This window comes from Natrix helvetica, assembly GCF_964273705.1.
Source record: "Natrix helvetica genome assembly, chromosome: 5".
Lineage (NCBI taxonomy): Eukaryota > Metazoa > Chordata > Lepidosauria > Squamata > Natricidae > Natrix > Natrix helvetica.
Genome location: NC_138551.1, coordinates 132,109,954 through 132,181,890, shown reverse-complemented (window position 1 = coordinate 132,181,890; position 71,937 = coordinate 132,109,954). Strand labels below are relative to the sequence as shown.

The window sequence follows — 71,937 nt, the reverse complement described above, 5'->3', positions numbered from 1 at the left end:
CGAGGAACGCTCCCCACCTTCCCATGTTCTATTTCTAAGACACTGTCACCGACCTGGGGTGCCGGAATACCACGGTCGCCTTCAGGAACTGCGATGACTTAACCACCCACACAAATCTAGAGCCTCATTAGGATACGCCGGTTCCATTTGGAACGGACGCTATCCCGGTCTCAGGGAGGTGATCAGGCCCCCTCTTCCACTCCTAACCGAGTGGGTCCACAATTCTTTTAATACTTGCCTGCAGGCGTCTTCTTTCTCAGCCGGCGTAAATTTTATTAACTTGTCCTGATCCTGGTCAGATTCTTGGATTGGTGGTGTCCTCCGGATGCCCAAGAGGGGTCATCGGCCCCCTTCCAGAGAAAGATCTCCGTGGCGCCTGAAAAAGGGCGAGATGGCCTCGATAGGGCACCGGTCGGTCCGTTCCAGTCTCAGTGAAATATCGCTCTAAGTCCTGCCGCCACGGTCGCCAGAATTGTTGCAGAAAATGACAGGCTTAGACTTCTCAGGATACAGGAAAAGTTTATTTGGCAGCCAGGTTCAGAAAGCAAGCACATAGCTAGCATTGGAAATTCTGAACAATCTTTATTATCGAAGAACGCATTCTTATACATTCTCAAAGACAGTGTAACACGGAAACACTTAACTTATTTCTTATTGGTTACCTTGGGGAAAAAGCCCTATAAGGAGATGGGGGTCTTACTTCTCCTTTTGTTACAGGTAAGGGCTACGTGCCATTAACGAACTTTATTTGAACCTTGTGGTTTTGGACTTTTGACATAGGGACTTTTACTGGAACATGTTGTGGTTGAGGGCTGATGACATTTCCCTGTCCCTTTAAGCAAGTTTCCAACTGTCCCTTTTATGCCACGTCTTCATTCTTATATTTTTAATCCATATTTTATTCAACTTTAGAAGCAACCCCCCCCAAACCCTGCAACTGTTTGAAGGCTGAAGGAAGCCTCCAACTGAGCCAGGAAGCACTGTGGGGAGGGGAGGCCATTCACACTCACTTCCAGCCCACCGGAGTTTCCTAGGCAATGTGAGCACCCCCCCCCCCACTGCATACTCATGCATCCCCCCCCCATGGCCCTCCACAAAGGTCCGAAAACCAGCTGGCCGGCAGGAGGTGCGCCTGCATGTGGATGCTAGTGGAGCTGGGCTGGGACGGCTGGCGTGCCGGGAGAAGACGCTCTGCATGCCACAGGTTCCCCATCACGGCTTTAATCCTTTCAATTCCTTTTTCAGATCAAATATGGATCAGCTTCAGAGGCTCTGAGTGGTAAAAGCAGATTCCCCCTTTTCCACCACATGTTCCCCAAAGAAGGGATCCAGTACCCAGCAATTGTCCAGCTGATCCTCCACTTCAGATGGACCCTGATTGGCCTCTTTGCTTCACACACAGAAAATGGAGAGAATTTCATGGGGACTTTCCCTCCTGTGCTTGTCAGGAATGGAATTTGTGTGGTTATATCACAACTGTTCTCAAAGACTGGATATACTGCATACCTCAAGGATTCCCTCTCTAAGTGGAGACAAGTCAACGTCTTTGTTCACTTCATAGAATTTGATTCCCTTTGGGACAGAATTCTTCCTTTCCATTTAACACTTATGCGTCTCCCAGGACCCATTGAGGGGAAAGTCTGGATCCTCACAAATTTTGCAGGGTACAAAATAAACAAGCGCAGACTTCTCAAATACATCCATAGTATTTGGAACTTTGGTTATCTGGGAAATGAAAGGCCAAGGGATGATGCTTTTAAACCCCATTTCTTTGTGGAAGTAAAGTTTCAAGATCATTATTTTCATTGTTCTCTTTCAAAGAATGTCTTTTCTGTCAAAGGCCGCAGAAGATGCACCCAGAAAGCCCCACTGGAGACCCAGAGGAAAAGGGACAGAGGAAGAGCCCCAAATTACTACCCCTTTTACAGTCTCACGAAGACTCTGGCCCAGGCCATGAATGCTGCATATTCCTCCAGATCGAGGAGGGGAAGGAAGGAGGGAGAAAAGATCTTGGGGTCTCCAAGGCTGCAGCCATGGCAGGTAAGGGGGTCCCGATATGGATCCATTAATCTTAGATCCTTTGGAGGAGGAATCCAGAGGAGAAGGAGGGAAACCATCTCAGCAGATCTGGCCAATTTAACTACTCAGGGAATTAATGGTTCCAAAGAATAGATACCATGGCATTTTGATATTAAACACTGCTAATTGGAAAATGCTGTATTCTTTTTAAAATAAATTCCTGTATTTGTGGGTTTGTGATTAGCCTGGTGGAATTCCACCTTTCTTCCATCCCCATTGCACGTGGGTCTGTGTGCAGCTGGACAGGCAGCTAAGCCCTCCTATTCTCCTCCAAAGAAAGGGAGCCTGGCGTGGATCTGGATGCTTTATTGGGAGAAGAGGGCAGGTGAAACTGAGGAGATGCAAAGAGTGGAAATCAAATAGAAAGTCAAGATAGGCAGCATTAAGTAACAGCCAGGAAAGAAGCAGCTGGAACCTCCCCAGCGAAGCTCCGTGTGAGGGAGGGAGGCCGTCTCCAGATGACCAGGGGTCTCCGTCACAACGGCTGCTTCCGTCTTCTCCAAAGGCTGACAGAAAATGGAGTCTGGCTTCGGACCTTATAGTGAGGCTTATCTGCCCCCGGCCACTAGGTGGGGCTAGAGCAACAACAGCACAACAGTTACCGTATTTTTCAGAATATAAGACGCACCTTTTTCCCTCAAAAAAGAGGCTGAAAATCTGGGTGTGTCTTATACATCGAATACAGCATTTTTTGCCTCCGGAAGCCCCGCCCCCTACACCAAAATGGCCGTGCATACCCTTATGGAGGCTTTCAGAGAGCTCCTGGGGGCTGGGGAGGGCAGTAAGGAGGAAAAAATGGACCATGTTTGCCCCTCAACCCCCAGCAGCACTCTATAAGCCTCCATAAGGCTATGCATGCAATTTATTTTGACAAAAAACGGGCTTGTTTTTGAGAAAAACGGGCCATTTATTGCTCATCCCCCCCCCAGCACTCTGCAAGCCCCCCTCCAAGACTATTCATGACTTTTTTTAAAATGGGGGGGGGGCGTTTTCACAAAAACGGGCTGTTTTGGGGAGGTTTGCAGATTGTAAAAACTTTTTTTCCCTCTTGGAAAGCTCTTTAACTGGTTGATGAGAATTACATTGATCAAGTGCTTTGCCAGCAGAAACAAAGTCTTAGGTGCTGCAGATTGTCAGCGATTTCCTTCTCCAGCACATGGATAAATACACCTGGAAACATCTACCTACCTACCTACTCTCTCTCTCTCTCTCCCTCCCTACCTACCTACTGAATTTCTCTCTCTTATCTCTTTTTATTTTCTCTCTCTATCCCTCTACCTACCGACTCTCTCTCTATCACTACCTACTTACTGTATTTCTCTCTTTCTCTCTCTATTTCTCTCTCTCTCTCTCTCTCTCTCTCTCTCTCTCTCTCTCTCTCCCTTTATCTATCTCCCTACCTCCCTAATTAACTAGTCTCTCTCTCTCCCTACCTACCTACTGTGTTTCTCCCTCTTTCTCTTCCTCTACCTACCTACCTACTTTTTTTAAAAAAAAAAGCCTCTTCAAAACCTTGGTGCGTCTTATACTCCGGTGCATCTTATACGGTACATGTTGTGGCATGACAACCTTTATAAGTTAGGAGGAGACCCTGAGACCATCTAGCCCAACCCCTCCTCTCTGCAGGATTCCCAGTTCAAGCTTCTCTGACTGATGGCTGCTCAGTCTTCGCTCTCAGACGATCCATGAAGAGGAGACTGAACATCTCTGCTTTACTGGCTCAGCTCTAAAAGAGCTCATCCTTTTATCATATTTTCTCTCTCATTCAGTTAAAATCTCCTCTCTTGTAACTGAATTCACTTTTTCCATGTCTGACACACTGGAATAAGAGTGAGCAGATCTTACACTCGTGTGGAACAGGAGTCAGTTATTGGAAGAGGGTTGTATCCAGTGGTGGGATTCAAATCTTTTTACTACTGGTTCTGTGGGCATGGCTTGGTGGTCTTGTTTTTTTTTTTAAACAAAGTTTTATTGGTTTTTTAGTGTTTTACAAAAGGAAAAGGTATGGGGAAAGTTACAAATTGTGGCAGCCGCAAACTGCGGTAGGTATACGCCCCCTCCAGACTCATGGTGTACATTTGCATAGCATTCAAATATTACATAATAACATATAGTCAGTGTGGTAAATTCAAAAATAATTTCAATCAATTTGTATCATGTGAATTTTCTTACTTATTTGTGTGATCTGAGCTTTCTTGATGTCGCCCCATCTCCCCCCATTGGCAGCGCTCCGGCCCCTCCCGTGTCTTGTGTATCTACTGGGATGTCTTCTGGTTTTTCTAGGAGTAATTTATTTTTTTCCATAAAGGCCTGCGCCTCTATGGGTGTGTTAATTCTGACCCTTGTCTCCTCCCAGAATATTAACATACCTTCAGGCAGCAACCAACGAAACCACACCCCCTTCTGGTATAATTTATTTGCCAATTGTGAATAATATTTTCTTTTCTCCCTCACTTTTTTGGGGATCTGTTTCAGTATGGTTATCTTCTTATCTTTGTATATCAGGGCTTGTCCCCTTTGTGTATTCAGAATTTCATCTCATGTGCTTTTCCTAAGAAATTTAATGTGCACCTCCCTGGGGACATTGTGTGTTCTAGCATATGTGGAGTTCACTCTATAGACCAGGTCTATTTCCCACCCCATCTGTTGTTTTTCTTTCTGGGTATACTCAGCCAAGATAGTTGTCATGATGTCCCTAATGTTTTCATCATCTGTCTCCATCACATTCTGAAATCTAAGATAAAAGGACATTCTCTCAAACTCTATTTTCATTTGTTGGATGTCAAGCACTTTGTTTCCCTTTTGCACGCCCTCCACCCCCCCCTCATCTCAGCCGCCCCCTGCTCCAAGAGATCCAGTCTCTGTGAATTCTTATCAATTTTTTCCTGGTTCCCTCTAATTTCTTCTTTCATCTCCTTCAGCTGTTTCTTAATTTCCTCTTGTCCCTGTAGAATTTGTTGAAACATTTAATGAAATTCCAAGTCCGTAGCTTTAACTTGTTTAAAAGCTGTCAATGTTGCTTGTGTGCTTGGACTTGAAGTTGCAGGTGTCGGGGCAGAGGCAGCAAAGCCGGACTTTCCAGGAGGTGGTCTTTTAGATGTCATTGTTAGTAATAAAGAGTCCAGTCAATATAGAGAAGAATCAGTCAGAGTGGTAGAGCAGCCAAGAGAGTTCGGGGGGGTAGAGAGACCAGGCACAAGGGAACTCTCTAATCACCCTGGCAGGGAACAGACGTTTTTCACTCCAAAAAGTTCAAAAGCAAACAATCCACAAGAGAAGTATCCAAATAACACGGAGACAAAGACCGGAAGCCTGAAGCTAAAACGTGGAGTCAAGTTCAGCTTACATGAAGACAACGGAAGTGTGCCATCTTGCCCTGCCAACTTCGAGTACTGAGGCAACAAATAAAGTTTTCAGAATTCAAAGTTCCCAAAGATCACATTTTCTTGAAAGGTTTAAGTCTGAAGATCCATTTAGTTGGAGTGTGACCTCATTGGTTTGGCTCTCCCCCTCCTCCTTCCCTGGGGCTACGAGCACTTTTGTTTCTAGCCGCTTGTCCAAAGGGGGGGGGGAAATCCCCCTCCCCTCCAGCCGCACTTCTCCAAGTTAAACAAAAGTTCCAATTAACACCACTGAGAAGTTTTAGAATTGGTAATAGGTATGAAGGGAGTCTACGCCTCACCGCACCGCCGCTGCATCCTTCAAGTATCTTTTTTTCTTCCGGACAGCCTCACAGCGAAGACGCTTCAGCGCGCCTCCCCTTCGCACTCCTCGGTGCCTGGAGCGAAGCGAGAGCCCCCCGACGGCCGCCGCCGATGCAGGGGTCCTCCCGCCGCGCCGCTCCTCCGGCAGAACGCCTCTCCGGGGCGTCCTGTGCCCCCCAAGGAGTGGGGAGCCCACCGGGGATGCGCAGGGCAAGCAGTCTCTGCCCGTCGCCGTCAGCCGCCAGAACCGGAAGCCGCTTGGTGGTCTTGTGACTAGGTGGGCATGGCTTGGTGGTCATGTGACTGGGTGGGTGTGGCTTGGTGGTCTTGTGACTGGGTGGGTGTGGCTTGGTGGTCATGTGACTGGGTGGGCATGGCTTGGTGGTCATGTGATTGGGTGGGCATGGCCAACTTGACATCACTCACGTCAAGGGATACCTTGCCTCGCCTCTCCTTGCGTTAACAAGATACAATTTCCCTGTCTATTTATTTACTACTAATGAACATCCAAAAGACACAGTTTAATCCTATGTATATATGCCATATGTGTACATACATATTACAAGGTATAGTGTGTGTATAGGCACACAAAAAGATACATTATCTACTTTGTACACTGTATGTGTATGTACACACACACACACACAGCTCTTCTAAAACTATACACATTCAACCTCTCTTACTGCATTTGGAAAAACACACCCAGCGTCCACTTTCTGGCACACATTTAACTATCACTTCTGCACATTAGAACATTACACATGCCTTCAGATGTTCTTCCCTAGCCTGAACATGACTGTTAGAGCCAGGAGATGTCATGGATTGAGTAAAATGTGGCAAAGCTCACTTAACAACACTCTTGCTTAGCAACCAAAATGTTGGGCTCAATTGTCATAAGTCAAGGACTGTCCCTTCCTTCCTCTGCATGGCAGCCTTGTCCTAGTAAACTCCTTCCCTTTTCTGGCAATTTTCCTCTCTGTTAGAGGCACCAAAATAATCCAGAGGATATAAGGTCTCCAGCTGGAGCAGGGGGTTGGACTAGATAGCTTCCAAGGACCCTTCTGACCCTACTAGAGCAGGGGTTGGACTAGAAAATGACCTCCAAGATCCCTTCCAGCCCTTTCAAACATTGCTGTGCTGTTTGAAAGAGTCTTCGGAAGCCATGGTTTGAGTCCTTCCTTCCTCTCATTTTCTCTCTTTTCCTCCCTCCCTCCCTCCCTCCCTCCCTCCCTCCCTCCCTCCATGTATCTATTGACCCATCCATCCAACTATATCTCATTCGCTTCCTCCTCCCTTCCTCTCTTTCTTTCGCTTCCTTCCATAACTCCCTCTTTCTTTCTCTCTCTCCTTTCTTTTCCTTTTCTTTCTTTGTCCTTTTCTTTCATCTCGCTCTTTCTCTCTCTTTCTACCCCTTCCTTTCCTCCTTCGAAAGCTAGGAGATCCACCTGAAATAAAAACTCCTTTGGATGAAACCGCCCATTTTACACACAAACACACACACACACACACACACTCTTCCAACCAGCTCTGCACTTCGCCTCATTGTTTGATTTTCGTGTTGGGCCGGTGGCCGAAGTCCTTTCCAAGCGCCCAGCAGCATCGCTCGCATCCCAGGAAAGCCCGGCTGATTAACTTACTGGGATGCACTTCAATCAGTGCCTCTTCTGCGCAGGCAAGGTTCTCTCTCTGGAGCAGGCAGAGAAGGGGGACTTGCAGGGATAAGAGTGTGAGTGTGAGTGTGTGTGTGTGTGAGAGAGAGAGGGGGGGGGAGAAAAAAGAAAAAGAGAGTGAGAGTGAGGAATCAGAAGCTTTTCAACCTTGTGAGCCACCTGGGAGGAGGCGGAAACGGGGTGAGGGCCTCTCCCTGTTTCCTCTGGATCTTCCTCCCTCTTCCCCAAGTTTTTCTTTCCTCCCATCCATTCTCTCCCCTTCTCCTGAGAGCAAGGAGGCACTGCTTTGCCTGGGAGTTTTCTGGGCTCTGGAAGGGGGAGTGGGGGGGGTTGGGTTCCCCAGAACTTCTTTTGGAGAAGCGTCATTCTGAACTCCGCGTTGGGGTGTGTGTGTGCGTGGGGTGTCCACTGAGGGGCTTTTAGCCAGAGGCACCTCTGGCCAGGGGGGGAATTGGAGTGGCTTGGGTGAGTCAGGAGGGATGAATGAAATCTGTTGGCTGAGCTGGTCAATCCCCCCCCCTGGTTGGACCTGGCCGAACCTTCCTCCCTCCCTCCGGTCACCATGGAGCTGCTGCAGCCTCTCCCCCAACACGTTGCCCAGTTATGGGCCCAGCCTGCCCTTCCCTGCAATATTCGGGTGGGGGGGGTTCCTCTGTTTGGGGGTAGAATTTGGTTGCAGAAACGCAAAGGGGTGGGCAGCCTTGGAGGGCCTGTTCACCCTTCCCCTTTTCTTCTCAGCTCTGCAAAACCAGAAATCTCCCCCCTCCAAGCAGCAACTGAGACTGTGCAGGGGGGAGGAGGGGGGCAGGAGAAGAAGCTCAGAAAGATCCCAATTCTGCAGCAAGAGGAGTTTCTGCAATGGGGAGGGGGAGGGTAGCCCCAGCTTCCAAAGGCCTTTTAGCCATAATTGCCATCAGAGCAGATGTTGGGGAGGGGGTCAAGGAGGAAAGGGCTCCCCTGACTTTCCCTCAGACCCCAAGGAAGGAAGGGAGGGAGGGAGGGAAGGGAAGAGGAAGGGGAAGGGGAAGGGAGGGATGGGAAAGGAAATGGAAAAGAAGGAAAGGATGAAAAATGGAGGGAATGGGAAGGGAAGGAAAAAGGAAAAGAGAAAGGAAAGGAAAGAGGGAAAAGGTAAAGAATGGCCGCTGCTGGAGTGGTCGGGAGCAGCCTGAGATGGGCATTCGGGAGCAGACCAAGACGAACAGGAGGCCACGGCAAAGACAGGTAAACAGGCTGGGCGGAGTGTCAGGGGAAAAACACCCTGTTAGAGATCGATGGACCGTGGCTGATTCCCTTCTGCATATCTTTTGAGATATTTAGAAAAGAAATACTCTTTAAGAAAATATTCTAATTAATAAACAAACTTTAATAATGAAATAATAAAAGTAAATGAAAAACAGAAGTAACTAATTGGTTACATTTTGATAATGAAAGCTACGTTTGCCAAAGTTGGCTGCCGAACAAAGAAGAGAGGAATTTGGAATGTGTAACGCGTGCGCAATAAATCACTTTCAGATAAGAACCTTTTTTTGTTTTATGACCTGCGCAATAAAGCTTTCTTAGTTTAACTCTTGAGTGTCAATTCAGGCAGTTCAGGCCTAGCAAACCTTTTAACATCGTGACACCCCTTCTTTTGCTAGTCTGGGCTGACGTCATCAAATCATCAATTAAGGCACATCTTCTTTCGCAGATACTCGTGTTGATTTGCGGCGAGTGGTTTGTTAAGCATGTCTGCGATCTGATCATGTGTAGAAACATATTGCAATTTAACAAAACCTTGCTTAACTAATTGCTTTGTGTTTTGATAACGAATGTCAATGTGTCTGGACCTAGAACCTGTAAAATGTGACTCAGAAATATAAACAACAGATACATTATCAGTTTCGGACTTAATAAAGCCCATTGAATTTAGTTTGTCAGTAAGACATAAATACCACATTAAACCTGACTGTTTCAGACCATAAAGACTTTTGTTCAGGAACCAGGTATCCCCTTCTTGCTTTCGGAATCCTGGAGGGCTTCTCACGTAGATCTCTTCATCTAGGTCTGCATGTAGATAAGCTGTGTCCACATCAAATTGGAAAACTTCTAAACCAAGAATAGTTGCAGTGGTTAAAGCAATTTTTACACTTTCAGTTCTGACTGTTGGTGAGTAAGTGTTTGTGTAGTCCTCAGGATAACGTTGAGCGAAACCCTGAGCTACCAGTCTGGCTTTGTATAAAGACTCACCATTCGGTTTCTTCTTGATTCTGTAGACCCATCGGGTGCCAATGACTTTCTTATTTGCTGGAGGTTTTGCAGGTGTGAATACATTAAGTTTCTTTAAACTGTCCATTTCATCCTGCATTGCATCATACCACTTGTCTTGTTCTGAATCAGGAAGCTGTTTGATTTGTGTGAATGTCTCTGGAGGAAGAGTAACGTTGCAAATCAAAGGTAATGGTGACTTTGTCAGTTGCCATGAATAACGTTGTGGAGGGATTCCTTTTGTGGCCCTCTTGGAGCGTCTAGGAACAACAGACCAGTCTTCTTCTTCTTCTTCTTCATCATCATCCTCGTCCTCACGTTCGTCGCTAGCATCAGCATCCGCGGCTTGAGAAGACGGAACATCAGGTTGTGAAGAACTGGTAGAAGGAATATCTGCCTGCGAATTATCATCAGGCTGCATGGCATCTGGAACACCATCTCTAGGAAAATAAACTTCAGGATCATTGGAATGAATCCTGGACCAGTCAATATCTTCCTCAAAATTAGCAGATTGTGAAATGACAATCACATGTTTAGTATCAATGAATTTGTACCATTTTGAATTATCATCAATACCCATAAATCTCAGTCTCTTTGCTACTGCACCTCCCTTTCTTCTTTGACTTAAGGGAGTGTTCACCATAGCATATGAACCAAAAATATGGAGGTTCTTGAGATCAGGCTTGTAGCCATACAGCATGTAGAAAGGAGTTTGATTGATTACACTGCTCCAAGTACGGTTGACAATGTAATTTGCATATTTGATTGCTTCACCCCAGTATGCGTTACTGAGATTGGCATCTTCTAGAAGACAACGCATCATGGTTTGTAGAACCCCTTGTCTTCTTTCTACGACTCCGTTATGAGCCGGTGTATATGGAGCAGATGTCTGATGAAGAATTCCATTCTTACGCATCCAGTCCTGGAAACGCTGAGACATGAATTCTGCACCACGGTCACTCTGGATTCTGGCGATGCGAACTTGGTATTGTGTAGAAACAAACGCTGCAAAGTCTTTAAAGATCTGAAAGGTCTCAGATTTCTCTCTCATAGGATATACAAATCCATATCTAGAATGATTATCTACAATTGTTAAAAAATACTTTCTGCCACCAAGGGTTGGTGGGAAAGGACCCACTATGTCAGTGTGTACCAAATCAAAAATGCGTGTTGACCGGCGTGTAGCGTGTTTGGGAATTGCAGCCGCCTTGGATTTAGCCTTTTTGCAAACCGCACAATCCAAAAACACCTTACACCCCTTTAGATCCAAACCTTTTGCGAACTCCGGCATCTTTCTAAGAACACGGAAACTGGCATGCCCCAATCTTCTGTGCCACTTGTGAATACACCTGGAATGCAAAGGTTTACCAGTTAGTGAATTCTCAACATTAACAGTTTCATGAGGACCCTCAGGCTTGCTTTGAGCAATCTGTTTGTGTTTTCTTTGTTTGTTGGCTTTAGGAGCCTTTGGCACAGTAACGCTTTCTCTCTCTGGGACAACTCTCTCTGGGTTTGCGTTGTGCCTTTTTGGAGTTTGCATACTTGCCTGTGCTTGCCCTTTAGGCTTTGGCTTTAAGTAATAAACACCACCAATCAGCATGGTTTCAGCAACAATATCACCATCTTTAACTAAGTAACTTGCTTTTTCGAGGTGGTGAACCTGGAACTTTAACTCTCTAGACAAGTGACTTTGACTAAGCAAATTACTGGTTGCTGAAGGTATGTAATAAACATCAGGGATGTGTGTATCGAGCTCTTCAATGTAAACAGTTCCTTTTCCCATAACCTTGCAAGTGTGGTTGGTGAAGGAATACAGTTCTCGATACTCGGGCTCTGGTTTGCCCATCTCTGTGAAAAGTTCCCTTCTGTGGGTAACGTGCACAGCTGCTCCACTATCTAAAGTCCACAAAAGACGTCTGTCGAACTTTGGATCAGGTTGTGGAACGTTGGTTATGGCCAGTGTTGCAAGCGGAGCTTGTGGATCACGCCTTGGACCACGACGACCTTGTCTTCCGCCTCTACCTCTGCCTCTGGAATCTGTTCCTCTGGGCTGGTACGTGGCGGGAGCTGGAACTCGTTGGGGACAATCCCGGGTGTCATGTCCCACACGGTTGCAGGTGTAGCATTTTGGCATCCTTGGAGCGTAGCCTCTTCCTCGGAAGGGACGTCTGGCTGGAGCCTTTGGTGCTGGAGGCCGTTGCAGATGTGGGGTAGCTAACCTGATAGCTTCGTCTTCCACTAAAAGTCTGCAAACGTGGTTAACTGTGCGTTGAGCAATAGGCACGTAGTTAATCTTTGCAACAGCATCTTTCCATTCATAATTCAATGAGTTAATGATGATGCTAATCATTTGGATATCATCGATTACATGGCCATTTTGTCTCAATTCACTTCTCATTCTTTTCAGTTTGGTCAAATGTCCACCAATTCGTTCACCAGGTTTCAACTTCGAACCATGGAACTCAGACATGAGCAAACATGAGGATTCAATTGAAACGGGCCTGTAGCAATCTTCCAAAATAGCCCATATTTCTTGGGCAGTTGCATCAGGTGGAAAGATACCTTGGATCTCAATTTCCATTGACATGAGTAAAGTCGTGATTGCTCTGTTTTCGAGGTTTCTTATTGCAGGTGTCCAGGGTTGACGGGGAGGATTAAAAACCATGGAATATGTGCCTTCTCTTCGAAGCAAGAGCGCAATTTCACTGACCCAGGCTTTATAATTCTCTCCTGACTCCTTTAATTTGGACTCACCAGTCAAGGGGGTGACTGTGAATACCTGCTGAGGAACAATTTGTTGCTCTGGTTGCAAAGCTGGTTGTTGAACCAGGGGATGCTGGGGTTGCATCATTGGCCTTTGCGTGGCAACATCAAATTGGCTTCCTCGAATTCGCCTTTGGCTTTGCCTTTTTCCATCTAGGGAGAATTCCACACCGCCAGGGGGTGTTGAAGACTTAACCTTTGGAGACAAAGTTTTGGCTTCTAAAGGACTCATAGCTAATTCTTTAAAACTCATCACCTTTTGTTGTAATAATTTTTCTCCGCCAGCAGATGGCAGTGCAGCTTCACTTTTTGGCTGCCTCTCCTTTCTATACGTATGCTGAAGTTCAATGGGCTCAAAGGGACCACGTGACCTCGGTGACGTGTACATGTCTCTTTGTTCTAATTGACCAATGAACTCTGTGGGGTGTGTCTTAGGCTGTTGTTTTGAAGAAGACAAGATGGCGTCCTCAGACATTTTGGGAGTGGGGGAGCTTCTTCTACTTCGCCTTATCTCCTCAAAACACACTCTCGCCTCCCTAGCATATTTTTCAAACAGTTCTATTTGATCTAGATAACTTTGCATTTCTTGCTCATCTGGGGAGATGTCATAAAATCTGCTTTCTGCGTGGGAGGATTTTTTCTGTGCCGGCAGTTGCCATTCATCAATCGTTTGATAATCTGCGAGGGTCTGGGAATGGAGTGGCTCTGGCAGAGTGGGAAGTTTTGGCTTGGCCCCCAAAAATTCATAATCTCCTGGAGATATTTTAGAAGGAGGAACCACTGACCTCGTTTCGTGGATGTCGCGTCCTGTAGCTCCTTCTCCCATATTTGGCTCGGCACCTGAAGGAATTTGTTGTTCCTGAAGCACGTTTTGATCTTGCTTCTCTGTGTCCGAGGGAGCCTCCTTGTCAGAGGAAGCTGATCCATCTGTGCTCGCCCCATCTTTCTTTTTCTTTTTTTTCTTTTTCTCCGACATTGCTAATTAGGCTTAGTCGGTTATCTTAAGATAGCGCGAAGAGAAAATACAGCCATAAATTGTAGCCATCTCAGCTAGTATCATCAAAACCAAACTCTGCATACCAAGTTGTCAGGGGAAAAAACACCCTGTTGGAGATCGATGGACCGTGGCTGATTCCCTTCCATCGTGACACGGAGGGGCACGTGGTCGAGGCAAGGGAGCCAAACAGCAGCTGCAGCAATGACTCTAAGGCCCCAGCCAAGGCCTGTGAGGCAAGTAGTGGTGGGGAGAGACGTGGCCAGGCAGAATTTTTACTATTGGTTCACTCAAACCGGGCCGGACCATCTGAATCCCACCACTGGCTGTATCCTCCCTTCCCCAACCGAGAGATTGTTTCAATTGTAAATGGGCCTCCCAGACTCCTCTTCATCTTCAGCTCTTCTTCTTGTTGTCTTTCTTCAAGGCTAAGAGCAGCTCCTTTCAACTCTTCCTTGGCTTAGTTTAGTTTAGTTTAGTTTAGTTAATTTATAGACCGCCCCCTCTCCCCGTAGGGACTCGGGGCGGTGTACAGACCATTCGTAATCAAAACAATAAAATAACATAAGACATAAGACATGCAACATAAACAACTCACACACACGGTCTGTTATAAAATCCCAAAACCAATTAAATATTAAGAACAATTTTAAAACCCATTAAAACCCCAATATAAAATTTAAAAATTTAAAAAGCCATCCAGGAAGGTTTGAATAGATGTTCAATGCAGTTACAATTATGGTTGTAATTAAGCCAGACTTGCTACTCGAAACAGGTGGGTCTTGAGTTTCTTGCGGAAGGAGCGGAGATCAGAGGTGGTTCTAATATCGGGGGGGAGGTCGTTCCAGAGGGTTGGGCCCATCACAGAGAAGGCCCTACTCCTAGGCACCGCCCGCCCGCACTGTTTAGCGGATGGTACCCGGAGGAGGCCCTCTCTGTGAGAGCGGATTGGTCACAGGGATGTATGGGGTAGAATGCGATCCCGCAAATAACTAGGTCCCGAGCCATGGAGCGCTTTGAAGATGACAATCAACACCTTGAAACGCACCCGAAAGGCCACAGGTAGCCAGTGCAGCTCGCGCAGGAGAGGTGTTACATGGGAGTACTTAGTACTCCCCATAATAACCCGCGCGGCTGCATTCTGGACCAGCTGGAGCCTTTGGGTGCATCTCAAGGGGAGCCCCATGTAGAGAGCGTTACAGTAATCAAGGCGAGAAGTCACTAGGGCATGAGTGACTGTGCAAAGGGCGTCCCGCTCCAGTAAGGGACGCAATTGGCGCATCAGGCGAACCTGATGGAACGCCCCCCTAGCCACGGCCGTCACATGATCATCTAGCGACAGCCGGGAATCTAGGAGGACGCCCAAATTGCGTACCCTATCCACCGGGGGCAGTTGTACCCCCCCAATGGCCAGAGATGGAACACATTGGCTAAAGCGGGGCGCCGGTAGCCACAGCCACTCCGTCTTGGAAGGGTTGAGTCTGAGTCTGTTGTCGCCCATCCAGACCCGCACGGCTTCCAGACACCGGGACATCACCTCGACGGCTTCGTTGGGGTGGTTCGGGGTAGAAATGTATAACTGAGTGTCATCTGCATACAGATGGCACTCAACCCCGAATCCTCGAATGATCTCACCCAGCGGTTTCATGTATGTGTTGAACAGGAGAGGGGAGAGGACCAACCCCTGTGGCACTCCACACGTGAGCGGCCTCAGGGTCAATCTCTGCTCTCCCGCCAACACACATTGCGTCCGACCGGAGAGGAAGGAGGAGAACCACCGCAAAACGGTGCCCCTCACCCCCATCCCCTCCAGCCTACGCAACAGGATACCATGGTCGATGGTATCGAAAGCCGCTGAGAGGTCTAACAGGACTAAGATGGAGGAACAACCCCCATCTTTCGCCCTCCAGAGATCATCCACCAACGCGACCAAAGCCGTCTCTGTGCTGTGGCCCGGCCGGAAACCGGACTGGCGCAGATCTAGATAAGTAATTTCCTCCAGGTGTCGAGGGAACTGCTGCACCACCACACTCTCAACAACCTTCGCTAAAAAGGGAAGGTTGAAGACGGGACGATAATTGGCTAACTCAACTGGGTCTAGGGAAGGCCTCTTAAGTAGGGGCCTCACCACCGCCTCCTTCAAGGAGGCTGGCAGGAACCCCTCCTCCAGCGAGGCGTTCACCAGACCCAGGAGCCAGTCACGTGTAACCTCCCAGGTTGCCAGTACAAGCCAGGAGGGACACGGGTCCAATAAACATGTGGTGGCCCGCAGTCGCCCGCGTAGCCTGTCCATATCTTCGGCGGCAACAGAGTCAAACTCCTCCCAGATAGGTACCTCAAGACTCGCCTCCGGTGTCTCCTCACGATCACTGAAGGGGACCCATTCGCTCCGGATCTGAGCGATTTTGTCCTGCAGATATTCCCCAAATTCCTCTGCCCTCCCCTGTAAAGGGGCTTCCCGCGACCTCTGTGATAGGAGTGAGCGGGTCACCCGAAACAGGGCGGCAGGGCGGTTTTCTGCAGACGCAATAAGGGTGGCATAATATCAACGTTTAGCCACCCTTAGTGCCACAAGGTAGGTCCGTAAATGGGCTCTTACCTGTGTTCGGTCAGATTCGGCCCGAGAGGATCTCCATCTGCTCTCTAGGCGTCTCTTGTGGCGCTTCATCACCCTCAGCTCCTCGGAAAAACAAGGGGCCAGGGTGGTTCGCTGCCACCGGAGAGGCTGCAAGGGCGCTACCCGGTCCAAGGCCCCGGCCGCCGCACTGTTCCATGCAGCCGCCAGGTCCTCCGTCCGGGAGCGGGTCAGGGCAACAGGAGTTGGCCCAAGCTCCGTCTGGAACCTGTCTGGTTCCATCAGTCGCCTGGGGCGGAACCATCTAAGATCCTCTGGTTCCGCCTCCCCGCGATGGGGGGTGGCGTCAGGGAAGTCCAGCCGGAGAAGCGAGTGATCTGACCATGACAGGGGAGTGATCACCTGATCCCCTATTCCCAGATCGCTCTTCCATCGACCAGAGATAAAAACAAGGTCCAGCATGTGTCCTCCTTCGTGTGTGGGGCCCTGAATTATTTGTGTCAGGTCCAAGGCTGTCATGGAAGCCATGAACTCCTGAGCGACCTCGGATGATTCACCCGTCGATTGCAAGTTGAAGTCCCCCATGACTAATAGTCTAGGGGTCTCAACTGCCACCTTTGTCCTTCCCTGAAGTTCACGTAGATTTTGTGCAAATTCTCCTCCACGTGTGATGCCTGCAAGGGGACCTGGTCCTTGAGTTGGGCTCTCCCCAAACCAGCACGTTCACTTCCTGAGATTCTTATGGCTGCATTTGCCTTCTTTCCATGAACATCTCCCTGCTGACTCAGATTCTGTTTCCAGTTAACTACGATTTTGAGATCATTTTCACAAACATACATATCCTTCATGTTTCTTCCAGTCCATCATTCATGTTCTTATATGAGGCTCTATTGTTAGTCAAGTCCTAGTAGATAAAAATCAGATACTTTTCTACTGCTTTTTACTTATGAACCCTTCTCTGTGTGCTAATCATAAATATTGTTTCTCAAAACTTGATATTCCTCCTATAAAATTTTATTTTATTCAAAAAGGTAAATTACAAGTTTTGGAATATAAAACTATTACAAAGACAAAACAAAACTAGATAAAACATTAAAAACAGAGAAAGACATGCATATTGTCTCCCCAATTGAATACAATACAGCAATAATAGTTTCTCCCACTTGCAAAATAGGCCCACAATTATAAACTATATATCTACTGGACTTGTCATCTATCTGCTGTATATAAAAAACATAGTTAACAGGCAATCCAACAATAAAGTTAAATTTCAAAACTTCAAAATTGTCTGTTATCTGCTATTGTATTTAACTCACAGAAAATTTCTACCACAAACCAACACAATCATTACCTCTGATCCATCCATAATCTGTCCAGGGTTAAACATCTTTGTTTGATTCTTATAATAAAAATACATTTCTTTAAAATTTTAATTAGAATCTTTCCCAACAACTGCTTTCCATTCCCCAAACTTATAGGATGTCCTGTAAATGCAAACACGACCCTTAAGACTTGTTTTCCAGTTAAATATGACAAGTCCATTCCCCAATCTCCCTCAATCTTCTTGAAAGAATCCATTTCATCAGTCATCCGTTTGGTCCACTTTGAGTCTTCAGGGTCCATGGCCTCTCCAGCCATCTCCAAGCAGCCTGCCTTCAAACCAGACTCCTCCTTAAGGGTGCCACCAGCAAGTTAAGTTCCAGTCCATCCATCCAATCCATCCGATTCAACAATTGTGGCTTGCTTCTGATTATTGCCTTTAAGTTGATTTAAAACCATTGTTATTTTATCAAACTTTTAAAATGAAATTTAAAATAAAGTTTCAAATAAAGATTCTAAGTTGAAAGACTTTATATTCTTTAAATCACATCAAATTAGCTTACTCTAAGATCGTATTAATTATCGTATTAATGACAACATAGAATAATTGATGACCAAAGGCAAATTTGTATCCATCACTTTTAGGTTTCATAAGAAAGATTAAAAAGGGTTAAAAATTATTTGAGTATCATTTTGAAGACAGTTTTTATCCACTTAGTTATCGTACCATCCACCCCTCAGGTTTCTAATCCTCTCCCAAAATTATTTCTGAGTCCTTTACTGAAATCCAGTTCTATCACCAGAGTTCCCATAATCTATTTAGGAAGTGTAATGATGTGTGAGAATGATTTTTGGGATGAGGGGAAGAGAGGCTGCCTAGGGAAGGATCAGATAAGTGGGGAGAATCCTGCAGCTGCATAATGGGAGAGAAAGAAACTCAGGATCCTCACTAACTTTTCAGACTGAGAAAAGAGCTGGTGGGAGATTTGTTCTTTCAGATCTGCAAAAAAAAAAAATGTTTAATGTCGTATTACAATCAAGTAGAATTAGCACATTTAGAGATGTTTTCCATCAGGATGACCAGGGAGAAGATTAGCCTGTCAACTTTCTTCTTGATCAACCCATGCTTTCTGGGAATCTACCTGTTGTTTTCAAAGAGTTTAAGGATCATCTTTTATTTCTCTGTTCATTTTATTTGCCATTTGCTCTAGAATGTTCCCTATAATTGACCAATTGTGTCGATTATATTTTCTTTATATTTTGTCACTAAATGATTGACAAATTTTTCTTAAACTTTTTCATTCACTTATGAAGATAATGGCAGTATTTGTATCCTATTTAACCATATTTGGAGATTAGACAATTGTAGAAGAAAGATTCAATGTGGGATAAGAAACAGAGTTTTCTGCTTTTCAAATTCCTGGATGTTCCCATTCTAGTTTCACCCCTTTCTGGAGAAGAATGAATTTTGGAATATTTCTGACATTGAACTGTACTTGGGCCAAAATGGAGAGATAAAAGCAGATCTGGACATTTCGGGCTTCTTGGTTCTCCCTAAGAAGGATGTTTTGGAAGAGATTCTGGCGTATTTTATAAGACAGAAACTTATTATTAGACAAGATGCTCTTTCACAGCTAAAGTTGCTCAATAAGGTGAGATAGATTTTGGTGTCTTTTCTCTTTTTTCCAAAGCCTGAGGTCCCATTTCAAGTGGGCAAAGCCTAGAGTCTCCAGGGTGGTTGGCATCCCATGCCAGTTGGTGTCATCTAATGGAAGTTCTTCAACAGACGGGACCTACAGTAAGTGGAGGGGCTTTGCCATGTTTTATGGAAATCTTCAAGATCCTACTGGTCAGAGGTTTCTTTCTTCATCACAGTTTTATTCTTTATTGAAAAATCTACTGGAATGGAAATTTCCTAAATCTTTTACAATAAATTTTATTCTCAGTTTTAATATGAATATATCATCATATGTAAATATTTTTTTCAATTCCATCTCTGCTGACTTTATTAAGTAAAAAAGTACTTTATTGTAATGTTAAATGCCAAAAGCAAAAGGGAGGAACTAAATGAAGAATCTGCCAGTTGTTAGTTATACCTCCTGCATCTTCTTAGTAGTAGTCAGGTATTTCATATTTACTTACATGAAGACCAGAGGCTATTTGGCTAATGTCACTGTCTATCTCTATTTTCCATGAATGTTGACTACTAACACATTTTCTTTGGCATTCCTCATTTTTCTGCTCAGTCCCTGCCTCAGTCCAACTGTGCGGAAAATTGTCATCCTGGATTTGTCAAGAGGGCTCGAGAAGGAGAGCCAGTTTGCTGCTATGACTGCGTTCCTTGTCCGGAGGGGACCTTCTCCACTCAGGAAGGTGGGTCACACTGAGGAAAATGGGAGGCTTTGTGGAACTGGATCCATCCAGGACATTTTCATGAAAGTGCAAGTTAAAAGACACAAGCTCACCTTTTTAATTTTTAACATGCACAATTTTTTATCTAAAAGGAAGTAAATCAAAAAGTCTTTGAAGGAGGGGCTGGGATGAGATGGGAGGAGGGGGTGGCAGACTGGGCAAGCTTTACTAACAGCAGAGGAAACATCTCTCCTGCTTTCTAGTCTGGATATGTGCTGCTAAGTTCACCTTTCTAGGAAGATCTGAGTTCTTTGATTCTTGAGGAATTGTTTTAGGTCCACCTTCTGAAAGACCTTGCAATTCACTGTATATTGGATCCTCCCCCTGAGGATCACTGAAAAGGTGTCACTGGTCCATAATGTGGTGCTGTGGATAGTTAAGTGGGCAACTCATTGCACAAATATTCTGCCAGTCATGTAGATCAATCAACCACACACCAAGCTGGATCACTACTATCACTAATAAAGAGCTGTTAAGTCACTACTTGTCCGGAGTCTGTTCTCTCGTTGCCCGAATCTAACAGGGGGCAAGAGCCTGGGAGCGGTCAGAGTTTCGGGACTGTCGGGCACAGCGAAGGGAAAGGAGGGGCTGGGATTTTGAGAAGGGGGGGCAAATGCAGAAAGCCCCGCTTTTCTCTGGGCGAAAGAGGGAGGGGAACACCTGTGGCTGGCTTCCAGGTGAGACCCTGCGCATCCCTGCTGAGCCCCGGAGACACTGCAGCCGCTCCGGGAGAATCTCCGTGGTTCTTTGGCCCCTTGAACTCTGCAGTCGCTGCTTCCTATTGCCGCCTCCTCCCCTCCCCCCCACCTAGCCTTCATGTCCCCGACACAAAAGGCTCCTTCGGCAGCTCAATCTCCCAGCTCCCCCGCTTACACAAATATACGTATACTCCCCTTGCCTGTCCCGCACACAGGGGTAGCTGGAACAAGGCACGCCAGCCACACACACCCCGACCGTGAAGCCAGTGCCCGACAGTGCCCAAAGCCCTTGCCCCTCTTTGGAGAGGATCCGGAGGACGCAACCTTCCCCTGCGGTCGCCCCTTCAACCTCTCACTCGCGGAGATGAGCCGCCTTCCGCCACCAATCAGTTCCCACTCACCCCTGCCGATTTTCTCATCTTCCAATAATCCCTGCTTTTTTTAAAAAAGTGATTGATTAAACAACATCTTCGTAAACAGGGCGCAGATCAACAAATAAGAAGCGAGGGGACAAGTAAGAGAAGTATTCGAATCCCCCTTTCTTTTCTTTTCTTTTTTCTCTTTTCTTTTTTCTCTTTTCTTTTTTTCTCTTCTCTTCTTTTTTCTTCTCTTCTCTTCTCTTCTCTTCTCTTCTCTTCTCTGGATCCTCCTCGTATTCCAGGCAAGGAATAACGGATGGAAATTGATCGATTCAAACTGATTAAAACATAGGAAGAACCAACTCAGGAACTGGGCATGGCTAGTCTAGCGAAGAGAAGGACCAAGGGAGACATGAGAGCAGTCTCCCAATATTTGAGGGGCTGCCACAGAGAGGAGGGGGTCAAGCTATTTTCCAAAGCACCTGAAGCCCAAATAAGGAATAATGGATGGAAACTGAAGGAGTAGAGATTCAACCTGGAAATGCGGAGAAAGTTTCTGACTGAGAACAATCAAACAATGGAACAGAAGTTGTGGGAGCTTTATCCCTGGAAGCCTTCAAGAAGAGACTGGACTGCCATTTGTCAGAAACGTGTAGGGTATCTTGCTTGGGGGGTTGGACTAGATGACCTCCAAGATCCCTTCCAACTCTGTTATTATTCATCTTCCCAAATCCTGCTTGAAGGTTTCCTTCTGGGCCCTTGGAGGCCCCTTCCTCTCCACCCTTGTGCGCATACACACCCCTTTGCAGAAGGGGCCACCGAGGCAGGGCTGCCCATTGCCAAATGGAAGTGGCCGACAGAGTCGTCTGGGCTTCAGACCGACTGTGGACAGCAACGTCTGGGGAAGGTAAAGGTTCTATTCTCCAGATTCTCCAGATTCAGGCGGGCCGACGACACGCGTCTTTTGTTGGGGTTGGGTGGGTTCCTCCCCATCCGGACCTTTGCAGCCTCCAAGCACCTTGTAAGCCCCAGAGGGAGCAGCGTTGCACGTTTTCCTAGACGCCAAATATTGAGGTTGAGAAAATTTGGGGGGGGGAGGAGTTGATTGACTGCAGAGCGTGGCGGGTCCTCCATGGGTGGGAGGTCGAAGGGGCCACGGAAACGGGGGCTGCGATTCCTCTCCCAAGAGCAGCGGGGGTTGGGCAGCGCAGGGCAAGGATGAGAAGGTGAGTTGTGTGTGTGTGTGTGTGCGCGCGCGCGTGCGCGTGTTGCTGGTCCGTGGCTGGTGGGGCTCATCACCTACATTTTGGCAAAGGAAGCCCCCGCCTGGGTGGCGCCTTCCGTCCTCCTCCTTCCTCTCCCAGAGGGAAACTTCAGTCCGGGTTTGGGGAGATCCAGATCCAGAGAAGCAAAGACAGCGGGATCCACTCATTGCTCTTCTGAATCCATCTCAGTGTGGAGGGTTGTGTCTTCATCACAGCTGTACAAAGGCTGACAGTTAACTTTTGGGACCAGCGATTGGACCAGAGGCCCCCAGCTAACTTTCACGCAGAAGGTGGGATTCAAACCAGGAATATCTCTGTTTTTAGGCTACTCAACCATGGTGGTGCAGTGGTTAGAGTGAAGTATTGCAGGCGCCTTCTGCTGACTGCCTGCAATTTGGCAGTTCAAATCGCACCAGGCTGAAGGTTGACTCAGCCTTCCATCCTTCCGAAGTGGGTAAAATGAGGACCCAGATTGCTGTGGGCAAGAGGCTGACTCTGTAAACCGCTTAGAGAGGGTGTGAAGTCATATATAAGTGTAAGTGCTATTGCTATTCTTTGACCACTAGGCCCCCGCAGGCAGACTCAGCCCAGGAAGAGTAAGCAGCCCCACCCCACAGAAGCGCCAGGCAGGGGTTCGAGGCTTCCTGGAAGGTCTGGCTCTGCCCGGTTAGGGACCCACCCACCCCCACCCCCCGTCGCCTCTGATTGTGACCTGAGCGGCCTTCACACCCAGCGCAGAAACATCGGAGTGAAATGGATTCCGTGCATCAGTTCCTCTGTGGAGCCCCCGGCAGAGACGGCCCGGATTCCACGCCTGTGGAAATGGGGGCCCCGAAGACCCAAAGAGAAAGAAAGAGACCGAATCTCCCTCTGGAGGGAGCCGCCAAGAAGCAGGCTGGGCAATGGAGCTCAGCCCAGGGAGGGGAGTTTTTGCAGCCCCCACAAGAAGAACCCGATCCCCTCAGGGGAAGACCAGGCGCAGCTGCTCGGTTGACGTGTGACGTCACCGCCTTTCTGGGCCATTTAGGCTTTTGTTGCGCTCCAGAGGGAACCCCACACCTGGCAAAAGACCCAACTACCCCCCCCCCTTGCTCAGTGGACCTTTGGAAGCCACTTAAGAAAGGAAGGGGGTTCCTCCCCTCCCCCTCTTCTTTTTTTCTACTTAGTATTTTTATTTTATCACTTTCACTTTCTGGGCCCTGTCCTCTCGGCCTGAGCCCCCCTCCCCCTCCCCCTGCTTTGGCCCGCAGAATCCCCCTCCCCTCGGGGCTGACCGAGAGCCTCTCCGGGAAGCCAGCAAGGGGGGGGGGGCGCAGCGGGCGAGGAAGCAGCGAGCGCCTGCATCACCTTCCTCCCAGCCCAGCTGCAGGGACGGAGGGCTCAGCGGGCAGCTCTGTGCCTCTTCCCTCCTGCCCCGTTGGAGCTCAGATGCTGCGGGAGCCCCGCCGAAGAGGATGCCCAGCAATGTTCCCTCTAATTTTTTTTCAGTGTGAGTGGAAAAGTATAGTGTTTGAGCGGAACATTTTCATGCCTGAGCACCTAAGAGAGCAACAGTTTGAACTGTTGTCACATCTGCTGGATATTTGCGCAACATTCCAAGTGTCAACTGCCAATTGCGAGTGAGGTTTCAGCCTGATGAATGCCAGGCATGAAAATGTGCCGCTCAAACACTATACTTTTCTGGTCACACTGAAAAAGAGAGAGACATGGCACCAACAGCCTGGGCCCTGGCATTTTGCAGGCAACCTGTCCTCTCACATTCCTTTGGAATGCAATCCATCACATCTGAATTAGATTTTGCCAATTATCCTATCAAAAGATAATCCTATTATTCTAAAATATGACTGTCAATATTAAAAACTGTAAATATTTAATGCTGATGAATAATAGCAGTAATTGTTATTTCGTATGACTAAAATCAGTATTGATATATCAATATAATATCAATCAAAATTGACAATAAACACTAAAATAACAATACAAATATATAATGTGGAGTATAAATGTAATAAATATAATATATAAATGCAATATAAATGTAATAAAATGATTTATCATGAAACTCTCCCCCTTGCCAAAACTATTTTGAATAAAGATATAAAATTAATCAAGTATTGCATTTATTTTTCAAAATTAATGTACTAATTTTTTATTATTTCAGTTTTGTACCCCATCTTTTCATCTCCAAGGCATTCAAAGCAACTAACAGATTTTTTTTTAATTGAAATCTACTTAAGAACTAGTGTTAACATCATCATAAACTAATTCAAAAAGCCTGGCTAAAAAGGGAATTATCCTTTTCTAGAACCAAAAAAGAAAGAAGAACTGCTGTAGGATTGTATTCCATAGTATTTAATCAATGCAGAGCTTTCAAATGTAATCCAAATTATATATCTAAACAATATTATAAATCATTTAAATATCAGAAGATTAGAGCATTGTTTTTTCTGATCTCTTGGCAGAAAGGATGTGTACTGGCATTTAATGGAATTTAAAATGATGAAGTCCATGACACAAATTGCACAATAGGAAATCCAGGCCAGAATTTAGCCAGCCCAGGGGGGAGAAAGTAGGTAAGGCCACTTTATAGCTACATTTGATACCATTAAAAATTAAATAGGATTAAAATCTGTGGTTTATAATTTACCAGTTGTGCCATGCTGTCCGCCCCACTCCTTTGGCCGGCGTTAGCCTGCTGCACCAAGGAGGCACGTAAGAGGAAAAAAACCAGGAGATACGCACGCAGGACGTCTGGACGGGGAGAACCGGCTCCACCTCATCCCAAACAAAACGGAAGTTCCCCCCCTCCCGCACCTGGACTGCTGCCCTCTTTTAAATCTCCCCCAAGGCAGAGGAAACTTGGCCTCCTCCGAGTGTTGCTCTCTGTAGTTTGGGGAGCGAACTTCCCAGCACACAGAAGGTCCAGATATTGGGGAGGGGGGCCCGGGAGTTAAGGGGCTTCAGCGCAGCCGTCGACAAAGGCAGTGCCCCTCGCCTGCTCCTCCACGGGCTTCTCAGCAAGCAGCTGCCAGGCAGAAGCACGACCTCCATAGGGCTGCCGGGTGGGACAAAGGCCGGGAAAGCGACTAAGGCGGCGGGGGCGGGAGGGGAGCCGGGACATCCTTTAACGTTGGGAGATACGCACGCAGCTAAGCACCCAGCAACCTCGGCGTCTAAGTGGGCGTGTCCACAGCATGCGCATGCCCGCCCGCACGTCCGAGACAGGACATAAAAAGGGAAGGAAAGGCAGGGAAGAGACGACCGGACCCAGCCCCGTTTAGGGCGCCGGCTTGCACGCAAGCGAAAAGCTTTGTTGACAGGTCCGAAGCGCGGAGACTCAGGAGGTGCCACCCACATGCAACCGCATAATAAACTGCACCAATTCCACCCAAACGTTTTAAAAAATGTTGTCAAGACTCCTGTTTAGCTGGAAGGGGTTGCGTTCGCGATTCCGCGGCTGTTCTGCAGAGTGCACAGACTGCAGTCCGTGTCCGGCAAATGACACTGCGCGGCAGTGAGAAACTGCTGCGCGGTATTTACTTGCCATGTGCGCGGCCGCGCAGCCGCGCACCTTAGAGGGAACATAGATGCCCAGGGGAGTAGGGCGAGGAATGGGGCGGCCCAGATCCGAGAGCGGGAGAGCCTCCCCGGGAGGGCTCCGTGGGGCTTGAGCCGAAGCGGGGCTTCTAAGCGGCAGCTTCAACCGATGCCCCCCACCCCACCCCACCAGAGGCGGCCAGCCGGGCAGGCGAGGAGGATGGCGGCAGAGAAGGGGTTCTCCGGGGCGGCAGATCCACCAGCGCTGGGCTCTTCGCCCTTCGCTGAGGTTGCAGCCTTGAGGGCTGGGGAGAAGGGGATTGGGGGGAAAGAATAGACTGCTTGAGGGGTCCTTAACTCCCAATAAGGGGACGGAGGGAGGATGAAGGATCTGGTAGAAGACCTTCTTTCCCAAGGGAGGGGCAGCTGCGGGAAAGGGCTGCTGACGGGGTCTCTAAGCAAGGGAGCCTTCAGGGCCGCCCCTACCCCTTGGTGTGGTGGGTTCTGATGAAGATTATCCTATAACTCTTGGAGCATGGATCCTGCAGCTTCCATCTTACCTCTTTTCCTACTCTCTCTCTCTCTCTCACACACACACACACACATCTATACTTTCAGCCACTGTCAGTAAGAATAAATGGGTCCGATTATTTTCCATAAACTGCCTGGATCTTGGGAGTTGCTGAATATTAAATGCCTCTGAATGACTTTCACAGAGTTCTCTTTAGCTGGATTTATTGGGATGAATAGGGAGATACACTGTCAAGTCGAAAACAAATACAAATATTATTCTTTTTGACTGGAATAGATCAGCCAATGGGGAATCTTTGGATAGCTGAAACTTAGCATTTGTTTGTGTGGGGGCATAAGAGACAGCTTGGAGTCTGGGCGTGGCTGAGACTTCCTGAACTATATATGAGTTGGTTTGGCCTCTAATGAGAGTCTCTGTACAATATATTAGCCTCTCTATCTGTCTCTGCTGCAATGACTTCCTTCTATGAATATTGCTTCTGTGTCCCTGACACTGTATGCTGAATTCTGCTGTATGGTATTGTATATAGTCTTATATATAAAGAGAAGTTAATGAATCCCGCTGAATCAGTTTCCTGTGTGTCCTTTCTGGGTTTGATTGCTGCAACAAACTCTGACACATATTATTTAAGTGCTTTCTTCATATAAAAGGAACTTTTAAAATTCTTTAAATATTCTAATGGATTATGTCTCGTGTTTTAATATTTTTCCTGGCTGTAAGCTGCTCCTTTGTGTTCAGGTCTGGCCTCAGAAGGATAATGTAGCACTTGGGGATGAAGATGCAGACCAGCAGACCAGCACTGGAGGCCAGGATGGAGAAGACCTGAACAGCCACCATGTATTTCCCTTTGGTGCTCAGGTAGGTGGGCACAAAAGTCACCCAGACACTGCAGAAGACCAGCATGCTGAAGGTGATCAGCTTGGCTTCGTTGAAGGCCCCAGGCAGATTCCTGGCCAGGAAAGCCACCGTGAAGCAGATGGCAGCCAGGAAGCCCATGTAGCTGAGGGTGACGTAGAACATGACAACAGCCCCTTCGTTGCATTGCAAGATGATCTCTTTTTTAATTGAAAAAGTTTTATACAAACAAATTTTCCCCCTTTTAAACCCCCCACCATACAATGTAAATCACATACAGATACTATGCCCCTCCCCTCCCCCCAACCCCCCCAAAAATTTCTCATTCAAATATTATACCAAATATTTTACCCCCTCCCCTCCCCCCTTCTTAAAGTAGATTACTCATTCACATATTGTACCCCCTCACCTCACCTCCCAACAATCATAATATAAGTTTCTCTTAAAGTAACAATAGCCCATTAATCCCATCTTCTAAGTTAGTTAAACATATATAAATTATAATATAAATTTCTCTTAAAATAACAATATTTCATTAATCCCATCTTCTAGTTTAATTATGCTTATATATTACCCCACCCTCCACCCTAACCCACCCCCACCTCCCACTCAACCCCCCCCCTGACTATACACCACTCTAACAATTCCAAGCATCCCATGTATTATTTACTCTGATCATCTATCAGTCTAAACATTCTTACCTAAAGGCTACATAATACCTCCTAGTCTGGTATTTATTCTGTATATAAACTTTAGCTGTGAAAGAGTTTCTTGGTTGATAGAAAGTCTCTGTCTCTCAAAATGCACCAGAAACTCTTTCTTGTCCTCCTTGGGGAGAACCAAGAAGTCCCAAATGAACAGATCTGCTTTCATCTCTCCATTGTGGTCCAAGTACAGTTCAATATGGGAAATATTGAGAAACTCGTTCTTCTCCAGAAAGGAATGAAACTAAAATGGGAACATCCAGGAATTTGAAAAACAAAAAACTTTGTTTCTTATCCCACATTGAATCTTTCTTCTACAATTGTCTAAACTCCAAATATGGTTAAATAGGATACAAATATTGCCATTATCTTCATAAGTGAATGAAAAAGTTTGAGAAAAATTTGTCAATCACATACTGACAAAATATAGAGAAAATATAATTGACACAATTGGTCAATTATAGGGAACATTCTAGATCAAATGGCAAATAAAATGACAGAGAGAAAAAAGATGATCTATAAATTCTTTGAAAACAACAGGTAGATTCCCAGAAAGCATGCGTTGATCAAGAAGAAAGTTGTTAGGCTAAATGTTAACCCCTTTTAATCTTTCCTATGAAACCTAAAGGTGATGGATACAAATTTGCCTTTGGTCATCAATTTTTCTATGTTGTTATTAATAAAGTCATTAATACGATCTTAGAATAAGCTAATTTGATATGATTAAAAGAATATAAAGTCTTTCAGCTTAGAAGCCTTATTTGTAACTTCATCTAAAAAGTTTTCCAAAACTTGTATTTTACCTTTATGAATAAAATAAAATTTGATAAAATTTTATTGATTAGCACACAGAGAAGGGTGCATAAGTAAAAAGCAGCAGAAAAATATCTGATTTTTAGCTACTAGTTAGTTTGACTAACAATAGAGTCTCATATACAAATATGAATGGTGGAAGAAACATGAGGGATACCAAACTTGATATGTATGTGTGAAAATGATCTCAAAATTCTGGTTAGCTGGAAACAGAGTATGAGTCAGCAGGTTGATGTCCATGGAAAGAAGCCATAAGAATCCCAGGAAGTGAACGTTCTGGTTTGGGAAGACCCCAACTCAAGGACCAGGACCCCTTGCAGGCACCAAGCTTGGAGGAGAATTTGTACAAAATCTACGTGAACTTCAGGAAGGACAAGGAAGCCAAGGAAGAGATCAAAGGAGCTGTTCTTAGCCTAGAGGAAACACAACAAGGAGAAGAGCTGAAGATCAGGAGGAGTCTGGGAGCCCCTTTTCCAACTGTCACAATCTCTCCGTTGGAGAAGGGAAGATACAGCCAGTGGTGGGATTCAGCAGGTCAGGCCCAGTTTGAGGCCATGCCCCACCCCACCACTACTTGCCTCGGCTGCCTTGGCTGGTGCCTTAAGAATCATAGTTGATAGCTGCAGCTGCTCTTTGGCTCCCTTGCCTCAACCACGTGGCCACACAACCCAGCCTGTTTGCCTGACTTTGCCATTGTCTCCTGCTTGCCTTGGCCTGCTCCCGAATGCCCACCTCAGGCTGCTCCCGACAGCTCCAGCAGCAGAACAGTAATGTGTTGCATCTACTCTTCACCATTTTCCTCTTTCTTTTCCTTTCCCTTTCCCTTTCCTTTCCATTCCCTTCCCCTCCCCTCCCTTCCCTTCCTTCCTTCCTTCCTGGGGATCTGAGGGAGAGGCAAGGGGACCCCTTCCTCCTTGCCCCATGTCCCCAACATCTGCTCTGATGGCAATTATGGCTTCCCATCAGGCTCCCAGTCCCTTCCCTTCACTGCGGAGGGAGGGAGGAAAGTTTGGCCAGGTCCAACTAGGGGGGAGTTTGACCCACTGTGCGAACAGATTTCAATCATCCCTCCTGGCTCGGCCGAGCCACTCCAATTTCCCCCATGGCCAGAGGCGCCTCTGGCTAAACGCCCCTCAGCGGACAACCCACGCACACGCCTCCCAACATGGTCTGCCAGGGCGACGGGACCATCGGGAAAGCAGTGCTGGGTTCAGAGCTACGCTTCTCCCAAAAGGTTCTGGGGAGCCCAAGCCCCCCTCTGACCTTTCCAGAGCCCAGAAAACTCCCAGGCAAAGCAGCACTGCCTCACTCTCATGGGGGGGGGGGAGAGAATGGATGGGAGGAAAGGAAACAATTGGGGAAGAGGAAGGGAGATCCAGAGGAAATGGGGAGAGGCTCCCTCCTTGTTTCTACCTCCTCCCAGGCGGCCCACAATGTTGAAAAACTTCTGATTCCTCTCTCAATGAGAGAGAGAGAGAGAGAGAGAGAGAGAGAGAGAGAGAGAGAGAGAGAGAGAGAGAGAGAGAGAGAGAGAGAGAGCGTGCAATGGCTGGTTTCATCCAAAGGGTTTTTTGTTTCAGGTGGGTCTCCCAGCTTTGTAAGGAGGAAAGGAAGGAAGAGGAAGAGAGAAATAAGAGAGAGTCAAGAAAGAAAAGAAAAAAGAAAGGGGAAAGAGAGGAGAAAGAAAGAAAGAGGGAGGGATGGGGGGAAAGAAAGAAAGAGAGGGAGGGAGGAGAAAGTGATTGAGATATAGGTGGAGGGAGAGAGGGAGGGAGGGGGAGAAAAAAATGAGGAAGGAAGGCTTCAGAAGACTCTTTGAAACAGCACAGCAATCTAGGATTGGAAGGGATCTCGGAGGTCATCTAGTCCAACCCCTTGCTCCAGTAGGAGACCTGATATCCTCTGGATTATTTTGGTGCCTGTAACAGAGGGGGAAATTGCCAGAAAAGGGAAGGAGTTTAGTCGGACAAGGCTGCCATGCAGAGGAAGGCAGAGATAGTCCTTGACTTATGACAATTGAGACCAACATTTTGGTTGCGAAGCAAGAGGGTTGATAAGTGAGTTTGGAAACATTTTAATCCATGACATCTCCTGGCTCCAACAGTCATGTGCAGGCTAGGGAAGAACATCTGAAGGCCTGTGTAATGCTCTAATGTGCAGAAGTTAGAGTTAAATGTGTTGCAGAAAGTGGACTTTGGGTGTGTTTTTCCAAAAGCAGTAAGTGAGGTTGAATGTGTATAGTTTTAGAAGAGGTATTTGTGTGTGTGTGTGTGTGTACACATACACATACAGTATATATAGTAGATAATGTATCTTTTTGTGTGCCTATAAACCACTGGTTCTAAAATTTTTTAGAACCTCTTCTGTAGGTGTGGCCTGCTTTGTGGGAGTAGCTTGTTGGCCATGTGACTGGGTGGGAGTGGCTTGGCAGTCATGTGACTGGGTGGGCGTGGCCAACTTGTAAAATGTGGTGAAACTCACTTAACAACGTTCTTGCTTAGGTTGGCTCAGAAACTCTGGCATTTGAAGCACACAAGTCTTAAAGCTGTCAAGTTACAAGACCCTTGCATCCCTAACCCTTTAGAAAAAACACCCCAGGGGTGTTCAAACTTGACAGCTTTAAGACTTGTGGACTTCAACTCCCAGAATTCCTCCCTCACTCTTCATCTTGATGATGTGCGGAGGGGCGGGGGGAGGGAGCTGGAACTGGTTCTAAACGGCATTGTAGATTTGTGGAACCTCTTCTATAGAAGAGGTTAGAATTGGCAGGAACCCACCTCTGCTAACTATATTTCCTTTTTGAACTTTTTGAACTTTCTTTTTTATTCTTTTATTTTGAGAATAAGGAAAGTAAGGGAAAATGAAAGAGAACACTGCCACCTAGAGGTCTGGAAGCATTGTTTTCTTCTTCATGTATGAGTGTTTAGAGGAAAGTTAAGACCTGGCACTACACTTCAAGGACTTTGAGTCTGTTTATGAAATGATAGTGGAATGAGCATGGAGATTTGTTTATTCAGGTGCTCTTTTGGGATACTATCAGCACGTGGGGCTTGGGTTTGAAAGAAAGTTTGGAAACTGAAGAAAGAAGTCTGTTGTGATCTTGAAAAAAGAACTGTTAATTTTATCTGGAATCAACATAAAGAGTCTTGGATTTTACATAGTGGCAGTGTTTCCCCCCCCCCTTTTTTTTTTTTTCCTTTTCCACTCTTTTACTTTCCCTCTCATTTAGCTATTGCCAGCTGGTTGAGGCTTGCTGCAAAAGAAGTTTGGCTCTTTTCCCCCCTCTCTTTTTAAAGAGGAAGTGTCTCCTATTTGCCTTTTCCTTCCTATTTTTTGGGATGCATATAGAGACACTTATTTTTTTTTCTTATTTTTTTCTGTTGGATTTTGTTATTCCACTCCGCTAAATTGAATTAAAGGCAAATAAGAAGACTTTTTCCTTTTTTCCCTCTTTTTCTTTCTTTTTTCTTTTTTCTCCCTCCTTTTTTCTTGTTCTAGGGTTACTTGGGATTACAACTGCCTTCCATATAAGTGGATCAAGGTACAGAAGAATTGGAAGACTTCGTATTTCTCAACTAGATCAACCCTTTGAAAATGAGTAAAAAGATATCGACCGTCAGTTCTGCAATACCAACTTCCTCTTCTTCACCATCTGGAGGACAAAGTTCAATACAAATAATGTTGCAACAGCAAAAGGACAAGGACAAGGAAGTGACACTCCAGACGATTATGCAAGGAATACAAAAAATACAGGTGAGAACAGAAAATATTGAGAAAAGAATAGAAAACATAGAAAAAAGAGCAGAGAGCATTGAACAAAAAACAGGGAAAACAGATGAAAAAATTGAGAATATTCACCAAATGATGAAATATGAGGAAGGACTTCAAAAAATTGAAGAAAAATATGAGCAAAGAGATAAGAAAATTGGAGAAGAACTATAGATCTATTTCTCTACCTAATTCAGACTATAAGATATTTGCCTCAATACTGGCAGAACGACTCAAAAATATTTAAACAATTTTATTCAGCCTGATCAATATGGGTTTTTACCAAAGAGACAAATTAAAGATAATATGAGAATAATTCTGGACACTCTGGAATACTATGAGGCACATCCTGAAAAACAAATGGCTTTTTATGTTTTTAGATGCACAGAAAGCCTTTGACAATGTGAACTGGTGATTTATGTTGTTACAGCTGGAACAGATGGGCTTTGGTAAGAAATTTACCCAAGCCATACAAACTATATGCCATAAAGAAACAGCAAAGATAATGATAAATGGAGAATTGTCAGATTCTATTGAAATAAAGAAAGGGACGAGACAAGGTTGTCCACTATCACCTCTGTTGTTCATCTTAACATTAGAAGCCCTAAATAGAAGCATCAGAGAAGAAAAAGACATAAAAGGAATGAAAATTAAAAAGGAAGAATATAAATTGCAGGCATTTTCAGATGACCTGGTCTTCATCTTAGAGGACCCACTAGAAACTGCACCTAAATTGATAGAAAAAATAGAGAAATATGGAAAAGTAGCAGGTTTGAAAATAAATAAAGATAAAACAAAGATTTTGACAAAGAACATGTTATTAAGACAAAAGGAAGAATTGGCGGAAGCTTTGAAGATGCAAGTCATGAATGAGGTCAAGTATTTGGGGATATATTTGACAGCAAGACAGCAAGACTTAAAGAGAACAATTACCATAAACTTAAACAACAGATTGCGACAGATTTGGCAAAATGGGGAAATTTACAACAATCAATAACAGGGAGAATATCAACAATCAAGATGAACGTACTACCCAGGATTTTATATTTGCTCCAGGCAATTCCAATTAGACTAGGAAAAGATTATTTTGATGATTTAAACAAAATAGCATTTAAGTATATTTGGCAGGGAAAGAAAGCGAGAATAAAAATTGTTACAAGATGCTAGAATAAGAGGAGGATTTGGACTACCTAACGGAATTATATTATCAGGCAATAAGTTTGATGTGGGTTAAGGAATGGATAACATTAAGAAATTCTAGATTATTGACCTCTAGAAGGACATGATTTGTTGTTGGGATGGCACGCTTTCCTATGGTACAAGGGAACTAAAACGCAGGGGTATTTTAGAAGACATTATATATGTGAGGCTTTGCTATTAAATTGGGAGAAGATTAAAAGGCAACATTATTTAAAAATTCCAGTCTGGTTATCAACTATTGAAGCTTTTTCATATCCAATAACATACAAAAAGGAACAAACAGATATGGTGAAATATTGAATGCAAAGAGTGAACTTAAATCTATGCAAGAACTGGAACAGCAGGGTATAAAGATGAATTGATTTTCATATGTGCAAATACATTCTAGATATGATAAAGATCTTAAAATGAAAGGTTTCCATGATAAAATGACTGAGATAAAATTTTGATGGGTACTGATGAAAAGGTAATTAAAAAACTATATGGATATTTATTAGAAGTTAAGCTAGAAGAACAACAATTTAAAGAATCTATGATTGCTTGGGGAAAATTTTTTGGACATGGGATTGACTTAGAGAATTGGCAGAAATTGTGGTCTCAAAATCATAAAATGACAATGTCAACAGCATATAAAGAAAATTTGTATAAGATGTTTTACAGGTGGCACCTATTCCCGATGAGAATAGCAAGGATGTTCAAGAATAAATGGGAAAAGTGTTGGAAATGTCATCAGATACTGGGTTCATATTACCATATGTGGTGGACGTGCATAGAAGCTAAAAGATATCAGACTAAAATCCACACCTTGTTGGAAAAAATGATACAAAAACATATAGACTTTAAACCAGAAATCTTTTTATTGGGAATTATACCGGAAACATACAATAGAGAATTGAAATACTTGATTGTAAATGTATTAACGGCAGCTAGAATTGTATTTGCTAAAAATTGCAAAAATGAGAAAATACCAACGCAGGAGGAAGTTATTTACAAAATAATGGAATGTGCTGAAATAAGTAAATTGATATTTGAAATTAGAGAACAAGAAGATAAACAATTTTATAAGACATGAGATTTATTTTATCAATGGTTAGATTAAAAAAACATGGAAATGAAAGATATTAGAAAATGTTATCAATACAAGAATAATATAATGATACTGAATATAATATAAAGATATATTATTATTGGATAGATTGAAGATGATGTAATGAATTGTTATAATATAAATGATCCCAATATTAAGTACAGCTCATTGAAAATGAAGGAATAAATAGTGATAGTCAAACAAATAACGTACAATGATAATAATGTATATAAACATCCAGGAGTAGAAGGCGAGACCCAGGCGCAGCAGGAGAGGTCCGGAAGCAGCAAGTGGGTACGGTCCAGGAGTAGCAGGTGAGGCCCAGGTGCATTAGGTGAGTCTGAAAGCAACAGGTGAGGCCCAGGAGCAGCAGGTGAGGTCTGGGAGCATAGAGTCCAACCTTGTGTATCCATCCTTGCTAAACGGCGGCAGGAGCAGGAAGTTAAAGCTCCTCTACTGTAAGGTCACCTGCATGGGGAAAATAGGTGAGTCAAAGGAAGGAAGAAAGGTGGCAAATGGAAGGGAAGCCCATGCCTGTCAACAAAAACGAGAACCCCTGAAGGACGCAGTGACTTTGCAGTTGAATCTTTGGCTATGTTTTTGGAAACCACAAAAGGGACATCCTCAAATTCCGATAATAATTGAATCCAGATTTTTGTTGAATTTTAAGATCATTTTTATAATAGTTGCTAAGTGAATCCCCTGCTCCTAAAACAAATAAGTTGGTTATAAGTCCAATTCCAGATTATCCAAAGAAACGTTTTGTGATCTCTTTTTTTTTTTTGCCAAGAGAGCAACAAAGAACATTGCAAAACATGATCCCACAACCACAAGATGCTACAACTGGTCGTACGTGGCCAAGTGCCCAATATGCACTCAAAGGACTGCAGTTGTAGCTTTGATGACAGGTCATAAGTACCTTTTTTTCCCCAGTGTGTCTTAAGTTTGAACAGTCGTTAAGTGACAGGTTGAAAATTGAGGAGTACCTGAAGACCCCTTGGGATACAATGTGGGGCTTCTTGTCTTTCATGTGATGACATGCACACACACACACACACACATACAGAGAGGGGGGGTGGAAAGGAGAGAGAGGGGGGGGAGACACCTTAATGTTTCAAAAGAAACATTACCTTCATTGATGAATCGGTCCTCATCTTCAGGCAGCTGAATTCCCACCGGAAAGTGCGGGAACGCCTGCTGGTCCTATGACTGCAGAATGCTGCAAAATACCATAAATGCAGGCCAGTTGTTGAGTGTTTCAAATGTGATTGGAACACTCAACAAGGTGACCACAGTGTGTGTGTGTGTGTGTGTGAGTGAGACAGACAGAGAGAGGGAGTGAGAGAGGGAATCAGAGAGAGACTGACAGTCTGACAGAATCAGAGAGGTACTTTTAACTACCTGGCAGCGGCGTTTTGCCTTGGGGGGCTCCTCAGAACATCCCAAGACTTCGGAGGGAAGCTTACACCCCGGAGCAGGAGCAAAGCCCCTTTCCCAACTGGCCCTTCCTCCCTCGGAACGCTTCGGAGGGAAGCTTCTGCAAAAGCCCGGGCGAGTGACAACAAGTTCCCGCCCTTACGAAGTCTCCGAGGCTGTAATTTTCTGAGCTGTGCGCACGCGCCTGTTTTCCACGGCGTAGAGCAGCGGCGAGATTCTGCGCGGCGAGCGATGATTCCGGGGGCCATCCGGGAAGATGAGGAACGCGAGGGGGGACCCTGCCCCCCCACTGATGGCCTCCGGAATCATCGCTCGCTGCTGCTCCACGCCGTGGAAAACATAGGCGCAATTACAGAGGCTAGCTGCAGAGTCCTGACTTTTGGGGCGGCCGCCCGAGAGGAGGGAGGGACCAAGGAGAGTCTGGGGGGGGGGGGGGGCAGACTCTGCAAAGTGGGCAGGCACTGCGGAGGGGGCGGCGGGGAAGCCGGTCTTGGGAGGAGCACATCAGGCACCGCCGGACTCTGGGACACGTTCTCTCCGTCCAAGGGTGCAGCTGTCGGGCGGGGGAGAAACGCCTGGCTCCGCGGAGGGAAGAGGAGAGGCCAAGAGCAGCAGCGGCGGGGGTGGGGGTGGGTGGGGGCAACGTTGGAGGCTCTTGGAAGGGGGAGGAGGGAGGGAAGAGAATCTCCTCTTTGGGGGGGGATGTTTGAAGGTGTCAACATCCCCCCTTTTCTTGGCTGCATCCAAATAAGGCTGGAAGAGCCGCCGCATCCCCTGGAGCTTCTCCTCAGCCGCAGATTTTCCCTTTCTCAATTCTGCCCCCCCCCCCCCCCCATGATCTGAAAGGACGACCCGACTTTCTCCCCCTCCACTTCCACACACCCCCACCATCACTTCCCCGGTCTGTGTCCGACCGGGCACTCCGAGGGCGGCGGTCCTTCTGCCTGCCGCGAAGCCCCTGGAGGGGCAGCCGAGGGGCGCTGCCCCCCAAGGAGAGAAAACCCCCCTTTCTGCCTCTGCTTCTCCCAGCGGCTGTTGCGTTGAGACCCCTCAGCTCATTCCCCCCCCCGCCCCATCTTCTGTATCCTTGGAAGGGGCAGGTGGGGGCAGTGATGACACAGCCGTCCCTTCTTCACTCCCCCAACTACCCCTGGAGAAGGAGAGGTGTCCTCTCACTTTGGGGAAGCGCATAAAGATGACAGGACATCACATGGCGGGGGCAAAACTATGCTTTTCTTGGGGTTGAGGTGGAGCCGGTCCCTCCCCCTCCAGATCTTCGCAGCCCCCAAAGACCGTGCAGGGTCCTGAGTGGCCCTGACTGACCAGGTCCTTTGGGGCTTCTTTTCAATCCCAGCAGGATTAAATCCCCCTCTTTCTTCCCCCAGAGAATAAGAGAGGCCCCTCCTTTTCTCCCCCCCCCCCAGGCTGCCAGAATCCCAGCTCCTCCTTTCCCTCCGCTCTGCCCGGCAGCTCCAGAACTCGCCCCCCAGGACAGCTCCCACTCCCCCCCCCCCCCATTTATCCAGAGCGCTGCCTTCCCAGAGGGACTGGTAGGTCTCAAGGGAACAGAGTCCTTTGTAGGGAGCATCGCAAGTCTCCCAGTCTCTTCCCAGCCTTCAAAGAGACGCTGAGCTGGTTCCTCTCCGTCTGGAGTCTCCCAGCCTCCGATCGTCTGAATGGGAGCCCTGGGCTAATAGTGATGCAAGAAATGGTCCTGGGGGGGCCTCTCTCAGCTCCTTTTTTTATTTCTCTCATACATATTTTATAAGTGCCTGAAATGATGATGAATGCCCATCTCTCTCTGTTAAATAAAGTCTCTTTTCTGTGTGGTCTCCTGTCCAACGAGATACTCGAGGTTATCCTAATGATTGAGGAATTTGCCTTAACTCTGTGTCAGCTGAATGGGAAAGGGGGAAGGGAAAAGGAAAAGGGAAACGGAGTAAAAAGGAAACAAGCAGGAAGGGGAAAGGAAAGGGAAAAGGAAGCAGAAGGGAAATTGGAAGAAGAGGAAGGGAAACAGAAAGGGGAAGAAGAACTGAAATAAACCCCTTCACCTTTCCTTCCCTTCGGATTGTTTTGCAACTACAAATAACTGAAGAAGAATCAGCCTGACCCGCTCACAACTTCAGAGATCAAACCAATCAGATGGCCTCTTCAGAAAAGACCCCCATGCAGCTCTCTTTGCTTCGTTTGTTGGTCTCCTTCCCTCCCCCTGCCCCCCCTTTCCCGTCTCTTCCTTCCTCCCCTTTTCCTCCCTCATCAGCTGCCACGGAGTGCCTGGAGGAGCCTATTTGTGTCGTCCTCTTATTACGTAACTCTTACACAGCTGAGCAAAACCCACCCAGCCAGTCCAACTCAACCACCAACCCAAAATCCCCGGGAGCCTCGATCAGCCCCGGGAAGACGGAATTGAAGAGAATGGGATCCAGCGGGAGGAAGGAAGAGCTTCCTAGGGAAGCAGAGCTGTCTGAATGGCCGTCAGGAAGGGCCACCTGCACATTCCCCGAGGGGCCCTTCTGGCCCTCCAGCTCCGCCCGCCTGCCAGGCTGAAGTCCGAAGGGCGCTGGAACCGGAGCGTCTCGGGGGCTGCGGAGTCCTTGGAGGGAGGCAGCAGAGGCAGCGGCCGCTGGAGCGCTCACGAGTCCCTCGGTGGGGCTGAAACCTTCGGCTAATGGGGAGGAAGGGCGCCCCCTGTGGGAAGGGGGGAGTTTTGGAACTCTCGGGCTGAGCGAAGGGAAAGGAGGAGCTGCGATTCTGGCAGGTAAGTAAAGGAGGGGGGGCTCTCTTCTTCTTCTTCTTCTTTGGGGGAGGAAAGAGGGAGGGAAATACTCACCTGTTGGCTGGCTGGCTCTTCTGCAGCCATCTCCCATCCAGGTGAGACCCTCCGCATCCCTCCTTTGTCTCATTAAAAGCTTCATATGTGGGGAGCTGGTTTCAAAGGACTACAAAGCCCCAGATCCTTTGAAGTTCGATGACAAATGTTTGATTTCTTCAGAGTAGATTAAATTGGGGGGGGGGGAGACACAAAGATTACCCCTCTTGGGTTAAAATGACTGATCAATATTGAACGAGTATATATATGTATGAATAAATTAGAAGATGGGATTAACGAAACATTGTTATTCTAGGAGAAATTTATATTAAGAGTTATAGATGTTAAATTAGCTTAGAAAATGGGATCAATGTGTTATTATTAATCTAAGAGAAATTTATATTGTGTTTGTTGGGAGGAGAGGGGTTACGAGTAATTTACTTTAAGACGGGGGAGGGGAGGGGGCAAAGTATTTGGTATAATATTTGAATGTGAATTTTTGTGGGGGGGGGTTGGGGGGGTATAGCATTTGTATGAGATTTACATTGTATGGCGGGGGGGGTGAAAAGGGTGAAAATCTGTTTGTACAAAACTTTTTTAATAAAAAAAAAGAAAAAAAAATTGAACGAGTGTGATTCGTTGAGGGAATATTTATCTCTGAAAAGAACACTGCCCTTCTACTGGGGTAATAATCCTTCCACATTATAGAGTGTGAAGTAACATAAATATAGTAAATAAATACATCTGTTAAATAGGAAAATGAAAGCAGTTGATGGGCTTAAAGTTTTTGTACAGATTTCAAACAGAGAGGAGTGTGTATTTATGACTCTGAGTGTTTGCCAATACAGATCATCCTTGCTTTACGCCAATTGAGAGGGGAAACTCTGTTCCTATGCAACACAATTAAGCAAGCCACCCCATAACTCCACCTTATAATTTCACGTCAGGTTCTTCATTGACTGCTTGGTGGAAGTTAGCGGGGAAGCATGGAAATGGAAATCACATGACTGTGGGATGGGGGAGAGGGGCACTCTCATAAGTTCAAAGACTGTCCGTAATGTTACTTTTTCAGTGCTGTCATAACTGCTAAACAATGGCTAAACAGGGCAGTTGTTAAGTGAGGACTACCTCTATGCTTGGGTCCAAGTCAAATTAGTTAAAATGTCAGAGGCAACTTTCAAGAATGACCAGCTGGGTACATCAGCAGAAGGAATCCCTTGTTCTCATTCCACCCGAGAGAAATGGATTGTGTTGTTCTACACCCCAGGAAAGCAATCCAGCACAACCTGTGTGCCCAGGAAGGCTGTGAAAGCAACTGGAGATGATGAATCTCCTTGCATGGTATCTTACATGCACACTTCTGTTGAAGCTATGCAATGACTGTATTAAATACACACATTTAAAAAGCCTAATGTGTGTCATCGTTACATGAATGAAAGGAAAGGTCTTCCCTGAATGTTTACAGATGAAGAGGGAGTGTAAGTTGCTACTGATTTTTCACTCTTGTAAATGTCTTCCTTCCTTCCTTCCTTCCTTCCTTCCTTCCTTCCTTCCTTCCTTCCATCCATCCATCCATCCATCCATCCATCCATCCATCCATCCATCCATGGGGTGAGAGGCAGACTTGATTTCATCATCTCTTTTCACTTATTTTTTTTCCTCACTTCTCTCTGTGTTTCTGTCTCTGTGGGGTTTTTTTTTTTAACTCTGCAAAGTTCTGGTAACTAGTTTTTCATTAAAGTTGATTCTGTTCAACAGACTGGCTGCACTATTGCATCAGCCCTTTTCCGGTGATGCCCTTGAGCATTAGCTTTCAAAATAAAATATTTTTTCTTCCAACTCCGCTGGCAGCTATTTTTCAGATCTGTGACATACTCAGGCATTAATGAGACTCAAAAAGGTTTAATGGTGGACAGGACCACCTGGAGCTGAAGGGGAGAGATCTTTGTTATGTAGAATAGACTGGCCCAGGCCTTAATGGCTCATTGCCAAAAGTGGGGGGGGGGATGAGTTTCTTCCTCCCTTTTAGGGGGAAATATTCTGCCCTTTAATATTTCCCAAAATATTTCATTTTCTAGGAGAGAGGTGGGTGCTAACTTCCTACAGGAGAAACTGCTGGTTGTTATAACAGAAAAACAGCAAAATTGGATTTCTATACACATACACACACACACACACACACACACACAAATACATGAAGTTATATTTAATATTTGCAATTTAAGAAAGTGTTCCAAGTTTTTTTAAAAAATAGAGTCTAATTGCTTTCTGTTCTCCATAACTGATAGGAACACAACAGAAAAATCTCCAACTAATTGCAGAGAAGGAAGAGCTCTGCAAAGATTTGGAAGAGAGACGGAGAACTTTTAGATAGCAACCCCAGCTTTTCTTCCAGAATTTCATATTAAATTCTCAGCTTCCTTCCATAAACAAATATTCTCTAATGTTCTGAGTTGAACTGTGTTGCCTGGAACAAAGTTGGGGGAAATAAGAGGCGACTCTTTTCAACTTGTTCAAAACATAGGAAAACTACATTAATGAAAACGTAAGGTTATGTATAAAAAACAAACTATTGTTTAATTAGGTTTCATTTTAATAATAATAATAATAATAATAATAAATTTGGATTTATTAGCCGCTCCCTTTCCAAGTAGGACTCGGGGCGGCGTACAATGGAGTATATAACATAAAATATATAACAACACTAAACGTACATACATATACAACACACATACATATACACGGAGGACAACAAGCCTGATCATTCAAGTAAAAACCTAAGGGGGGTAATTTTATTCTGGTCTGGATATTTTAGAGAAGAAATATATCAAATGAAGCTTTGCAGATAGAAAATCTTAGAAGGGAGAACAATTGTCTCCTTTGCTTGGGTCTAAAGCAAGATGGGAGAAGGCAGAACTCCCAAAAGAAAACAAGGATCTGAAAGATGAACTTAACAGGTGAGAAATATTTAGACAGCAATCCTGACTTTCAAATTTCTTTATTAGAGCCCTGAGTCTAAATATAAACAAGCAATTGAATTCAAGATGTATTACGGTGTTTTATATATATATGTACTGCATACGTGTATAAAGAAAACACAATAAGCATAATGTAAATTTAATAATCTTTGGGATCTCTGTGATGGTTGGCCTCTGTATTTTCCTGCGCCAGGGAAGGGAAGTTGCTCCTGATCAAGGTTTAGTTACAGAGATAATTACATAGATAGTTACACAGATACATAGATAATTGTATAGATAGCTATATAGATAGATACAGAGACACACAGGGAGAAAATCCATTCTGTAGATAAGCAGGACTTGGTTTTTAGTCTCGGGTATTTTTCTTTCTTCCTTGGGAGTTTGGCTTTGGGATGGAGAGTCTTGGAGGGAACCACCAACCATCAAAACCAGAAATTAACTCTTCTTCCTCCATACTATGGAATTAACTGGTATCTGGGATTTTTCTCTTTAACCACAATGCCAACAAATGTCACATTTCTCTTTTTTCTTCAGCCACAAGTGCCGTGTATTCCCTCTGGGGCCAGTTTCAAGCCTGGAGACCCCAAACCTCTCAATTCTAGATGATGGATTTAATTCCATCTCTGCCCCTGTTATTATGAATCACATGGGGATTATTTCCCTTTCATTTCCCTCCAGAGAATTTCTCAACAATCTTTGAGTCCGAGAACTGATTGAATTATCCAGGGATCCCTCCTGAGAGGGAGAATTATGATAAAAGTGTCAGCTTTGGGCAGAGAAATATGGTGTTTTGGGACAGGCAGGGTCTGTGCTCTTGAATGAACGTCTCTCTCCATTCCAGTGAAGCTGAGTGTTTCTCTGTGTTTCAATCAGGAAAGTAACTGGATCATATTCCACCTTGTGAGAGTCCTTTGAATTCTTCTAATTCTTCTTTGGAAACAGGAGAGGGATTGATTAATTCACATCATGAATGATGGACCTCCTGCTTCTGCTTCTGATGCTGCTGGTGTCCCATCCACTCTCTGGGAAGCTGAGAATGAAATGCCCCCAGAGTTTGGAGCACCAGGATGGAAAACGACCACAGAGCTTTTATAGGCCAGGAGACCATCTCATCAGTATAGTCCTCAGTGGAGGTGAAACATTGCATACAAACTTGCTTTTCAATGTGGCTCCTTCTCTTCGGTTGGTTTTCCGTGATTGGTAAGTCATTCAGGGTGATGGAGTTGCACTCCTTCCATTCTAACACTCTCCTTCTTTTCTGTTTTTTATTCTTCTTTATTCCTATATTGGGGAATATGTCTAATTTCCTGAATGATTTTGATTTCCATAGCTTCTCTTTTGTCTGATTTTGTGAAAGAGACTCAAAAAGGGGTCTGAAAAAAAGCTGAAAGGGCTGCAGATTATTTTCCTCTCTCAGTTCAATCCTTCATTTATCACCTAGATAATGAATTTTATTAAAAGTAGTGGTTGAACCAGTTGTAGTTGCCATACCTCAGCCAATTTGCATATTTGTATAATTGATCATTGGTTTTGGATCAATGTTGGTTTAAGGCTCAGTAGGCTTCTGGAGGATTATATATTTTTTAAAAAGTATTTGTTGTTGCTGTTCATTATAATAACATTTTTTTTTTACAATAGGGACTTTTATAATTTTCAAAATGGTTTACGGTTTATTTTCAACATTCAAATGGTCAACAAGAATTCCCAGCTCCTGCACAATCTCACACTTGGCTACAATATCCACACCAACTATTTCAGCACTTTCTGCACTTCAGATGCCTTGCTGGACATTCTCTCCACTGGAGAAGCCAATGTCCCCAACTACGGCTGTGGAAGGAAGGAGAACCTTCTGGCTTTTCTTGATGGAGCTGCCAGGGACATCTCCATCCAGGCGTCAACATTAGGAGGCACCTACAAAGTCCCACAGGTTTGTGTGTGTTTTTCTCCATCTGGAAAAGTGAGTAGTGGGTGGTGTTGGGTGGTCCTCAATGGAACTACGTCTACATTGAGGGAAACAGGCAGTGGGGGACCCCAAGGTTCCATTTTAGGCCCAGTACTCTTCAACATCTTCATCAATGGTTTGGATGAGGAATAGATGGGGAACTCATCACATTTACAGATGACACTAAACTGGCAGGAATAGCCAATACCCCAGAAGACAGGGTCAAGATCCGGATGGATCTAGATAGACTTGAACCCTGGGCCTATCTAACAAAAGGAAATTCAATGAGGAGAAAAGTAAAGTCGTACACTGAGGCTAGAAAAACCAAATGTACAGGTACAGATTAGGTGAAACCTGGCTCAATAGCAGGAACTGTGAAAGGGATCTTGGAATCTTAGAGGACAATCTCTCAAATGTGAGCCAACAATGTGTGGCAGCAGCCAAAAAAAGGATGCATATTTGAACCCTTGTTAATCAGTCTAGATACTGACAACACTTCAACTAATGCAGAATCAAAAAAACAGATCACACATAAATGTTATTTCCTTCTTTGACAAAAATATACAGATACAGATTAGGTGAAACTGGCTCAATTGCAGGAACTGTGAGAGGATCTTGGAATCTTAGTGGACAATCTCTCAAATGTGAGCCAACAATGTGTGGCAGCAGCCAAAAAAAGCCACTGCAATTCGAGGCTGCATCAACAGAAGGAGAGAATCCAAATCACGTGAAGTATTGGTACCGCTTTATAATGCCTTGATAAAACCACCCTTGAAATAGGGCATTGATGGAGAACCTTAACAGCACCAAGTGCTTTTGTCAGAGACACAATCTGGAAGAGGAGTTGCCCAGTGTGTATGCCACTGCGCCAGGGGTGGGTTTCTACCGGTTCTAACCTCTTCGGTAGAGGAGGTTCCAGAAATCTAATGAACTGGTTAGAAGAGGTTCATCACGGAATACCTGCCCCGCCCCCCTCACTCACTTCTCCCGCCCGTTCTGTTGCCACTCGCGGGCGGTACCTTGTGTGGTGCGGACAGCTTCCTAGGACCTCCCCAAACTTGCCTAGGAGGTGTGGCCACCAGCAAAGCACGGGGGCATTCCAGGCCGTGTCCCCCCCACCCTTGTTCCCTGCACAGACCTCTTTGCGGTGCTGGGAGGAATCCCTCCTCCCCAGAACCAGGTTGCCCAAAGAGGTCAGTGCAGGGCTCGGGTGGCTGTAAAGTGTGGCACGAAGGGCAGAAGTCCCCGAACCCAGCAGGGCAACGCAGCTGCAGCAGTAGCAGTAGTTTCCCCTTTCCTCCATCCAACTCTCTGCCTCCTCCTTTGCTTAGGCTCCCCGTTGGGTTCGGGGACTTCTGCCCGTCATGATGTGCTTTGCAGCCGCCACGCATGGATCTCTTCAGGGTGCTGGCTGGGCAACTTGGTTCTGGGGATTACCCCCTCCCCAAAGACCGCCCCCCCCCCATCTCTCACAATCTTGCGTCTTTTTCAGTTTTTTATTTTTAAAAACGCCTCTCTGGATGATCTTGAAAACCTGCGAGGTTGCTTTGGGAGGGGGCAGATGGGCAGCATTTCCCCCTGCCCCCCTCCCTGGGCTCCTGCAGCCTCGGAGCCTGCAGCTTTAAAGCAAGCCTTTGCACAGTAAAGAAAATCTTTTCACGAGCGTGAGAAGTTCTTAATTGCCTTTACTCTGCAAGTTACTGCAGGCTCTGAGGCTGCAGGTGCCTAGGGATGGTGGGAGGGGATCCTGCCCGTCTGTCCCCTCCCAAAGCAACCTTGCAGGTTTTCAGGATCATCTGCAGAGGCGTTTTTTAAAAAGAAAACGGTCTTTTTTGGGGGGAAAGGGGCTGCGCATGGAGGAGCCGGCGGCCAGGGCGCCCTGAAGCAACACCAGCCAGCATGTCCCTTAAGAAGAGCCCCAAGGGCAAGGGCAGCAGCGCTGCACCCACCTCCATCCTGCCCACTGCTCAGCAATGCCCCCTGCCTCCTCCTCCTCCTCCTCAGCAGGCGAGGCGGGCCGGGCAGGGGCACGGGCACAGCCCAGGAGGGAACAGCCAATGGGGAGGGAGGCACTGGCCAGCTGCCCCTCCCTCAGCGGTGAGTTCCATGATGTCACCTTCAAGGTAAGCGGCAGCTGCGGGCGCCACTTGGCCAGGACAGCAGGGCTAGCCCGGCACCCACCCAGCCACCTCTTGGTGGGTTGGCGGGTGGAGGGTTGCCCTGGCCCCACCAGCAGCTGGCGTGAACTCTCCTCCTATTCCTTCTTCTGCGGGGGGCGCTGCCTTGCTTTGACAGCCACCTCATTTCCAATTGGGGGTGGGGAGAAATCCTCTGCATGGATCCCCCCAATTGGAAGGACGAGGCTCCGCTGGTCCAGAGCCCATCCGGGGGGGGAGATCCCCCTCATTTTCCTCATCTTCCTGGATGGGCTCCGGACCAGCAAAGCCTCCTCCTCCTTTTTAACCAGGCAATCTTTCCTAAAACATAAAAAGAACCTTAATTGCAGGCTCAACAAAAGAAGCTGGAAACAGATACTGAAGCCAGGAAGCTGAAACCTGGGACTGGAGAACAACCTTTTCTGTCCCACTTCCAGCCCATCCGGGAAGACGAGGAACGCAAGGGGGATTCCTCCCCCCGTGGATGGGCTCCGGACCAGAGGAGCCTTGTCCTTCTTTTTAGCCAGGCGATCTTTAACCAGGCGATCTTCGGCTGCTGCACAAGCCCACGGGCATGCGCTGCCTTCTTCTGATAGCCGCCTGGTTAAAAAGAAGCACTCTGCCAGCCAAAAGCTTTGGTCTTACTTTGGAGTTTCAGTCCATGGGGCTTGCGAAGGTAAGGCCTGCACTCAACCGGTGGGTGGAGGCCAGCGGATGGGCAGAGTGATTTGGATGGGGCAGCCTTGTGATCCCACGTGGGCTGGATTAATGGCTTTGGTGGGCCAGGTTTGAGGACCCCTGGTATAAGGTCTCCTGTTAGAGCAGGGGGTTGGACTAGAAGACCTCAAAGGTCCTTTCCAACCCTTTTATTTTGTTATAAGTTCTGTTATAGTTACATATGCTTAGCATGCTAAATACCTATTGGAACATGTTGATTTACACTGTAAAATCAGAAAATGTGGATATTGGCATTTAATATATGGAAACTGACAGATTTTGTGGTGGCTGTTAGACAAAACTTCAATTAAGGACCAACCTTGGATTGCACTAGTGACAAATTGTATTAGGAACTGAGGTCTCCCTGTTTCTTGTACAACTAGAGAAGAAGTTAAAAAGATTCCTCCACAAAGAATCTGGGCTATTGAAGGATTAAAATATGCAGCAGGGCTGGGTTTCACCCGGTACTGACCAATACGGTCATACCAGTTGGTGATATTTAGCATGCCTTCTCGTATCCGTTCTTCCAGAGGCCCCGTACTGGAGTCCTCGCCTCTTGTTCCTTCTTCAGCTGTTGGACAAGCCCACGTGGCATGCACTGTCCTCTGCTCTTTGATACCCGCCTCTTTTCCAATGAAGGTAGTGGGGAATCCATGCAGAGGCAGGAAATTGCATGGATTCCCTTCTCCCTTCATTGGAAACGAGGCGGCTGTCAGAGGAGAGAGCAGCGAAGGCCGTGGGCTTGTGCAATGATTCCTCGCCTCCTGTTCCTTCTTCGGCTGTTGGACAAGCCCACGTGGCATGCGCTGTCCTCTTCTCTTTGACAGACGCCTGTTTAAAAAGCCATTCCCACTGAAAAGTACCTGGCAGCGGCATTTTTCCTTGGGGGACTCCGCAGAACATCCCAAGATGGATGCCACCACATCTGTCCTCTTCGGGAACAGGCCCTCTTTGGCAGGTCTTCTTCAGAAGGATGAGCCCCCCCCCTAGTCCCCCTCCCATTCCTCATCTTCCTGCCCCCGCAGATGGGCTACGAAGTCATCGCCGGCAGCGCAGAGCCTCAACAGCTCCCTGCCATTGGTCCTGCAGTTCAGGCCAGGGGCTTTGTTCACACTCTCTCCCCTCCTGGTTCCTCTTTTTATGCGCTTCCTGAAAGGTAGCCGCTAGTGGCACAAAAGATAGCCGCGGCCTCATGCCATGGAAAACATAGGCACGTGCACACACCCACACAATTACAGCCCCAGAGAGTCTTGGAGGGAAGCCTCTGCACAAGCCCAGGAAAGTGAGAACAGGTTTTCGTCATTACGAAGGCTCCGGGATGACGCTCCAGGGGCAGTGGGGCAGCCAGGTCCCTCACCCTCAGAGGGAGGAAGGACCAGTTGGGGGAGGGGCTTTGGTCCTGCTGCCTCTGGCGGATAGGGCTTTACTGTCCCACAGCGAAGATTCCGTCCTTCCTCCCGGAGCCTTCGTAACAGTGGGAACTTGTTCTCACTCACCCAGGCTTGTGCAGAGGCTTCCCTCCAAGAGACTCTGGGGGTGTAATTGTGCGGGGTGTGCAGTTGCCTATGTTTTCCATGGCGTCTTTTGGGCCACTAGCAGCTACCTTTCAGGAAGCGCATAAAAAGAGGAACCAGGCGGGAAGAGAGTGGGAACAATGGCAGGGAACTGGCAAGAGACTGTGCTGCCTGCGATGACTCCGGAGCCAATACATGGGGGCAGGAAGATGAAGAACAGGAGGGGGACCAGGGGAGCCTCGTCCTTCTGAAGAGGACCTGCCGAAGAGAGCTTCTCCCCGAAGAGGGCAGATGTGGTGGCATCGGTCTTGGGATGTTCTGTGGAGCCTCCCAGGGAAAAATGGTGCTGCCAGGTACTTTTAACCATATATTTTGATGCCATGACTGCAAAATGCTGCAAAAAACTATAAATGCAGGCCAGTTGTTGTGTGTTTCAAATGTGATAGGAACACTCAAAAAGGTGACCACAGTATGTGTGTGTGTCTGTGTGTGTGTGTGTGAATGAATGAGAGAGAGACAGACAGAGAGAGATACACAGAAAGAGATACACAGAGAGAGAGAGTGATTAAGTGAGTGAATGAGTGAGAGACAGACAGACAGACACAAACACATACATACACAGAGTGACAGAGAGAGAAGAAGGGAGAGGAGAGAGACAGAGAGATACAGAGAGAGAGAGAGAGAGAGACAGACAGACAGACAGACACAGCGAGAGAATGACATAGAGAGACAGAGAGGGAGGGAGGGAGAGAAAGACAAAGAGCTACACAGAGAAAGAGACAGAGAGAGACAGAAAGAGAAAGAGAGAGAAAGAGAAAGAAGGAAACAGGAGGGAGGGAGGGAGGGAGGGAGGGAGGGAAGGAAGGAAGGAAGGAAGGAAGGAAGGAAGGAAGGAAGGAAGGAAGGAAGGAAGGAAGGAGAACTTATGACCACAATTGAGCACAAAATTTTGGTTGCTAAGGAAGAGCGTTGTTAAGTGAGTTTCACCACATTTTCCGAGTTGGCCACACCCACCCAGTCGCATGACCACTGAGCCACTCCCACAAAACATGCCACAACTACAGAATAGGTTCTAAAAAAATTTGAAACTTACCACTGATATGCAGCAATCCTCAAAAATTATTGTGGGCCCTTTATTGGAATAGAATACTTCAGTTGGCATTTGCACATGTTAATCTAATTGCAATAAATTGTAGGGGTGAGATACAGTAATATGACTTACATTGTTTATAGTTTTTTAATTTATTTATTATTTTCCACTTTTATGATACAATCTTGCTAATATTCTGTCTTTAACATTTTAAACAATGTCTAATTAACAAATTATTCTAATGCTTTCATGAAAACAAGATTCGATTTATTAAAATCTAATATTTTGGACTTGATCTAACCCCAAATATAACACAGCATTCTTCATTGTGCAAGGTTTTTGAATGCAGCTCAGAATCTGATAAGTCCAGTGAAACTCTGAAGACGAAGCTATGGATTATCAGCTTTTATTTCTGCAGAAAGCAAAAGACTGGATGACCTTTTTGTCTCCCACCTTAACAGAACAGGCAGAGAGAGAAAAACAGGCATGCGCCCAAAACTTTTCCAAAAATCTTACAGCACACACAGCTTGCACAGAATGTCATTGCTATGGAAACATGAATTGATATCACACGGATTTCATGATTTTTCTCAGTGCTCTTAAAACAATAGACTTTAGAAGGGAAAAGAAATCCATTTTCTGGCATATAACTCAGATCTTTGTTAGGGAATGTTGAACACACATTTTAGGTTACAAGCAAGGCTACTTGGCAGAAACCACATTTTACTTTTCATATGAAGTTACTTTGCTAGGCTAAGCTTGGGAATTTGCCTTGAAGTTTTATCTATGTAGTTGGCACCTTAGGTTACAATGGAGCTTCTCTCAACAGCAATTTAACAAAAGCTGAATTAGGTTACACTCTGTGTATGCTCTAATCCAGTGATGGCAAAAATTTTAGCGACTGGGTGTCCAAACCGCAACCCAAAACCCACTTAAATTGCACGGCAATTTAACCTGAATAATGAGGTTTTAGTTTAGAAAAACAACTCATACATGATTAACGTCTTTTCTCTGAAAAAAAAACCCCATAATAACAGCGCATTCAATGATACATACATCTTTTTATTGAAAGGTAAACGTTTGCATTTGGCATGCTTTTGATTAATGTGATTTTTGCTGTTGAATGCATGCTGATAATTTTTCTAACATTGACTCATACGTTGTAAGTTTGAGAGCAACACATGCAGCACTCAGGTCATCTGTTAGTGCAGGGGTGTCAAACACAATTTCAATGAGGGCCCCATTGTGGTTGACTTTGGAGGCCATGGTGGGCACGGCCAGCTCCCACTGCTGATGTGCTCACTCTCCTTGGTTGCCCATGGTGTGTGCAGGAGGTCAAAGTAGGTGGATCAGAGGGAGGCCCATTCCCTCTCCTTATGAGACCTAGCTTTGTAACCAAAGCATCCTCAATGATAGGATGGGAGACCAGGGGAGAGGTCAGGAGGATGGGACAAGGAGATGGTAAAAGGCAGCAGGGCTGTTGGTGATCAAGTGCTAAGGCAGGATTTACTTCACACCCTCACTCTCTCTCATCATAATCTCCTTCCTTCCCTTTTTTTCCTTTCCTCTTCATTCTTCCTTCCCCTCTTTCATTCTTTTTGCTGCCTTGTTCTGTTCCCCTCTTTCCTTCTTTTTCGTGGTCTTTCCTGTCCCTTCTTGGATGCCCCAATGCAAAAAGGGAAACATTCCTTGCCACTTTTGCTAGTAGTTTGTGGCCACTGAAAAGTCTGAGAACAAACCAGGATCAGTTTATTCCATGCTTGCATTTCATGGAGACAGACTACAGTACAGCAAAACTGTCAAAATGATGGCTCTGGTAGTTGATCAGAGCTCCTCTGTTTTTTATGTGCAACAGCTTTAGCATTTAAGAACAGAGGTAAGTTAGTTGCTTTACTATGCATACATAATGATCCTTAAAAGAGCTCTTCCGTAGGGAGCCTGCCATGGTCTAATTCAGACTGGAAATATAGCAAAGGAAACTATTTTCCCCACTTGCTTTGTCCTTTTTACTCTACTGGAAATAGCTGTTTGCAACCAGGGGTGGGTTGTTCCAAGTTCTAATCGGTATGGTAGAATAGGTTCCTGAAATCTACCGTACGTTTTAGAACCCCTTCGTCCTGTGGGACAGTACCAGAATGTCTGCCCCGGCCCCCTTGCTCGCTCTCCCTGCCCATTTCGTCACCACTCACGGAGGGTAGCTTGCACAGCGTGGCCGGTCTCCTAGGACCTCCCCGAGCTTGCTTAGGAATAGGAGGCCTTGCCGCCAGCAAAGCACGGGGCAGCAGGAGATAGGTTACGCAGAGCGGTGAGCCTCCTAGGCAAGTTCCAGGATGTCCTCCCCCGACTAGTTCCGTGCCTCCCTTCCCAGTGAAGTTTTCCAAGGTGTGGTTTCAAAAGCAGCCTCCCAACCCTTGTGCCCGGCTCCCACTGAGCTGGGAAGGAGGAGAAGAGTCTTTGGGGAGTGAGGAGGAGGAGGAAGGAGGAGGAGGCAAGCGCATGGGGCCGTGCCAGCTTGGCAACCGGTGCTAAGAAAGCACCTCACAGCTTTTGAAGGGAGGAGGGGAGAAGGAAAGGGAGAATGTGGAGTCGCCTTTCAGGGATGCCGAAGATGTGGGAAACCAGCACCGCCACCAGCGTCTAAAGTTTTCAGCGACTCCAGACAGGTGAATCGGGATCAGAGACCCAGGCAGTTCCTTCGCTCCCCTTGCAAGGGAGTAGTAGGAGTCGTTTTTGCATTCCTGCCTCTGCCGGACTTCGACCTGGAGTTTACCAGCTGTCTTAAAGAGAAATGGACGGTCAGACCTGCGTGGCCCCAAGCGATGTGGCTCTCTCCAGGTAAGCACCCGCTCTCCTTCCTGCTTTTTTTTTGTCGCCGAGGGGCAAAAGGCAGAGTGAGGCACACCGTTTAGCAAAGTTCAACAGGGGGGGGAGGTAAGTGGCTCTGCTGTTCCTCCCCCTCATAGTGCCCCCTTCCTTTAAAACAAACAAACTTACCTGGCTAAGAGGTCAGTGCTTCACTTAGGGGAGCTCTGGGGATGATGGGTCTTATGGAGGCGGTGACCAGCTGCCCTCATGAGTGCGAGGAGAACAGTCTCTTTGCCTTTCCGGTGCTTTGACTGGGAATGGCAAGCCTGGCTGAACTTTTAGGGGAGAAGAGTCTCTGAATAGTTATGCTGGATAAACATGCATAGAGTTGTGTGGTTGCACCTTACTTGAAAAGTACAAGACAATCTGCACTTGATTGAAAGCAAAGATAAGTTCGCAACCCTTGGCGGAGAGGAATGTAGTATGGTATGCTGTGTTGATGGAATAATAATTCACCTTATAAAGCATTCCTGTTTGCTTAGGTAAAACAATACACCTTAGCTCTGGAAAGGGCAAGTCAGCTCAACTTGATGTAAGAATAAAAGCTTATTGTTGAACTTCTAAGTGTTGAAAGATAGTGCCTGCTCCTTCCTTGCGCATACTGAAAACAAACCTGAGTAGTTATGTGGATTTAATGTGATATTTTGCAAAGACTGGGAAATCTCTCATGCAGTCTCTAAACAAGAAAAATGTATTTGCATGTTAATAGGTGAAACAGGTGGGCTAATTATAATCTTAAACTATGTTTGGCTTACTATACAGATAATTTAGTGCAAAGCCCTGCACAACAGTATTAGATTTCTATGGTTTTATCTTCCTTGGTTGGTTTGGGGGAGAGCTATGGAAAGCTAAAACAAATGCTGTGTAACAAGGAAGAGTGAAACATTCCTTTGGATTCATTGGAGAATTAAAACCAAACATTTCAAAGGAGAAAAGTTTCATATCATGCAACTTTCATCAAAATTATTTCACATGCCCTTAATTTTTTTTTTTTTGGGGGGGGAAGAAAGAATAGTGAACATCTAGGAAGTAGGGTAGTAGTGGCAAATGGAATAATATTGTGATGCAACTATTATAAATTGTTCAGCAATAATTTAACTAAAGGAATTGTGCATACTATATATAAATTGTTACTTCTTAGCAGGAAGTCCAATATTTTTTCTTTGCATTTTCCCATTTGGCTGAGTTTTTCAGTACTCCAACATACTATTCTTTTTTATTGGGGATATATTTATTGGTTTCAGTCTCCCATCAGTTAAGAAGACAAGAACTGCAAAGCAGGTGGTTGTGCAAATATCGTAACTATTTTTGGAATGTATGTGTGATGCTACCATTGTGAATTTCTTGTTAAGAACACTTATCAAGCTTTAAAATTATGACTGTCTAACTTATTTAGAGGGCGAGTGCTTGCTTGTTGCATTAAAGTACAAATGCCATAAGCAAAATACCTGTTTACTCAGAGGTATATTCCTGCTTAAATTGCTTGATAGCAGTGTGCAGAAACTTTAAATTGTATAGCTCACAGCACTAAAGAAACTTTAAATATCAGTGACTACTCTCGAAGGTCCACATTGGCTGTTTCTGCTTCCAAGTGATGCTTTTAAAATCTACTGGAACATATTGGGGATTTCTGCACTGAGAAGCAGAAGGATGGACTCTCACCTTTATGGTGGGCTTTTGAGACACTGGAAAGCAGTGGGAACTTTTGCTACTTCTGAGGACTTCCAAGTCCAATAAGAAATTGATTATCTTTCCTTGAGCCTCTTTATGCAGGGACAGGTGCTGATAAATCCTTCAGAAATGGAAACAGTGAGTTTGTGTGTGTGTGTGAGTGTGTGTGTTTGTGGGGGGGGGTTGTTTCTGTTGTGTAAGATTGGAATATAACTTATTGGCCCTGGATTTTGAGGGTGGAGGGAAATTGCAGAAGCTGAAATGCGGTTGGGACAGACTGGGGAGTCCTATGTTTTCTCTCTTTTACGTTTTTCAGAGATTATATACAGTATAAAGAGTTTACAGTTGCACCGATTGTACTTTATGTTTGTGTACAGAAAACAAAGAACAGGTAGTTCAGCACATGACAGCCTGGTAATCTGAAAATACTCTGAAACAAATAGGTATTGTTTCTGGTGCACATAATTCCAAGCCCAAGATCTTAAGAGGGTGGCCAATCCAAGTAGTTTCCCCTCTACATACACAGTATATTGTATATTATACTCTACAAAGTGGTTTAAACAACAAAGGCAAGTGTGAGAGAGCACACTGTTCTGCAAATAATCTTACCAGCCTTTTGTATGGTGCTTATGTGTAGTGGTGTTAGTAGTAGCACAAAAGAAAGTATACTTACAGACTGCATTTTCCTGTAGATTGTGGTATGAGCTTATTTTTTTAAGCAACAGATCAGAATCTGTTCATATTAATAAGTAGGAAATCTCTTTGACATCAAGCTTATTTTAAAAGGCTAATTATGTAGAACTCTTTTTAGTAGTCTGGATTATGGAAGAATTTCAGGAAAATATTAGATAAGACAGAAACAAGCTAAAATAGGGGTGGTGGTGGTGAATCAACTTCGTGTTTATTGCCCATGTTTTGTTACAAACTACTCTAAATGATGCCTGATATTATAATAATAATGTTTGTTAGGGCTATGCACTGTTTTTGAATATATAGGAATGTAAAGCCCACAGCATCTACTTGGTACTTTTTAAAGGAGATATTTCATGAATCCAGGAAAAAGGTGCTGCTGCTTTAAAAAGTACCAAGTAGATGCTGTGGGCTTTACATTCCTATATATTCAAAAACAGTGCATAGCCCTAACAAACATTATTATTTAATGAATTTAAGTTGTTTCCACTGCTTTGAAGTTAAATTCAGATGTATGGATGCATCTTTCTTTTCTGTGTAATTTATACCTCTATCTTGACTGGGAATGCTGACATCGTCTTGGCCACTCCCTCCCGGTCACATGACTGCCAAGCCACTCCCACCCATACATGAACTGCCAAGCCCCTTCCACCTGGTCACATGGCTGGCAAGCCACGCCTACAAAGCAAGCCACACCTACAGAAGAGGTTCTAAAAAATTTTGAAACCCACCACTGTTAGCAACCCACAAGGAGGGGATACTTTCCTAACAGCTCACAATTCGGGAATAACAGGGGGGAAAACCCTGCGCTTTCCACGCCCCATTTTGGCCGTGGAAAGCTTCCTGCACCAACCTGGAAGCAACCCCCCCCCCCCAAAACCCTGCAACTGTTTGAAGGGTGAAGGAAGCCTCCAACTGAGCCAGGAAGCACTGGGGGAGGGGGGGGGGAGAGGCAGGCCATTCACACTCACTTCCAGCCCGCCAGAGTTTCCTGCACAATGTGAGCGCCCCCCCCTGCATACTCACGCGTCCCCTGCCCTGGCCATCCACAAAGGCCCGAAAACCAGCTGGGCTGGCAGGAGGTGAGCCTGCATGTGGATGCTAGTGGAGCTGGGCTGGGGCGGCTGGAGTGCCAGGAGAGGACGATCTGCATGCCACAGGTTCCCCATCATGGCTCTAATCCTTTCAATTGGTTTTCCAGATCAATCAAAAAACAGCTTCAGAGGCTCTGAGTGATAAAAGTCAATTCCCCCTTTTCTACCGGATGCTCCCCAAAGAAGGGATCCAGTACCCAGCAATTGTCCACCTGCTCCTCCACTTCAGATGGACCCTGATTGGCCTCTTTGCTTCAGACACAGAAAAGGCAGAGAATTTCATGAGGACTTTTACTCCTATGCTTGTCAGGAGTGGAATTTGTGTGGTTATATCACAACTGTTCTCAACAACTGGATATACTGCATACCTCAGGGATTCCCTCTCTAAGTGGAGACAAGTCAACGTCTTTGTTCACTTCATAGAACTTGAAAACATTTGGGACAGAATTCTTCCTTTTCATTTAACACTTATGCGTCTGCCAGGACCCATTGAGGGGAAAGTCTGGATCCTCACAAATTTTGTAGAGTACGAAATGAACAAGCGCAGACTTCTCAAATACATCCATAGTATTTGGAACTTTGGTTATCTGGTAAAAGAAAGGCCAAAAGATTCTGCCTTTAAACCCTATTTCTTTGTGGAAATAAAGTTTCAGGATCATTATTTTCATTGTTCTCTTTCAAAGAATGTATTTTCTGTCAAAGGCCGCAGAAGATGCACGCAGAAAGCCCCACTGGAGACCCAGGAGAAAAGGGACAGAAAAAGGGCCCCAAATAACTACCAACCTTACAGTCTCACGAAGACTCTGGCCCAGGTCCTGAATGCTGCATATTCCTCGAGATCGAGGAGGAGAAGGAAGGAGGATGAAAAGATCTTGGGCTCTCCAAGGCTGCAGCCATGGCAGGTATGGGGGACCCGATATGGATCCATTAATCTTAGATCCTTTGGAGGAGGAATCCAGAAGAGAAGGAGGGGAACCATCTCAACAGATCTGGCCAATTTAATTATTCAGGGAATTAATGGTTCCAAAGAGTAGATACCATGGCATTTTTATATTTAGCACTGCTAATTGGAAAATGCTCTATTCTTTTTAAAATAAATTCCCGTATTTGTGGGTTTGTGATGAGCCTGGTGGAATTCCACCTTTCCTCCGTCCCCATTGCAGGTGGGTCTGTGTGCAGCTGGAGAGGCAGCTAAGCCCCCCTATTCTCCTCCAATGAAAGGGATCCTGGCGTGGATCTGGATGCTTTATTGGGAGAAGAGGGCAGGTGAAACTGAAGAGATGCAAATAGTGGAAATCAAATGTAAATATGAGATAGGCAGCATTAACTAACAGCCAGCAAAGAAGCAGCTGGAACCTCCCCAGCAATGCTCCGTGTGAGGGACGGAGGCTGTCTCCGGATGACCAGGGGTCTTGGTCACAATGGCTGCTTCCGTCTTCTCCAAAGGCTGACAGAAAATGGAGTCTGGCTTCAGACTTTATAGTGAGGCTTTTCTGCCCCCGGCCACTAGGTGGGGCTATAGCAACAACAGCACAACAGTTACTGTATTTTTCGGAATATAAGACGCACCTTTTCCCTCAAAAAAGAGGCTGAAAATCTGGGTGCGTCTTATACATCGAATACAGCATTTTTTGCCTCCTGAAGCCCCACCCCTTCACCAAAATGGCCATGAATATCCTTATGGAGGCTTTCAGAGAGCTCCTGGGGGCTGGGGAGGGTAGTAATGAGCAAAAAATGGACTATTTTTGCCCCCCCTAACCCACAGCAGCACTCTATAAGCCTCCATAAGGCTATGCATGCAATTTTTTTTTGACAGAAAACGGGCTTGTTTTTTCGAAAAATGGGCTGTTTGAAAGAGTCTTCTGAAGCCATGGTTTGTGTCCTATCTTCCTTTCATTTTCTCTCTTTCCCTCCCTCCCTCCCTCCCTTCATGTATCTATTGACCCATCCATCCAACTATATCTCATTCACTTCCTCCTCCCTCCCTCTCTTTCTTTCCCTTCCTTCCATAACTCACTCTTTCTTTCTTTCTCTCTCTCCTTTCCTTTCTTTTCCTTTTCTTTCTTTTTCCTTTTCTTTCTCTCTCTTTCTACCCTTTCCTTTCCTCCTCCAAAGCTAGGAGATCCACCTGAAACAAAAACTCCTTTGGATGAAACCGCCCATTTCGCACGCACACACGCACACACACACACACATACACATACTCTTCCAACCAGCTCTGCGCCTCGCCTCATTGTTTGATTTTAGTGGTGGGCCAGTGGCCGAAGTCCTTTCCAAGCGCCCGGCAGCATCGCTCACATCCCAGGAAAGCCCGGCTGATTAACTTGCTGGGACGCGCTTCGATTGGTGCCTCTTCTACACAGGCAAGGTTCTCTCTCTGGAGCAGGCAGAGAAGAGGAATTGCAGGGATAAAAGTGTGTGTGTGTGTGTTTGTGTGTGTGGGTGTGTGATAGAGAGAGGGGGGGAAGAGACAGTAAGAGCGAAAGAGAGGGGGGGAAGAAAAAAGAAAAAGAGAGTGAGAGTGAGGAATCAGAAGTTTTCAACCTTGTGCACAGCCTGGGAGGAGGCTGAAATGGGGCGAGGGCCTCTCCCCTTTTCCTCTGGATCTCCATCCCTCTTCCCCAAGTTTTTCTTTCCTCCCATCCATTCTCTCCCCCACTCCTGAGAGCAAGGCGGCTCTGCGCTGCCTGGGAGTTTTCTGGGCTCTGGAAAGGGCAGCGGAGGGGAGGGAGTTGCGTTCCCCAGAACTTCTTTGGGAGAAGCATCATTCTGAACTCCGTGTTGGGGGGCGTGTGCATGGGGTGCCCACTGAGGGGCTTTTAGCCAGAGGCGCCTCTGGCCAGGGGGGAAATTGGAGTGGCTCGGGTGAGCCAGGAGGGACGATTGAAATCTGTTGGCTGAGCTGGTCAATATCCCCCCCCCCCCCGGTTGGACCTGGCTGAACTTTCCTCCCTCTCTCCAGTCACCATGGAGCTGCTGCAGCCTCTCCCCCAACACGCTGCCCAGTTATGGGCCCAGCCTGCTCTTCCCTGCAGTATTCGGGTGGGGGGGTTTCCCTCTGTTTGGGGGTAGAATTTGGTTGCAGAAACGCAAAGGGGTGAGCAGCCTTGGAGGGCCTGTTCACCCTTCCCCTTTTCCTCTCAGCCATGAAAAATTAGAAATCTCTCCCCCTCCAAGCAGCAACTGAGACTGTGCAGGGGGGGAGGAGGGGGACCAGGAGAAGAAGATCTGAAAGATCCCAATTCTGCAGCAAGAGGAGTTTCTGCAATGGGGAGGGGGTAGCCCCAGCTTCCAAAGGACTTTTATCCATAATTGCCATCAGAGCAGATGTTGGGGAGGGGGTCAAGGAGGAAAGGGGTCCCCTGACTCTCCCTCAGACCTCAAGGAAGGAAGGAAGGAAGGAAGGAAGGAAGGAAGGAAGGAAGGAAGGAAGGAAGGAAGGGGGAGGGGGTGAAAGGAAAGGAAATGGGAAAGAAGAAAAGGATGAAAAACGGAGAGAATGGGAAGGGAAGGAAAAAGGATAAGAGAAAGGACAGGAAAGAGTAAAAAGGTGAAGAATGGCCGCTGCTGGAGTGGTCGGGAGCAGCCTGAGGTGGGCATTCGGGAGCAGGCCAAGTCGAGCAAGAAGCCACGGCAAAGTCAGGCACACAGGCTGGGCTGCGTGGCCACGTGGTCGAGGCAAGGGAGCCAAAGAGCAGCTGCAGCTATGACTCTAAGGCCCCAGCCAAGGCCTGCGAGGCAAGTAGTGGTGGGGCAGGGTGTGGCCAGGCAGAATCTTTACTACCAGTTCACCCGAACTGTCCCAGACCGGCTGAATCCCACCACTGGCTGTATCTTCCCTTCTCCAACCGAGAGATTGTGTCAGTTGGAAAAGGGGCTCCCAGACTCCTCCTGATCTTCAGCTCTTCTCCTTGTGGTCTTTCCTCAAGGCTAAGAGCAGCTCCTTTCAACTCTTCCTTGGCTTCCTTGTCCTTCCCTGAAGTTCACGTAGATTTTGTGCAAATTCTCTTCCACGTGTGATGCCTGCAAGGGGACCTGGTCCTTGAGTTGGGGTCTCCCCAAACCAGAACATTCACTTCCTGAGATTCTTACGGCTGCATTTGCCTTCTTTCCATTAACATCTCCCGGCTGACTCAGATTCTGTTTCCATTTAACTACAATTTTGAGATCGTTTTAACAAACATACATATCAAGTTTATTATCCCTCATCATCCAGTCCATCATCAATGTTCTCATATAAGACACTATTGTTAGTCAAGTCCTAGTTGCTAAAAATGACATATTTTTCTACTGCTTTTTACTTCTCTGTGTGCTAATCATAAATATTGTTTCTGGAAACTTGATATTCCTCTTTTTAAATTTTATTTTAATGAAAAAGATAAAATACAAGTTTTGGAAAATAAAACTATTACAAAGACAAAATAAAACTAGATAAAACATTAAAAACAGACAAAGACATGCATATTGTCTCCCCAATTAAATATAATACAGCAATAATCGTTTAAATGAAGTTTCAAATAAGGCTTCTTAGTTGAAAGATTTTTGCATTCTTTAAATCACATAAAATTAGCTTACTCTAAGATCGTATTAATAACCATATTAATGACAACATAGAAAAATTGAGGATGACCAGGGAGAAGATTAGCCTGCCAACTTTCTTCTTGATCAACCCATGCTTTCTAGGAATCAACCTGTTGTTTTCAAAGAGTTTATGGATCATCTTTTTTCTCTGTGTTCATTTTATTTGTTATCTGCTCTGGAATGTTCCCTATAATTGACCAATTGTGTCAATTATATTTTCTCTATTTTTTGATAATTTTTTCTTAAGCTTTCTCATTCACTTATGAAGATAATGGCAGTATTTGTATCCTATTTAACTATATTTGGAGATTAGGCAACTGTAGAAGAAAGAGTCAATGTGGGTGTCAGGCCTGTAGTTATATTCTTTTTAGGATCTTTGGCCTGCCATACTTTCTTATAATTTTCTATGCTGTTTCATTAGTGTAGTAGTTGGGAGGGGGGAATAGAAAGGAGTAGGATTGTGGAATGGATTGTTGACATTCTTTTGTAGAAGCCAAGGTCATCTTTTGTCTTCGCATCTCGACACCTGGCCGGAAGAAGATGGGTGTACATGCCAGCGTGGAAGATGATGATTGGAACATGTGATGGATTTGTGGGTGTGGGGAGAGATCATGAACTTTCAACTGGGTGAACTTACAGGATGTAATTCAGAGTTGGAATTTTCCATAGCCGTGCTAACATGCCTGTGGAATAAATTGCACCTTTAAGGATGTTTTGCCTTGGACAATGATTTATTTCTGCATGGTATTTAGAACCCTAACAGTGGGAAAGAAACAAAGTTTTCTGCTTTTCAAATTCCTGGATGTTCTTGTTCCAGTTTCATCCCTTTCTGGAGAAGAATGAATTTTGGAATATTTCCCACTTTAAACTGTACTTGGACCAAAATGGAGAGACAACAGGAGATCTGGGCATTAAAATGTGGTTGGTTCTCCCCAAGGAGAATGCCATCAAAGTGATTCTGGCGTATTTTGAAAGACAGAGACTTTCTATGAGACAAGATGCTCTTTCAGTGCTACAGTTGCTCAATAAGGTGGGAGAAATGTTGATGTTCTTTCTCTGTTTCCCAAAGCCTGAGGTCCCATTTCAAGTGGGCAAAGCCTATAGTCTCCAGGGTGGTTGTCCTTCCATGCCAGTTGGTGTTATCTGATTGTAGTTCTTCAACAGACGGGACCTAAGTGGAGGGGCTTTGCCATGTTTTATGGAACCCTTTCAAGATCTTACTGGTCAGAGGCTTCCTTCTTCATCACAGTTTTATTGTTTATTGAAAAAACTAATGAAATAAAAGTTTTCTAAATCTTTTACAATAAATTTTATTCTCAGTTTTAATATGAATATATCATCATATGTAAATCTTTTTTCAATTCCATCTCTGCTGACTTTATTAAGTAGAATAGTACGTTATTGTAATGTTAAATGCAAAGAGAGAAACTGCATGAAGAATCTGCCAGTAGTTAGTTATACTTCCTGTATCTTCTTAGAAGTAGTCAGATATTTCATATTTACTTGCATGAAGACCAGAGGCTATTTGGCTAATGTCAGTGTCTATCTCTATTTTCATGAATGTTGACTACTAACACATTTTCTTTGGCATTCCTGGTTTTTCTGCTCAGTCCCTGCCTCAATCCAACTGTGCAGAAAATTGTCATCCTGGTTTTGTCAAGAGGGCTCGAGAAGGAGAGCCAGTTTGCTGCTATGACTGCGTTCCTTGTCCGGAGGGGACCTTCTCCACTCAGGAAGGTGGGTCACACTGAGGAAAATGGGAGGCTTTGTGGAAATGCATCCATCCAGAACATTTTCATGAAAGTGCAAGTTAAAAGACACAAGCTCACCTTTTTTAATTTTTAACATGCACAATTTCTTATCTAAAAGGAAGTAAATCAAAAAGTCTTTGAAGGAGGGGCTGGGAGGAGATGGGAGGAGGGGGTGGCAGACTGGGAAAGCTTTAATAACAGCAGAGGAAACATCTCTCCTGCTTTCTAGTCTGGATATGTGCTGCTAAGTTCACCTTTCTAGGAAGATCTGAGTTCTTTGAAACTTGATGAATTGTTTTAGGTCCACCTTCTGAAAGACCTTGCAATTCACTGTATATTGGATCCTCCCCTTGAGGATCACTGAAAAGGTGTCACTGGTCCATAATGTGGTGATGTGGATAGTTAGGGGGGAACTCATTGCACAAATATTCTGCCAGTCATGTAGATCAATCAATCAATCAGAAGAGAGCTTTAAGGGACCTTGCAGAACTTTTAGTCCACCCCCTGCTCAAGCAGGAGAACCTATACAATTTCAGACAAGTGATTGTCCAGTCTCTTCTTAAAAACCTCCAATGTTGAAGCACCCACAACTTCTGGAGGCCAGCTGTTCCACTGATTAATTGTTCTCACTGTTAGGAAGTTTCTCCTTAATTCCAGGTTGCTTCCAGATGTTACAGGTTACTCTAGGTATCCTCCAAGTCCAGTATAGGTTCCTATAAAGATTCTCAAAATTAACATCCTATAATTTCCCTCAACTTCATATACCTACCTATTTTTTTAAACGCTCTTTTTAATAAAATCATTAATAAATACTTCTTGGAAAATGCCCATGGTATCAGCTGCTGTCCAAAGAAGGTATTTGTTGTAAGATAAAAGGACAGAATATTAAAGAAAGTTGCTTTTTGGTTTCTCAGATGTGGAAAAATGCCTCTAATAATGTAGTTTCCCATGAATTACATTAAACCAGAAATAATTAGCACCCTAGGAATTTCCTCAATTTCATATACCTTATATCCTTTAAAAATTAAAATTACTACTTTAAAAAAATTACATCCTTCTTATGCTATTTTTAATGGAAAAAAAAAGGAGAGAATATTAACGAAAAATGATATTTGGTTTCTCAGATGCAGAAAAATGCACCAAGTGTCCGGATGACAAATATCCAAATGTGGACAGAGTCCAATGTATCCCCAAAGTTATAACTTTCCTGTCTTATGAAGAACATCTGGGCATCATCCTGGTCTCTTTTGCCCTATTCTTGTTCTTAATCACAGACCTTGTTTTAATCATCTTCATAAAATACCGAGAAACTCCCATTGTCAAAGCCAACAATCGGGACCTATCCTACATCCTCCTGGTCTCCCTCCTGCTTTGCTTCTTGTCTCCTTCTCTCTTCATTGGTCAACCAAGGAAAGCCACCTGCCTTCTCCGACAAACAGTCTTCAGCATCATTTTCTCAGTTGCCATTTCTTCTCTCTTGGCCAAAACCATCACGGTGGTGCTGGCTTTCCTGGCCACAAAACCAGGAAATCGGGTGAAGAGATGGTTGGGGAAGAGCTTGGCCAACTCCATCATCCTGTCTACTTCTGCAGTCCAAATTATCATCTGCTCCATCTGGCTGGGAGTTTCTCCCCCCTTCCCTGACTCTGACCTCCACTCCCAGCCTGGAGAGATCATCCTGCAATGCAACGAAGGGGCCGTTGTCATGTTCTACGTCACCCTCAGCTACATGGGCTTCCTGGCTGCCATCTGCTTCACGGTGGCTTTCCTGGCCAGGAATCTGCCTGGGGCCTTCAATGAAGCCAAGCTGATCACCTTCAGCATGCTGGTCTTCTGCAGTGTCTGGGTGACTTTTGTGCCCACCTACCTGAGCACCAAAGGGAAATACATGGTGGCTGTTCAGGTCTTCTCCATCCTGGCCTCCAGTGCTGGTCTGCTGGGCTGCATCTTCATCCCCAAGTGCTACATTATCCTTCTGAGGCCAGAGCTGAACACAAAGGAGCAGCTTACAGCCAGAATAAATGTAAAAACATGAGACATAATCCATTAGAATATTTAAAGAATTGTAAACGTTCCTTTTATATGAAAGAAGGCAGTAATTGTTCCCACTTAAATAGTATGTGTCAGAGTTTGTTGCAGCAATCAAAACCAGAAAGGACACACAGGCAACTGATTCAGCAGGATTCATTAACTTCTCTTTGCATATAAGAATATACACAATACCGTTCAGCATACAAGGAACACCGAAGCAATATTCATAGAAGGAAGTCATTGCAGCAGAGACATATAGAGAGGCTAATATATTGTACAGAGGCTCTCATTAGAGGCCAAACCAACTCTTATATATAGTTTAGCAAGTCTCAGCCACGCCCAGATTCCAAGCTGCCTCCTATGGCCCCACATAAACAAATGCTATGTTTCAGCTATCCAAAGAGTCCCCATTGGCTGATCTATTCCAGTCTATGAATATTTATACTCTGAGAGTATGTAGGAGTCAAAAAGAATAATATTTATATTTGTTTTCAAATGGGAAATGGTTGAAGGACTGGACTTATTGCATCTCCGTATTCATCCCAATACATCCAGCTAAAGAGAACTCTGTGAAAGTTATTCAGGCATTTAATATTCAGCAACTCCCAAGAACCAGGAAGTTTATGGAAAATAATCTGAGCAATTTATTCCTTCTGACAGTGGCTGAAAGTATAGATGTGTGTGTGTGTGTGTGTGTGTGTGTGAGAGAGAGAGAGAGAGAGAGAGAGAGAGAGAGAGAGAGAGAGGATGTAAGATGGAAGCTGCAGGATCCATGCTCCAAGAGTTGTAGGATAATCTTCATCAGAACCCTCCACACCAAGGGTAGGGGGAGGCGTCCCTGAAGGCTCCCTCGCTTAGAGACCCCATCAGCATCCCTTTCCCGGCAGCTGCCCCTCCCTTGGGAAAGAGGCTTTTCTACCAGATCCTTCATCCCCTCCCCTCTCCTCTCCTTATTGGGTGTTAAGGACCCCTCAGACAGCTGATTCTTCCCCCTGATACAATTCTCCCCAGGCCATGGGGCTGCAACCTCGGGGAAGGGCGAACTGCGAAGCAAAATCCTCGAGCTTTCCCGGAGCCCCGCGCTGGTGGATCTGCCACCCCGGAGAACCCTTTCTCCGCCGCCCTCCTCCTCGGCTCCAGCCCCCCGGAGACCTCCAGCACTCCCGGGGTGATTCTCCCGCTCTCGGATCCGCGCTGCCCCACTCCCCGCCCCGGTCTCCCGTGCAGTCTCTTCGGCGGGGCTCCCGCAGAGTCTGAGCTCCGACAGGGCCGGGAGGGAAGAAGCGCAGAGCCGCCCGCTTAGTCCTCCGGCCCCGCAGCTGGGCTGGGAGGAAGGCGACGGAGGCGCCCGCTGCTGCTTCCTCGCCCGCTGCGCTCCCCCCTCCTGGCTTCCCAGAGAGGCTCTCAGCCAGGGGGGGGGGGGGGCTTCTGCGGGGCCAAGGCAGCGGGAGGGGGGCGGGGAGGGGGGCTCAGGCCGAGAGCACGAGGGCCCAGAAAGGGAAAGCAATAAAGGAAAGGAAGGAGAGAAACTAGAGAAAAAAGAAGAGGGTCGGCAGAGGGAGCCCCAGTGGGACCAATGGGGAGGAAGAGCGCCCCCTGTGGGAAGGGCGAGGCAGCGAGGCTAGACTGGCAGGGGCTGGAGGAGCTCTCCTAATAGGGGGGAGTTTGGGAACTGCGGGGCAGAGCGAAGGGAAAGGAGGAGCCGGGATTTTGAGGAGGGTTGGTGGGGAAGCGAAGGGGAGGCTTTTCTTTGGGGGAAACAGGCTTCCCTGCCGGCTGGCTTTTCCGCAGCGCTCGCCCTGGTCGCCCATCCAGAGGAGACCCTCCGCATCCCTGCTTAGCCCCGGGAGTCGGGACGCTCCAGGCAGCTGCGCCTCCCTGCTCCCTTCCCTCCTTGCCCAAACATTCAGCTGTCACTCCAGCCCCTCGCCTGCCTGGCTCCCTTGCACCCGGAGGTAGCCGGAACCAGCCACGACCACCAACACGCGACCCCCGCCGGCCTTGCAATCATGGCCCCCGCACTGCCAAAACCTCTCGCCCCCCTTTGGAGAGGAGCCATTGGACGCCACCTTCACCTGCAGGACGCATCCCTTCAACCTCTCACCCACGGAGGACACGCCATGCTCCGCCCCCCAGTCAACTGCCACCCCCCTACATTTTCTCCATTTCCCCACAATTCGCGAGTAGGAAAACATTCTTTCTTTTAATAATCTCACCAAACTGCCAGAAACGCCGCAAAGGGCCTGAAGAAAGATCTGTAAATAATGAAGGGGGAGGCGGGAGTGCTGTGGAGGAGGGGGGAGGGCAGCTTGGTCTCCCCGTATGACAATTTTGGAAGGAGAAGACCAGGAGGCTTCCATCCTCTCTTCCTTGGGGAGACGGGCAGGGACCCTCATGGAGAGGGGAGTCCCACCAGTCTCCTGGCCTCGTCTTATTCCTGGTCTTCCAAGCGATGGGGGGGGGGGGTGCTTCCTCTCCCAGAGGACCCTCACAGCCTCTGGGAAGGGGGGGGAGGGTTGCCTGAATGGCCTTGCCTGACCCACCAGACGTGGGAATGGAGGTGTGTGTGTGTGTGTGTGTGTGTGTGTGTGTGTGTGTGTTGAATGAGGGATTTGGCTCTTCCTGCTCCTTTTTGAGACCCCCCTGGTACCATAAAACCAAGGCCACGTGATCCCGTGCTGCAGCCTCTTCTCCTAAATTCACTCACCTGACGGTTCCATCCTCTGCTGGTTCTGAGGAGGAGCCGCAAGAGTCCCTGATCAGTCAGGTGAGACTTTCCTGAGCCCCCAAAGGGAGTGGAGGCGGGGAACGTCTGGAAGGGGAGGAATCGGGTCTACCTGAACCTGGAGAAAAGGAAGATTTCGGCCCACCTGGGTCTGGAGAGGGCTCGTCTTTTATACCGACTCCAAGGCAGATGGAAACCCCCCCCCCACTTCCCCAGAGATTGCTGCCTCTCGTTGGGGGTGAGAGAAGAAGGGCCGAGCCTCCACCAACAGCTCCCCCCTACAACTTCCACACAAGCAGAAGATTGGGCTGGGGGGGGGGTCTGGAAGTCCCTGGGCATCAGCCCAACAAACAGTCGGCAAAGTGGCCGAAGGGGGTCGGGGCCTTTTGGCTGCCCTCCCACTGAGCTGTCAGCGGGCAGCTGCCAAACAGAAGGACCGCCGCCCTCGGAGTGCCCGGTCGGAGAAAGATGCGGGGAGCGACCTATGGGGGGGAATAAAGGAAGCCGGGCGTCCTCTGAGATCGTGGGGAGGGGAAGGTGGGAGAGTTCAAATCTGCAACTGTGTTAAAAACACCGGAGGCAGGCAAAAAAAGGGGGGGGATTTGACACCCCCTAGAGAAGACTGACTCCCCCTCCCTCCCCCTCCCTCTCCCCCCCTTCCGAGAGGTGCAACCTGGCCCAGCCGCTGCTCCTCCCCTCCCCAAAGTGCCGGCAGGCAAGCGCGCAGCCGGCGCTGTTTCTCCCCACCCCGACGGGTCGCAACCTGGAAGGGAGAGAAACGCGGGAGGCTCCCCGGAGCTCCCAGCTGGAGCCCTGCGGGGTCGATCCGCTCCCCCCAAGAAGGGCTTCCCCGCCGCCGCCCACTCCGCCCTGCCTGTCTGCGTCTGGCGAGGTGGTGCTGAGCTTGAGCCCCGGGGCAGCTCGCCTCTCCGCCCAGGCGCTTCTCCCGCGCAGATCCCCGGACAACCAGTTCGCCTGCCCGCCTCCAGGGCTCCCCTGCGGCCCTCCTCGGTGGGGGCCTCCGCAGTCTTTGGGAGACGGGGCACCGTCTCGGCTCGGGAGGGAAGCAGCGCAGCGCTGGCCGTGGCCTCCATCCCCGCAGCCCGGCTGGCAGGAAGCCCCTCCAGGCGCTCTGGCTCCTCTCGCCCGCTGCGCTCCCACCAAACCCAGGAGGGCATCTGCAAGCCAAGGCGGCGGGAGGGCAGGGGGCTCAGGCAGACCGCCTGCCGGGGTGGCCTTGCCCGACCTGGGCGGGAGGGAGCTGGGCAGGGCAGGGGCTTGAGTGACAGCTGTCAGTTTGGGCGAGGCGAGGGGGCAAACCAGAACGTTCACTTCCTGGGATTCTTATGGCTTCTTTCCATGGACATCACCCTGCTGACTCATACTCTGTTTCCAGCTAACTACAATTTTGAGATCATTTTCACACATACATATCAAGTTTGTTATCCCTCATCTTTCTTCCACCATTCATATTCGTATATGAGACTCTATTGTTAGTCAAACTAACTAGTAGCTAAAAATCAGATATTTTTCTGCTGCTTTTTACTTATGCACCCTTCTCTGTGTGCTAATCAATAAAATTTTATCAAATTTTATTTTATTCATAAAGGTAAAATACAAGTTTTGGAAAACTTTTTAGATGAAGTTACAAATAAGGCTTCTAAGCTGAAAGACTTTATATTCTTTTAATCATATCAAATTAGCTTATTCTAAGATCGTATTAATGACTTTATTAATAACAACATAGAAAAATTGATGACCAAAGGCAAATTTGTATCCATCACCTTTAGGTTTCATAGGAAAGATTAAAAGGGGTTAACATTTAGCCTAACAACTTTCTTCTTGATCAACGCATGCTTTCTGGGAATCTACCTGTTGTTTTCAAAGAATTTATAGATCATCTTTTTTCTCTCTGTCATTTTATTTGTTCTCTGCTCTAGAATGTTCCCTATACTTGACCAATTGTGTCAATTATATTTTCTCTATATTTTGTCAGTATATGATTAACAAATTTTTCTCAAACTTTTTCATTCACTTATGAAGATATTGGCAGTATTTGTACTCTATTTAACCATATTTGGAGATTAGACAATTGTAGAAGAAAGATTCGATGTGGGATAAGAAACAAAGTTTTTTGTTTTTCAAATTCCTGGATGTTCCCATTCCAGTTTCATCCCTTTCTGGAGAAGAACAAGTTTCTCAATATTTCCTATATTGAACTGTACTTGGACCAAAATGGAGAGATGAAAGCAGATCTGTTCATTTGGGGCTTCTTGGTTCTCCCCAAGGAGGACAAGAAAGAGTTTCTTGTGCATTTTGAGAGACAGAGACTTTCTATCAACCAAGAAACTCTTTCACAGCTAAAGTTACTCAATAAGGTGAGATACTTTTTGCTGTCTTTTCTCTGTTTTCCAAAGCCTGAGCTCCCACTTCAAGTGGGAAAAGCCTATAGTCTCCAGGGTGGTGTCATCTAATGGAAGTTCTTCAACTAACGGGACCTAAGTGGAGGGACTTTGCCATGTTTTATGGAACCTATCAAGATCTTATGGTCAGAGGTTTCCTTCTTCATCACAGTTTTATTCTACATTTTAAAAATCTAATGGAACAAAAGTTTCCTAAAATTTTTGCAGTAAACTGTAAAGGTTTTAAGAAGAATACATCATCATACTTAAATCTTTTTTCAATTCCATCCATCTAGACTATTAAGTAGAAAACTACTTTATTGTAATTTAAAATGCCAAAATCAACAGGGAAGAACTAAATGAAGAACCTGCCACTTGTTTTATCTCCTGCATCTGTTTAAAAGTAGTCAGAGATTTCATATTTACCTCAATGAAAACCAGAGGCTACTTGTCTCCATCCATTTCTCCCTCCATTTTCCATGGATGGAGAGTCCTAACATAACATGTCCTAACATGTCCTTTGGCATTCCTTTTTTTTCTGCTCAGTCCCTGCCTCAGTCCAAATGTGTGGAAAGTTGTCATCCTGGATTTGTCAAGAGGGCTCGAGAAGGAGAGCGTTTGCTGCTATGACTGCGTTCCTTGTCCGGAGGGGACCTTCTCCACTCAGGAAGGTGGGTCACACTGAGGAAAATGGGAGGCTTTGTGGAACTGGATCCATCCAGAACATTTTCATGAAAGTGCAAGTTAAAAGACAGATGTTTTTAATTATTTTTATTTTTAACCTGCACAATTTCTTATCTAAAAGGAAGTAAATCAAAAAGACTTTGAAGGAGGGGCTGGGAAGAGATGAGAGGAAGGGGTGGCATACTGGGCAAGCTTTACTAACTGCTTTTTAATTTGTACATGTGCTGCTAAGTTCACCTTTCTAGGAGCATCTGAGTTCCTTGAAACTATATGAATTGTTTTAGGTCCACCTTCTGAAAGACCTTGCAATTCACTGTAGATTGGATCCACTCCTTGAGAATCACTGGGAAGGTGTCACATTGAAGCACCCACAACTTCTGAAGACCAGCTGTTTCACTTGTTAATTGTTCTCACTGTTAGGAAGTTTCTCCTGGATTTCAGGTTACTTTCAGATGTTACAAAATACTGTTGGTATCCTCCATGTCCAGTATATTAATTGTCATGTGGCAGGACTCAAGATGTTTGCCTAAAAAGATCGTATGATTCATTATTAACTTCAAATAATGTAGCTTCCTATGAATTACATTACATAGTACACCAGAAATAATTAACACCCTAGGACTTTCCTCAACTTCATATACCTAGCTACCTTTTAAAAAAGAATAATAAGAACAGAGTCCAAAGTATCCCCAATTTATAACCTTCCTGTTGTTTGAAGAACATCTGGGCATCATCCTGGTCTCTTTTGCCCTGCTCTTGTTCCTAACTACAGTCCTTGTTTTAATCATCTTCATTAAATACGGAGAAACTCCCATTGTCAAAGCCAACAACTGAGATCTCTTCTACATTCTCCTGGTCTCCCTCCTGCTTTGCTTCTTGTCTCCTTCCCTCTTCATTGGTCAACCAAGGAAAGCCACCTGCCTTCTTCGATAGATGGTTTTCAGCATCATCTTCTCAGTTGCCATTTCTTCTCTCTTGGCCAAAACCATCATGGTGGTGCTGGCTTTCCTGGCCACAAAACCAGGAAACCGAGTGAAGAGATGGTTGGGGAAGAGCTTGGCCAACTCCATCATCCTGTCTTCTTCTGCTGTCCAAATTATCATCTGCTCCATCTGGCTGGGAGTTTCTCCCCCCTTCCCTGACTCTGACCTCCACTCCCAGCCTGGAGAGATCATCCTGCAATGCAATGAAGGGGCTGTTGTCATGTTCTACGTCACCCTCAACTACATGGGCTTCCTGGCTGCCATCTGCTTCACGGTGGCTTTCCTGGCCAGGAATCTGCCTGGGGTCTACAACGAAGCCAAGCTGATCACCTTCAGCATGCTGGTCTTCTGCAGCGTCTGGGTGACTTTTGTGCCCACCTACATGAGCACCAAAGGGAAATACATGGTGGCTGTTCAGGCCTTCTTCATCCTGGACTCCAGTGCTGGTCTGCTGGACTGCATCTTCATTCCCAAGTGCTACATTATCCTTCTGAGGCCAGAGCTGAACACAAAGGAGCAGCTTACAGCCAGGGAAAATATTAAAACATGAGACACAATCCATTAGAATATTTAAAGAATTTTAAAAGTTCCTTTTATATGAAAGAAAGCACTTAAATAATATGTGTCAGAGTTTGTTGCAGCAATCAAATCCAGAAAGAACACACGGGAAACTGATTCAGCGGGATTCATTAACTTCTCTTTATATATAAGAATATATACAATACTATACAGCAGAATTCAGCATACAGTGTCAGGGACACAGAAGCAATATTCATAGTAGGAAGTCATTGCAGCATAGACAGATAGAGAGGCTAATATATTGTACAGAGACTCTCATTAGAGGCCAAACCAACTCATATATAGTTCAGGAAGTCTCAGCCATGCCCAGACTCCAAGCTGTCTCTTATGGCCCCACACAAACAAATGCTAAGTTTCAGCTATCCAAAGATTCCCCATTGGCTGATCTATTCCAGTCAAAAAGAATAATATTTGTATTTGTTTTCGACTTGACGTGTATCTCTCTATTCATCCCAATAAATCCAGATAAAGAGAACTCTGTGAAAGTCATTCAGAGGCATTTAATATTCAGCAACTCCCAAGATCCAGGCAGTTTATGGAAAATAATCTGACCCATTTATTCTTACTGACAGTGGCTGAAAGTATAGATAGGTGTGTGTTTGTTTGTTTGTGTGTGTGTGTGTGAGAGAGAGTGAGTGAGTGAGAGAGAGTAG

General features: G+C 46.0%; 1 protein-coding gene across 1 annotated transcript; it reads left to right on the top strand.

Moving 5' to 3' along the window:
- Positions 1-42,782: 42,782 nt before the first annotated feature.
- LOC309393540 (vomeronasal type-2 receptor 26-like) lies at positions 42,783-63,915 on the top strand (the record flags this gene model as incomplete). Its single annotated transcript, XM_081955860.1, has 6 exons — positions 42,783-43,009; positions 43,448-43,736; positions 55,656-56,450; positions 60,947-61,159; positions 61,740-61,866; positions 63,005-63,915. The coding sequence occupies 6 exons, from the start codon at positions 42,783-42,785 to the stop codon at positions 63,913-63,915; spliced, it is 2,562 nt and encodes an 853-aa protein (XP_081811986.1).
- Between the last annotated feature and the right edge of the window lie 8,022 nt (positions 63,916-71,937).